Source organism: Abrus precatorius, unplaced genomic scaffold (assembly GCF_003935025.1).
Source record: "Abrus precatorius isolate BTA unplaced genomic scaffold, Abrus_2018 Scaffold2, whole genome shotgun sequence".
In the NCBI taxonomy this organism is placed as follows: Eukaryota; Viridiplantae; Streptophyta; class Magnoliopsida; order Fabales; family Fabaceae; genus Abrus; species Abrus precatorius.
This window is the reverse complement of record NW_020874362.1, coordinates 16753893-16825981: the sequence shown is the minus strand read 5'-3', so window position 1 is coordinate 16825981 and position 72089 is coordinate 16753893. Positions and strand designations below refer to the sequence as shown.

General features: G+C 30.0%; 4 protein-coding genes and 1 non-coding gene across 11 annotated transcripts in view; 1 reads left to right on the top strand and 4 right to left on the bottom strand.

Moving 5' to 3' along the window:
• Window positions 1-9085, bottom strand: part of LOC113858378 (tRNA-dihydrouridine(20) synthase [NAD(P)+]-like) — a 9304-nt gene extending 219 nt beyond the window's left edge. Inside the window, exons 1-10 of one of the 5 annotated variants that reach the window (XM_027491009.1) lie at window positions 8895-8952; window positions 8665-8727; window positions 7791-7836; window positions 7592-7699; window positions 7026-7134; window positions 6814-6950; window positions 3504-3640; window positions 2343-2449; window positions 1982-2109; window positions 1-218 (exon numbers count right to left, since the gene is read on the bottom strand). The exon at window positions 1-218 is cut by the window's left edge and continues 67 nt beyond it. In XM_027491009.1, coding sequence (XP_027346810.1) covers window positions 152-218; window positions 1982-2109; window positions 2343-2449; window positions 3504-3640; window positions 6814-6950; window positions 7026-7134; window positions 7592-7699; window positions 7791-7798 — 801 coding nt within the window. In that variant the 5' untranslated portion in view covers window positions 7799-7836; window positions 8665-8727; window positions 8895-8952 and the 3' untranslated portion in view covers window positions 1-151. Of the gene's footprint in view, window positions 219-1981; window positions 2110-2151; window positions 2214-2342; window positions 2450-3503; window positions 3641-6813; window positions 6951-7025; window positions 7135-7591; window positions 7731-7790; window positions 7837-8664; window positions 8771-8894 lie in introns of those variants that run through there. The other 4 variants (XM_027491007.1, XM_027491006.1, XM_027491010.1 and 1 more) reach the window with 4 other exon arrangements.
• Window positions 9086-16042: 6957 nt separating this feature from the next.
• On the bottom strand, window positions 16043-16149 carry LOC113860288. The gene has a single exon (XR_003503742.1). It is a non-coding gene; the product is annotated as a small nucleolar RNA R71 (small nucleolar RNA).
• Window positions 16150-22167: 6018 nt separating this feature from the next.
• LOC113857928 (protein RMD5 homolog) lies at window positions 22168-26721 on the top strand. Of its 2 annotated transcripts, none has more exons than XM_027490245.1 (2): window positions 22168-22433; window positions 25279-26721. In XM_027490245.1, the coding sequence occupies exon 2, from the start codon at window positions 25336-25338 to the stop codon at window positions 26494-26496; it is 1161 nt and encodes a 386-aa protein (XP_027346046.1). In that variant the 5' UTR covers window positions 22168-22433; window positions 25279-25335; the 3' UTR covers window positions 26497-26721. The 2 variants fall into 2 exon arrangements, with proteins under 2 accessions (XP_027346046.1, XP_027346045.1); XM_027490244.1 differs by having other exon boundaries at window positions 22241-22296.
• Window positions 26722-32678: 5957 nt separating this feature from the next.
• On the bottom strand, window positions 32679-35035 carry LOC113858497 (probable E3 ubiquitin-protein ligase EDA40). The gene is made up of 2 exons (XM_027491179.1): window positions 34538-35035; window positions 32679-34411 (listed from the first exon to the last, which is right to left on the bottom strand). Exons 1-2 carry the CDS (start codon window positions 34808-34810, stop codon window positions 32768-32770), a joined length of 1917 nt encoding a protein of 638 aa, XP_027346980.1. The 5' UTR covers window positions 34811-35035; the 3' UTR covers window positions 32679-32767.
• An 18011-nt stretch (window positions 35036-53046) lies between these two features.
• LOC113859268 (auxin-responsive protein IAA8-like) lies at window positions 53047-58350 on the bottom strand. Of its 2 annotated transcripts, none has more exons than XM_027492079.1 (7): window positions 58162-58350; window positions 56287-56713; window positions 56028-56200; window positions 55233-55459; window positions 54945-55086; window positions 53992-54053; window positions 53047-53408 (listed from the first exon to the last, which is right to left on the bottom strand). In XM_027492079.1, the coding sequence occupies exons 2-7, from the start codon at window positions 56692-56694 to the stop codon at window positions 53371-53373; spliced, it is 1050 nt and encodes a 349-aa protein (XP_027347880.1). In that variant the 5' UTR covers window positions 56695-56713; window positions 58162-58350; the 3' UTR covers window positions 53047-53370. The 2 variants fall into 2 exon arrangements, with proteins under 2 accessions (XP_027347880.1, XP_027347879.1); XM_027492078.1 differs by having other exon boundaries at window positions 53073-53408; window positions 56263-56717.
• Between the last annotated feature and the right edge of the window lie 13739 nt (window positions 58351-72089).

The window sequence follows — 72089 nt, the reverse complement described above, 5'->3', positions numbered from 1 at the left end:
AGGAGCTAGCTCATCTAGTTTCCTCCATCCATGACAAACATGAAACTTGAGTTCAAATGAGGGCTACGCATAAGTTTCTTAGGTGCCTACTAATCATAAACCAGGGCATCATCCACGTACTCACCTTGAATTTTGATGCTCCAAAAAGAAATTATCTATATCCGTAAGAGGAATCAGGTTTAACTAACTGGTAGTACTCTTTCAGCCCATAGAGTTCGCTGAAACACCAAAGTGTACATCGTATATGTATTAATAAAATTTCGAAACAATGTGAAGTTAGTTACAACTTAACAGTTTCAACACGATCGATTAATACTACTATTAAAATTAAAAATGGGAGACAGAGAAGCAAAATTGTAATTAAAACAAAGTCCAAAAGTCACTTTAATTACAGTGTGATTTTTTTTTTCATGCAAATTACTTTTGCATCACCATTACGGAGTGCCACCAGATGACAATATAGAATTGATAGTCATAAGCAGATGTATATCAAGAGGACCAGAAAACGTCTCAGTAAAAAAGGCTATATTCACTCTCAAGTAGAATTACTTGAAATTTTCAAAGATAAAAATAAATACATGGAATCAATACATGTTTTCATTGATTCGATCCAAGATACCTGATTTTTTCTATAAGCTAATGCTAGTATTTGTGCAGGGTATAAGACCCAATAGCAAAAGATCAGATAATATAAAGCCTAATAGTATAGTGTAAGTTGTAAACAGTTCTTATACTATTCAACGTTTAATGCACCAGAGAGTATCATTTTGAATGTTGGCACTTTTGAGTAATAATGGGTCGCGACTGCAGCAAGATGATCATTGTAGAAGGAGAATCAGTGGGGGTGAAGCCTATAGTTGATTACTAGATTTGTGATCAGAGTATTGTGTTTTTCACCAAACTAATATAAAATAACCCGCTCAGGTCATAGCATGCCTCCTCATGCTTGATAAATTTATCCTATAATCATTGGATAAATTTGGGATAACTGGATAACTTCATACAATCATATGTAACATGTTCAAAGGTTTTGGCCAAGCAAGAAGGGTAAACTTTCATGGCAAGATATTAAATTTGCCACCAATTTGTGCCATAGGTTGGAAACAAATGCTCAGATGGTAGGCATGCAGTGGGATTGACAAGGTCGTGTCTTTTAATGTTTTCCTTTGGTTATTTGCAGTTTCTTCCAGGAAGGTTGGTTTTCCTCCTTTTCTTTATCCTTCTCCATCACTTCTAAAGTAGAAACACTATGCCAGCCAAAAAAAATCATGTCTAACATGCATCTATAATTTTAGGGAATGTCACGTAAATGTTGCAATATTGGACACAAGAAATATGTAGATTATTATTATTATTATATGTCACAAAGAAGGTCTAAAGATGTCATGTGAAGACAAGGAGGGTGGAAACAGAGAAAGCATAGCAGTGTTACAGACCCAAAAATCACAGAACAGGATATAGGGCAGAAACAGCAATATTGCGAGAGAATAAAAGAAGTTTGTATTATTTGCAACAGAAAAAAAGGAAACTATGCAGAAGAAGAAAGGTTCTTCTAATGCCCCAAAGCAATGCTCCTTACAGAGAGCCAAACGGCAACTTTCCAAAAGAAACAAAAACTATTCTCTCTCCATCACTAACTTTGCCAACTCAGCACATCTCAAACATTTCCTAATTTCTTTCTTTTCCTCACATACATTATCCAATCCTTGGGCTTGCTGAAGCTTCATAGATCACTTTCTCCTCAGGCCCATTTGATGGGATGCAATTCCATAATCATGTAGTCTCTAAAGAAATTTGGTGCATAGATTTTTTTTTTTTTATTTGATTATAAATGAAACACAGTTTAAAGTCACAGAGAAGTAATTTGAAACTTCAAGTCTACAAACATGTGACTACTGCTTATTGAACATTAAGATGTTTTTCAATGTCAACACCTAGCATATATTGCAAGCATGAAGGTAAGCAAGAAAAATAAACTTACGCTAGATCTGCTGTGGACTCTGATTTGATCACAGCCTTCCCTTCAGGCAGTTCTAAGGAAGAATAATGCATTATCATTTCCTTTAATGTATGTTTGGTACTTTTTATATCATTATCCCACACGATGCACTGAAATCAAAAGTATAAAATAAAACATTTAATAGTTACTACCATGATATCTACAAGCCCAACACACTCCACCAATATAAATATTGGAAAGAAATCTCACACAACTGAAAGAATAAGTTTATCTGGGTTTTAAAACTGCATATTCATAAGATTGTCACTCATCTCTAGGTAAAAAATAAAAGGCCATAAGCATGTTTAGCAGTTAATGCAGAACAAAGAAAAAAAAGAATCACCTTCCTAATATATTCTCTTTTCACTGCTTCATAAGAAACTTTGCCTTCAGGCAGAAATATTGAAGCATTCCAGAGTGCACCTCTCGCAACCATCACCGATGAGGCACCTTATGCCAAACCAGTGTTAATAAGAAATTAAATATGAAGAATGATTAGCTACATATCTAGTTTATTATGACAGGAAAAAAAAAAGTATGAATGCTATAGCATATTCAATACAAATGCAATCATCAAGATAAAAAAAAAAATTCCCATCAAATGTGATAAAAACCAATAACTTTCTTCACCTGGCTTTATATGACATTCAAATGCTTACTTAACCTAACTTTCCTAGACTCTGATCTCTATGAGCCTTGTAATTATTTTTGTGGGTCCATGAATGACATCCACCCCGCATGCTGGTAACCTCTGGTAAGCTACATGATATAGTTGACAACCTCTCTACTGCCATCCCTCTCCCAAGACTGCAGGTTTTCTTATGCATATATAGTTCAGCAGTCTCTTTAGCATTATCTTGCTGCCTTTGATTTTCTAAAGCTTCTAAGAGCTGCCTTAGGGTTTTTTAGAGTTTTGTTTCCCATGTTTAATATATAATTTAGGAATAGAAGAATGTCTACAGTTCCATATTATGAAATTACTCTCCTTGATCTCTACTCTACATTGTCAAAGTGTTGTCAAAAGAAGGACGAAATATCACTTAGAAGCTTTCTCCAAGAGCTCCAAGTCAAGTCACAGAAATGGAAATGCAAAGATTACCGATAGTATGATGTGAAGGCTTGATCCAATGCAGCTGTTGGGAAGGCAAATCCTAGGGGTTACCCAATCATTCTCTGCAGGATTGAGGGGAATCTATCATGGCCTTGGGATACCCAGGAATATGCAATTTATGAAGGTCCATACAAACAAATTTGTTAGCATTTGGTTCATCTCCTTACTTTCCAAGAGAATGAACTGCATGTTTCAATTTATTGCAGCTTGTAGAGAACTTGTACTAAGGATAGAGCGATTGGGTTGAAACATAAATAAATACAGACAAGGCAACTCCGGTCTCTGAAATTTATGATAAAAAATTCAACTGCATTCAGAATTATTTTCGGTGCAATCTACAATTCTAACTGCAAAATTGGTTATGAAATCTTGGGAAAAATTCTTTTCAGCTACCTGTAGCAGATTTAATGCGCTGGAAATCATCATACTCAAAAACATCACCATTTGCTATAACTGGAATAGATAGTGCTGACACAACATCAGCGATTTCATTCCACTTAGCAGGATCTCTGGGCCTATCTGGGACTTTTCTGTAAATGGATTAAAAGGAAAAAGGTAAGCACGTTTTAATGCAATAAGGATAAAATAATCACATTAGTGATCTAACTCTGCAATGCTTCAGGGATCTATGTGCTTGTAAATTTATTTGCTATATTTCCTTTTTAGCTTCTTAAGCATCAAATTTTCCAAAATCATAAATAAGCCTTAAGTTGCACATGTAATATCATTTGTACTAAGTGCATGTTTCAGGAATCTTGGGCTAGTTACTGTCTTAAAGAATATGGTTTTGATAAAAGCCAGGCTCTAAGCAACAAATATATAAAAACAAACACAAAGAAGGTCAAAGAAAATGGCATCCCTACAGTTAACTTGTCCAGGACTCCAGTCCAGGTCAAGAAGGACAGGAAGAGAAGGTAAGCATCCCCATCCAAAATTATCTATCTTCCATTGTTCACTTTCATTTCTTTTCATGAAAATTGTTGAAATTATAGAGTTTAGGTAGGCAAAGAGAAAAATGAGAACAAAGACTCTAAATAGTAATTCGATATGACATATTCCCATGTGATACAAAGACAAAGCACTAAGCCTCCATTTATCTGGGAATAAATTAAGTTCTAGAACCCTATAATCCAGTTAAATAAGGGAACAACTAACTTACTAAAAATAAAATCCCTACAAAAACAGTTCCTCCCAAAATAAGATCCTGCTAAAAATAGACAACACAATATCTCTTAATAACATTATTTATCCTAATTTATTATGCACAATTCTGTCCATTCTCTACCTCTAAGATATTTTGTGGAAGATTTTATCACTACTCTTAAGTTAAAATTTACTAAGCTTTTATCTTGTTACAAATAAACAATTTAAAAGGAAAAAAAATATAAAATATAAAATTGAATCCATAAAACATGACAGGAAAACAACTGAAGGAAGCTAGATCACAAGCATGGTTGAATCTTACGATAGTTTTAATTTTGGATTTGGATTGATTACGTTAGGGGACGTGTCTCAATTGTTGTAATTCAGATTACTTAATGCTTGATTGAGTCAGCTAACCATTAAAATTGCAAATTGAATTCAAATCTTCAAAACCGATGATTGCTTAGGAATTCTTCGATTCAATAGATGTTAATTCAATTCAAATCCTCATAGGTGCCACCAATGGCCTTCTTTGTATGTGACCAAGCTCATCTGAAACAATTTTCTATCTTCTTTTTTTTTTTTCACTTTAAGTGTTACTATAATACTTTATGTATAAAATCATTTCCCTTCTTGTGTCATCACTTATTCATCTAAACGTTTTCATTTTTGTCATTCTCAATTTTTCTTCGTGTTGTTCCTTAAGGCCCAACATTCATTATCATATAGGATAATTGGTTGTATAACAGTTCGATAAAATTACTCTTTAAGCTTGATAACTACTTTATAGTCACAAATAATTCTCAATGTCTTTCTCCACTTTAAACGCCCAACTTGTATTTTAAGAGTAACATGTTAATTAATTTCTCCATCATTATGTAGAATTAACTCCAAGTACCTAAACTACAAGACTTGCAAAATAACATCATTTCCAATTTTAACTTTTAATGCATGATTCTTATCTTATTTTTTGTTAAAATTGCAATGCGTATATTCTATTTTACTTTTATTCAAGTGAAAACACTGAGATTCTAAAGTCTTCCTCTATAATTCAAGTTTAAATTTAACCTCTTCTTTTGATTTCTAAATTAGGACTTTGTCATCCACAAAGAGCATATATTTAGGGATAATTTTTAATTTCACTCGTAAACACATTTAAGATTAGGATAAACAAAAGGGTCAACATGGAATTCTAACGTAAATTTATCCCTATCAGGAAGTTTTTATTTACACATCTACAAGTTCTCACACATGTGATTACCTCATCATACATGTTTTGTATAATTCGAATACATGCTACACAAATCCTTTTTTCTTTTTAAAGTCTTTCACAATACTTCTTCTAGTACAAAATTATAAGCTTTTTCCAAGTCAATAAAAACAATAAATAAATATTTTTCTTTATAGCTGTACTTTTTCACTAACTTTCACAATAAGTATATAGCTTATGTTGTAAACTTTTTTTGCATAATCAAATTGATTTTTATAATCTCATTTTCTTCTTTTAGTCTATATTCAATCACCTTTTCCCATAATTTCATAGTGTAACTCATAAGTTTTACCTCTCAATAGTTTACACAGTTGTGGATATCGCTCTTGATTGTGTATATAAAGATCAAAGCATTCTTCCTCCACTCATCTAGCATATTCTTAGATCACAAAATCTCATTAAATAGCTTAGTAAGTCTATTTATACATTTCTAAACTTCAATAGGGATACTATCAAGACAAACCGCTTTATCATTATCCATTCTCTTAAAAACTGATTTTACATCTCTAACTAAAATTCTACAATAATATGTCAAATTTTAGATGATTCACTTAAATTTCTAATCCTTCTATATTTTTATTTGCTCCTTGTTTATTATTAAAAAGTATAAAAATAGTTTTCTCGTCTATCTTTGATGTCTTGATCGATAACTAAAAATTTTTCTTCTTCATTCTTTATACACCTAACTTAGTCCAAATCTCAGAATTTTATTATTAAATTTTTATTTGCATATCTTTCTTTCGTCATTCTGTGTCCCTTTATCTTGATAGAACTCCTAAAAATCCTTAAATCATGCTTCATTCACTGTTTTTCTTGTCTCACTTTGTTTTTAAGTCTTAATCAATCAATTTTGATCTAAGGTCCTTGAGAGACACAATCCTAGGTTGTGCTTAGTGCCACATACTAGATCATGTTTTTTACTCATATGGGGCTGCAGATCACTCCTTATCCTAATTGTTCAAAAATTTCACCAATCCCAACTGGAATAACATATCTAATGAAAGTATTATCCTGCTTTGACTGATTTGAGATCACTTAAATCTGTCATTGTCATGCTTTCTACCATACACTTCATACCAATCCAAGCCCAAATAAAAGAGGAAAGTAGTGTTAGATATCAGTGCACAATCTAGAATTGTGCAAATCATTAATGTTATAACTGTAACAGATCTTAATGGTAATAAACCAAGTGGTAGATTGACTAAAATGCCTTATGAAAGCAAAACAGCCATGAAAGTTCCCACCGGAGAAAGATAGGTCCAGGAAAAAGGGTCAAGATTTGGAGAATACCTTCCATGAACTGCAAGAGCAGAAACACCAGTTTTCTCAATTCGCCTGGCTAATTCCACAGTATCATGCGGAGATTTTAAGAGCCGAATCTTACATGTTACTGGTGTGTTCAAATTCCTCCTTAAAGTTGTTAAGATCTGAATTTTTATAAGACAAAAGGATTCAAACACATTTCAGATGTACAAAAAAATACAACAGATGGTAAGACTTACATCATGAATAAGTTCTGGTTTGGACAACAGAGCAGAACCCATCCCACCACTCACAGAAAATGACTTTGGGCATCCCATGTTAATATCTATTGCAGCAACATCATTACACCTGCAGCCCACCCTCATCCATAATTAACATAAACACAGGAAAAGGAAACCAAACACTTTTTCACTGAATTTCTCATGCAATGTTCGAAAAGTTACATGCAACAATCCTGCATAGGAACTTTGGTGCATTTAATAAAATATACATACTTCATCACAGAATTTTAGAACCATTAATTCAAGCTATATATTTGGAAGAAGAGGGGAAAAATCTTCTGGGCAATCATAATTTTGACTAAGACTGCAACGTTTTTAATCTATATGTGAGCAGGCTTTCATTCTTACGAGTAATAAGATCAATAAAACCATAATTCAACCATATTGTATCACACTAGGTTGGGTTATTTTCTACAAAAATATGAACAACCAACAACAAAAAGTTATTTCAGTTAAAAGAGTAAAAGCAAAATGATGTATAAACTTCAGCATAAAGAGGGAAACCAAATGTACAAATAACTTACACTAACTGAGAAGCAGTTAGGGCCCTCATAGCATCAGATGTGCCCATCTGAAATACAACCCTTTCTTTTTCTTGATCACAAGTTCTAAACACAACATTTTCCGTCCCTTTCTCCACAAAATCAGTGGATCCAATGAGATCTGTTAAAGAATTAAGATAACAGGATTCTTAGTAACGCAAAGCTAAATAGGAAAAAAAATGCAGGCATAAGGATGATTTTCTAATCAACCTCGTTGCAGCTGATGTCTAACCACCATATAAGAAAATAAAAATTGACAATTATTACCAAACAACACATTTTAATTTCATTATTTGAACAAGTACTATTACTGCAATACAAAAGACTAGATGAGGAATACAACATTAGAGGGTCAGTTATTCACCTAATAAAAACAAAAAATAGAAACCAGAAAGCAATACATCAGAATTAAATTTTGGACTATTTATTAAGGGTTTTGCTAACCAGTGTCCAAAGAATTGAAAGTGAAATTTTTTTTTTTATTGAAAATTACGATGGCTGCATTGAAAATCACGAGAGAGGTGCATTTATAACACTTTTTTACAAGATTGTGCACTTTTGCTTCCTCAAGGATCTGCTTAGCATTTACTTTTAATTAATATTAATATTAATTAAATAGAAAAAATAGGCGGGCTTCTCGTCCTTTAACATGTTAATATAAACTGGAGTAAATATGCAATTTGATCTCTAAAGGTGACATTTTATGGAGCCAGAAAGTTTAGCTTTAGCAATTTATCTTTACTCACATCTCTCCTCAAAAAATTATAAGCAAAATGTGATAAAAATTAACAAGTTGAAGAACCAAATTATATATGCCAACATTTTCAAGGATTAAGGAACAAGATGTGAACATTTTAATATATTCAAGCACCAAATTATATAAAGCAAACTTTTAGGGATCAAACGTAATCATAACAAGAGTGTACCATTGATTCGTCTGTAAAGTGCACAAGTGTATAGGTCCAAAAGCAGGGAACAGGACAAATTCATAACAAGAGGGAACAATTGAAAGAAACAAGGAACCAATTAAAGAAATGCCCAGTGAAGTTGCGTACCATTGATTCGGCGCTCGCACTTGACCATCTTATGGTCAATGATTTCCTCACCGTATGTGATATCTGCACCATATTGAGCAGCTAGTAATCTAAATGGAAGAGTGCCCTACCAAACAAAAATTAAAAGCACAAAGTGGTGACAATGATTTGACTTTTGTGTTTTTTGGTTCGAAAGAAGATAATTGATGAGATGAAAAATGGTTGTTTAGAGAGAAGGAAGTTAAACTCACAACGCGAACCATAGGAGCGAGAACGAGTTTGTTGCGGTACTCCATCTTTCTCGGATGGGTTGACAACTCGTCAGAGAGAGAGAAGGAGAAGCACGGACTTCGAATCCAAAGAGAATGAGAGTTTTGAGGTTTTTCTGGGTTTTATTTTATTCCTCTTCGAGTTGAGAAAAAACGAAATTTCATTTTGGAGCAGCAGAAAAATACGAGTCCAAAATTTAAATGCAGACGAGAAGCACAGCTTTTAGTATTGTTACACTCTCATTATTGAATCAAATTTTATAAATTGCGAGATTCCTCAGTTTGATTATGAATAAATATATTATTCAAAATTAAATATTATTTATATTAAAAAACTAATATTTATTAGTTAAAATTTTATCAATTTTATTACACATGAAATAAAATATAACGAAGTATTTATCAATTTTATCTTTATATAAAATTTTATAAATTTAATTTACTCCACAAAAGTTTTTAAATTAATAAATTTATTAGTTAATTTTTCTTTCTACAATAAATTATTAAATAATATAAGTATTTAAATTTCGTATTTTTTATATTATTTAAATTTCATATTTCATATCAAGAGATCTTCACTTGTTTATTAATTCTAACAAGATATTAAACATATGTGATATACATTTTATGGTTAAAAGCTAAATCATTTTTTATTTTATTATAAATTTTATAACACACACACACACATATATATATATATATATATATATATATATATATATTACACTTAAATTTATTAATTTTACAAAAAAATTAAAATTATATAAAAACTTGTATGATTTGAAGATGAAAATATATTAACACCTTAAAAAATTAAAATTTAAAAAGAAATCATGATAAAACTTAGAGGCTCACCAAATTAAATAAATTATTCATGAGAATTAAAATTTGTGATAATATATAAGATTGGAATAAAATTAGGAAAAATTAACATTCTATTTATTAAATTTTTCATATTAGTCTTTAATTTTATGTTTTTTTTATATTTTAATTTGTTCTTCTAACTTATTTTATTTTATTTTTAGTTTGAATCTACCTTTAATCATAAACATATTAATTATATAATTCATTTAAATTTTTTTAAGAACTCGTTTGATGATGAAATTAGAATAGATGTTCTGAATTATAATTTTAATTTTAATTCATCAGAATTAGATTTAAGAATTATAATTCCGTTTGGTGTACTCAAATAATTAGAATATAGAATTAGAATTCTAAATTGAAATCAAATTTTATAATATGATAAGATCTAAATTTTTAAAAAATAATTTAATTTTATATTAAAATTTTATTTAATAACTTTTTCAAAAATAATGTGTTAATTAAAAATATCAAAATAATTATTAAATAAATTATTAAAGATGATATAATCAAATAATAACTAAATATTTCTTTTTTAAAAATTATGATACAGTAAATTTATTTTTTATATTTAATTTATTATTAAAATTTAATATTGTTATGAACTATCTTTCTCATAAATTAGATAAAAGTATACAAACGTTATATTGCAAAAAATTCTTCTAAGCTCACATGATAAGTCTCACGTAGTCCTCATCTTTCACTAAAATGTTACAAGGTTAAAAAAAATTTATTTAGTAAAACGTAATTGATTATAACAATTTTTATTGAATAATCGCCTCAAAAATATACTTTTTACTACGTTTTTATTACTCTGTTGCATTTAACACTAGTTTTGTCTTTTTTGTTTTTCTTGTACCCTCAATATTTTGTCCAACATCTAAGAATTCAAAAAAATTATTAAACAATTTATTATAGAATTAACATAAACATAGAAAGTGCAGAATAGTAATACAGATAAATATAATAAACATGTAACAAATGTAAAAAAAGAGAAAGAAGAAGAAGAATAAGGTAAAAATTATAAAAATTGTTTAAAAAATAAGATTAATGTAGTTATAAAAATTGTTTAAAAAAATAATATTTAAGAATAAGGTAAAAATTATTTTGTTATGTTTGATATTTTTGAGAGATTATTTAAAAAATTCTTTGAGAATGTACCTTAAATATTTTTTGATATTTTTTTTAACTAAAATTATATATACGTCTCTAAAGTTAATATCAACTTTTAATAAAATACATATAAAATAATATCTCAAATAAAACAACTAAAAGTTTAAATTTTTTTGAATATATTTAATTAAAAAAGTGTAGATTGAACTCATATTTAAAAAATTTAAAATTACCATTTAAATAAATAATCTTTTAGAAATTCAACTAAAATATTGTTTTAAAATTATTTATATATTAAAAAATTAAATATATAATTGTCACAATTTAATAAATTATAAATGATAGATTAATTGAATAGTTTAATGTAAAATTATGGATCATACATAATTTAATGATGATTTAGATTGGTTTTAAAAGGTTGAAATAAATTTTTGAATATAAGAACATTGGACAAAAGAAGTGAGTATGTTTGTGGGTATGAATGATAGCAACAACTTTGGAGATAAGCCATCATATAGTCTTTGAGGTTAAAATGTTAGAAAAATTGTTATTTTTATTTGCATTGATGTAAAGGTTGAAAGGAGTCAAAAAAAGAGAAACTTAACTTTGGAAATTGTATTTTAATTATATGGAGTGCAACTATATATAAAACAAATCTAAAACAAAATTGGTAGATAAAAACTACGAACAAATTATTCCTAAAAGAAAGGAAAGAAACAAACTTAACAAATAGTCAACATGACTTTTATTTCAAATAGCATAAAAATCGGATCTGCAGTTCCAACAGTCATATCATCAACACTTCTCCTTGACTTTGGATCTGCAAACTCCAAGTTTTTGTCTCAAGTATTCAAATTTGGCTGTTGGAAGTACTTTAGTCAAAATGTTAGCACTTTGATTCTCGGATTATTGACGATTGATATTGCAGCCTGATTGTTCACAAAAATCTGTGTGCTTTCTTCTTATTCCATATGCAAATCTATCATAATTTTCCTGATCCAAAAAGCCTAATTCATAGCAGCAACAACAACTACATACTTCGCTTCAGTAGTTGACTAACCTATAACATCTTCCTTTTTAGAACACCAAGAAACAACTCTGCATCCAAAAGAAAAAACAATAACCAAAGATGCTTCTCATGTCATCAACACAACCTGCCTGGTCACTATCAGAATATCCATGAAGCTTAAAATTATGAGAATGAGAGTACATCACATCATAATCTAAAGTGCCTTTAATATATCTAATAACTCGTTTGGTAGCTTGAAAATGTATTTTACTAGAACAATGCATGAACCTTGAAAGTAAACTTACTACAAACAAAATGTCAAGTCTAGTTGCAGTAAGATATAGTAAGCAACTAATCAAATTTCTATAATGTTTTTCATCAACTCTAGTTGGTAGCCTATTCAGCAAAAATACAATAGTGTTTGCCGCCTCTGCCCACAGCTTCTTTGGCAAATCTTTCTCATGTAACATACACCTCGTCATCTCCTTGATGCTTCTATTTTTTCTTTCACTTACACCATTTTGTCGTGGGGTGTATTGCATTGTAAGTTGGTGCTCAATGCCAGTTTCTTCACAAAATTTATCAAAAATGTCATTTGTATATTATTTTTCATTGTCAGAACTTTTTATTTGTAACTTGCAACCACTTTGATTTTCCACAAATGCATTTAAAGACAATACTCTCTAAGGTCTCCCAACATCTATATGAACTAGTTGTAGTCTTTGAGTTGCTCTCCAAGTGGTTTGAGGAAATGATTTTCTTACTAGCTTACCAAATTGACAAGCCACAAAATCTGCCTGTCTTCAAGCATCGAGACACCTTTCACCAAGGCATGTTTCTGCAGTCCTGCAAGATGAAAATGTCTAAGTCTTTTATGTCATAGATCAGCATTGGTGGTTGTTCTTGAAAAAGCTATTTGCTCCTCCTCTATCAAATTTAGAGCATAGCTATTAGATCTCATTTTCACTCTGAATACATTTTTGCTTTTTGAGTCTTTGATCAAACACCACTTATCTTTAAATATGACTTTGAAGCTGATAAGTATGTAATTAGGCCCTATTTTACAGCCATATATTCATATCTAACCTTTATTTCATTTAGATTTTACACAAATTTATATATTGATTACGCAGTTTGGTAGAAAGGAGTCAGAAGTGAATTTTTGGTGCATTTTTGGACCTAAATTGATGAAGATTAGAGTCTCGCAGCAGTAAGAATGCCCAAGAAGCACGAGGTGCTTTGAGGTAATGCACGACCTTGCTATTACCTTGCACTGTCGTGCTCGTTTGCGGGAAACCCAAACTTAAGAGTTTTAAAAGAGTCTCAACTCTATAAAAAGGAGGGGCAGAGGCATCATCAGACACATTCTTTTGACACCATTTTACATACAACCTTATTTCTTCAAGATATCTATCATTTGTCTCCCTTGCACGAATCCTTGGTATACTCTTGGTGGGACTTGAAGCTTCGAGCGACCGTACTTGAAGACTGAAAACTCATCTCATTCTAGTTTGCTATTTCTTTTAATTATGACTTTATTTATGATTGTTTTAGTTCTTTTCTTTAGCATGAGTAACTAAGTCCATAGTTAGGGCTATCGAAACTATTGATCATGAATTTATGGGGTTTTGACGTTTGAAATTAAATTTGATTTCCATTTCGTGATTAGATTTTATCCTATTGCGCTTCTCTCTTAATTTTAATTTATTATATCGTCAGACGACCGTACTTCGATTAATTAATAGATCTATAGAATAAAACGAGACAAAGAATTAGGTGGACCAAACCAATCTTTCTCTTCTAATCGTTATTAAATTAACAAGTTTATAGGTTCTTTAAGCTTTTTTAAATTGATGTCTTACATGATTATTGGGGATGTTAATTTAGAGAAAAGAATATTAATATTGCATGACCATTGGCTATTAATAGTATTTGTATGAATGATTAGTAACCACAAGGAAATCATAGAGTTAAACAGAAGAATAACATAAAGGATTGAATGAAAAAATTTATATGCCCTAGGTTCCTCTCCGATAAGTTTAACCAAGACGTGCATTGTATTCTTTACTCTTACTTTTATAGTTGATTTTATAAATTCTTGTTTTAATTAATCTCATATCTTTGAAGCTTGAACAATTGAATTAGAAAATTCTTAGTAATTAAAAATCAATCCTTGTGGGACGATATTTCGGGAACTTAATTTAAGAATCCTTTATTACTTCTTGATGGGTACACTTGTTCTCTAAACAAGTTTTTGACGTTGTTGCTGGAGATTGCTTTCTCAATATTAAGAAAATCTGAAATTTAATTAATTTGAGTAATTTGTGTTTTACTTTATTTTAATTCTATTTTTTTTTATTGTTAAATTTTGTTTATTTCATAATTTTTATTTTTATTTTATTTTAATTTTTTTACTTTATTTCATAATTCCTTCTAGTGTATGCTCACTCATTCTAAGTGTTCTACAACTTGTTTATTAGATCCAAAGATTGAAAAAACAATTCATAGACAAAGAAAGGAAGTGAGAGAGCAAAGAATGGCAGAGGGAAGAAGATCAATCCAAGATTACATGACACTTATGATAATTATGTAATTAGACCCTCTTTTACAGCCTATATATTCATATTTGACATTTATTTTATTTGAGTTTTACACTAATTTATATATTAATTGTGCAGTTTGGTATAAAGAGGCCGCAAGTAGATTTTGGGTGCATTCTGAGCCCAAATTGATGGAAGATTAGAGCTTCGCAGCAGTTAGCACGCCCAAACCCATTCAATAAGCACGGGAGTGCTTCGACCCCATGCCGGTTGTGCTTAAGGCCTTGCACAGCCGTACTCATCTGCGGGAAGCCCAATTATGAAGATATTTTAGGGTTTTCAAATCCTATAAAAGTGAAGATCTCAGGCATCATAAGGGGACCATTTTGACATCTTGACTTTGGCTTTTGGATACATCTCTCATCTTGTCTCTCTTGCACGGGATCCTTGGCACATGCTTGGAAAGACTTGGAGCTACACGCGATCGTACTTGAAGACCGGGAACACATCTCATACTCTAGTTTGCTATTTCTTTTTATTATGACTTTGTTTATGATTGTTTTAATTCTTTTCTTTAGCATAAGTAACTAAGTCCATAGCTAGGGCTATGGGAACTATTGTTCATGAATTTATGAGATTTTGATGTTTGAATCTAAATTTAATTTCTGTTTTGTAATTAGATTTTATCCTATTGCACTTCTCTCTTAATCCTAATTAATTATATCGTTAGGCGACCGTACCTCGGTTAATTAATAGATCTATAGAGTAAAACGAGACAAAGGATTAAGTGGACCAAACCAATCTTTCTCTTCTAATCGTTATTAAATTAATAAGTTCGTAGGTTCTTAAAGCTTTCTTAAATTAATGTCTTGTATGACCATTGGGGATGTTGATTTAGAGAAAAGAATATTAATATTGCGTGACCATTGGGTATTAATAGTATTCGTATGAATGATTGGTAATCACAAGGAAATCGAATTTAGAGTTAAATAGAAAAATAACATAAAGGATTGAATGAGAAAACTCATATGCCCTAGGCTCCTCTCCGATAAGTTTAACCAAGACGTGCATTGTATTCCTTACTCTTAGTTTTATAATTGATTTTATAAATTCTTGTTTTTAATTAATCTCGTATCTTTGAAGCTTAAACAATTAAATTAGGAAATTCTTAGTAATTGAAAAACAATCCTTGTGGTACGATATTTCAGGAACTTAATTTAAAAACCCTTTATTACTTTTCGATGGGTACACTTGCCCTTCGAACAACCTACTGTTAGAGGCACCCTTGGAAGCATTGCGACCCCTAGTATGGTGGCCAACAACTTTGAACTTAAACCAGCACTCATAACCATGGTCCAGAACTCCATACACTTTGGGGGCATGCCGAACAAAGATCCCAATCTACATCTGACAAAGTTCCTCCGATTGACGAACACCATCAAGTACAATGGAGTCTCTAACGATGTTATTCAACTCCACCTTTTCCCCTTCTCAGTATTTGAAAAGGTGAATGCATGGTTTTTCTCACTCCCAGCCAATTCTATCACAACTTAGGAGGATCTCACTCAACAATTCTTGGGAAAGTACTTTCCCCATTAAGGTCCTCTAAGCTTATAACAGAGATATGTTGCTCCCAACAATATGAAGTAGAATCCTTAGTTGAGGCGTAGGAGCGATTCAGGGAACTGTTGAGAAGATGCCTGCATCATGATTTTCCAACATGGAGGCAGGTGCAAATCTTTTACAGTGACCTATCCATCCATAATAGGGCCATGATTGATGCAGCAGCAGGAGGATCTCTAATAAGGAAAGATCCAGATGACGCATTTTCAAATTGATAGATGAAATGGCATCTGCCAGCTTTCAGTGGCACGCAGCTAACTCGTATAACCTTACAAGAAAGGAAGCTACACCAGTTTATCAAGCAGAAAGCAGCAACCCTCTGATAAGTCAGATGGCAGCCCTCACAAAGCAACTAAAGTGCTTAATGAAAGCACAAGATCACACACAAAGTCAGCACATAATATAGAGTTTGATCAAGAGGAGGTGAACTTCATGGGTAATAAATATAATCCAGGATGGCACTATAGCAATACAACCCCTTGGGAAAACCGCCAAGGAAATCAGAATGCACCATATCACCCCCCATGTGCAAAGTCAAAGGGAGAAGGTAGAGAGAAAAGAAGCTTCTAGATTTCAATCTAATTTTCAAGAACAAATGATGCAATACATGCATAATTCTGACAAAAGAATAGCAAACTTGAGGCCCAGATGGAACAACAGATAGAGAGGAAAGATAAGAGGTTTTCAAGAATCAAATATAAGATGAGGACTCAGTCTTCAAAGCTTGAGTCTTAGTTGGAGTAAATCACAGGTCTCCTTAGTCAGAGAGCATTGAGAACACTACCATCCCAACCAGAACCGAATCCTAGGGAACAAGCAAAGGCTATTACCCTGAGAAGTGGGAAGAGCCTCATTGGAATGCAAACACACAAGTCCCGTGCTTCCTAATAAGTACACCCTTGCATCACCCTCAGTCTTCAAAGCTTGAGTCTCAATTGGAGTAAATCACGAGTCTCCGTAGTCAGAGAGCATTGGGAACACTACCATCCCAACCAGAACCAAATCCTAGGGAACAAGCAAAGGCTATTACCCTGAGAAGTGGGAAGAGCCTCATTGGAATGCAAACACACAAGTCATGCACGCCCGTGCTTCCTAATAAGTACACCCTTGCATCACCCTGCACGCCCATGCTTTTTGATACAACACGGTCGTGCATAGAGCAGCACACCCTTGCAGACAATGAAGGCACGACCGTGCTCAACAAAAGCAAGGCCGTGCTCAATGATGAGCAAGGTTATGCTTATCACCCAGATGCGAAAAAGGAAATGAGGAAAGATGCATCAGCTGTGCCGAAGCCGAAAGTTCCATTTCCGCAATGATTGAAGGGTAACCAGAGAGATCCACAATTCAATAAGTTTCTCTAGATCCTCAAAAAGCTCCACATCAATATTCCTTTTATTGAAGCCATCTCACAGATGCCTAAATATGCTAAGTTCCTCAAGGATATGCTAAGCAATAAAAAGAAATTGGAAGAATTAGAGACGGTCAGACTGAATGAGGAATGCTTAGCAATTCTACTAAAGAAGCTGCCTCTTAAGCTTAAGGATCCAGGGAGTTTTACGATTCCATGCACTATAGTCAACTATTATTTTGATAAAATACTCTGTGATTTATGCACTAGCATTAATTTAATGCCATTTTCTGTGTTTAAAAGGTTAGGTATGCAAGAACCCAAACCAACTTCAATATCTTTGCAGCTTGCTGATCGTTCGATAACATATCTTAGGGGCATAGTGGAGGATGTCCTGATCAAGGTAGATAAGTTCATATTTCCTATAGATTTCATTGTCCTTGACATGGAAGAGGATGATGAAGTACCCATCATACTAGGGAGGCCTTTCCTAGCTACAGGAAGAACAATAATAGACGTTCATCAAGGGAAGCTTACATTAAGATTAAATGATGAGGAAGTAGTATTTAAAGTTTTTAATTCACCCAAACATCCCTCCGCTCTTGATTCATGTAATTTTGTAATAGCTGCAGAGGCTACCTCTCGGTCCTTGAATGTGTTACAGGTACAAGATGAATTAATAAAAGATGCATTGGAAAGGATACTTACATTGGAAAGGAGGGATCTTCACGAAACTGAAGAAATAATGGATGCGATCTTAGCATTGAATAGTGGAGTGCCAGGAAGATGGTTTGGGCGAAGGATGTTTGAAGATCTAGGAGAGAATTCCTGGAAAAGAATCAAGCCATCAGCCAAAGAACCTCCTGAACTAGAACTCAAACCCCTTCCCTCAAATCTTAAGTATGCCTATTTATGCCCTCCATCTCACTTACCTGTGATTATTTCTACCAATCTGACAGGTAGCATGGAGGAGAAACTTTTGAGAGTGGTAAGGGAGAACAAGGAGGCTTTCGGGTGGAGCATTAATGATATTAAGGGCATTAGCCCTTCCATATGCACTTATAGAATTCACCTGGAGGAAGAATTCAAACCAAAAGTATAACTCCAAAGGCGATTAAATCCCAATCTAAAAGAAGTAGTGAAAAAGAAGGTAATTAAGTTGTTAGATGCTGATATCATATTCCTAATCTTTGAGCCCTTGGGTGAGTCCTGTACAAGTTGTACCAAAGAAAGGAGGGACCACAGTCATGCAGAATGAGCAATAGGAACTCACTGCCATCAAAAAGGTAACCAGGTGGAGAATGTGTATCAATTACAGGAAGCTTAATGAAGCCACCCAAATTTATTCGTAGGTCACAGGTGAAAAGAGATTGTTGCAGCTTAATGAATTGGAGGAATTGCGTTTTGAGGCATTTGAAAATGCCAAGTTATACAAAGAGCGCACTAAGAGGTGGCATGATAAACATATTTATCATATGAGTTTTCAAGCAGGCAACAAGATTCTGATCTATAACTCTCAGTTGCGATTGTTTCTTGGAAAACTAAAATCCAAATGGTATGGCCCCTACAATATTATCAAGGTTCTTCCATATGGAGTACTAGAAGTTTGCAAGCATAGAAAAGAACCCTTCTATATCAACAGGCTAAGAGCAAAACTGTACATAGAGAATGTGACCTCCCTTGGTCACACGATAACACTCAATTCGCTCAAGCAGGACGTTAAGCTTGCGACGTTAAACAAGCGCTTCCAGGAGGCACCATGTGTTATGTTTTATTTATTTATTTATTTTTTATTTCTTTCTTATTTAATTAATTTTAAGTTCTTATAGGAATAAAACGCCTAGTCATAAATAAGGGAGCAGACGACTAAAACACGGTCGTGCCACATTTAAGCAAGGCCGCACTGGTTGGGAACTGTCACAAAGTTAAGAGAACACTAACTAACAAGTGTACTAGATAGTTGTAGCAAGTAATAAAATTTGGAATTCAGTTTGAGTCCCAAGTATCTTCCTTAGGGGTTAATTCTATCAATTACCACTTCACAAATCAATAACTAGTTGAACTAAACAAAATTTGGAGTGTTTTGAATCTTTTAAGAACAAAAGCAATAATCTGTAGAAATCAGAAAATAACAACAAAATAGAATGATGAATTTAGAAATGAGATGATATGTGAATGAAGTTAGGACTGATTTCACCTCTTCATCATCTACAAAATGGAAGTAGATTTGAACTCTAAGTTCCTTAATTAATTGATGATCAATTTCACTAGATTAATCAAAGTTCAATTCCTTAACTCATTGATCCTAATATTCAATTAACTACCCTAATTCCTTAGGTGTAAATCAATCAAACATTGCATTAGGCATTCGAAATTAAGAGATCACAAGATCATGAATTCTTATCCCTTAGATATCCATAACCTTGACATTCAATTGAGATATGAGAAATTAACTTAACTTCCATTGATGAAAATCCTCTAGGTTCAATTCAATTGAATAACTAATTCAAGAATTGCATTAAGGAAAGAATTAAACGTTCAATACAATCAAGATCTAAAAATCCAGATCCACAATTAATTTACAATATCAAAATCGGATCCATCAATTCATAACAAAAAGAAATCATAACATGTTCATAGAAGAAAAAGAGAGAGAAAGAGTAGAAGAAGAAGAGTTGCAGAATTTATTCATAAATCCAATCCCCAGCTGATTCCTCAAGGTCCAAAGCTTGGAAGTCATCCTCAATCTCCCTCTCTAACTCTCCTAAGGTGTGAAAATGAAAAATGAGAAAAAAAAATACAAGTTTCTAAGTTGATCTCTTATTTATAGAATTTCCTACCTTTCTGGCTTGATCACTATTTTTCATAACAATAGCAACGTAGAAGTTCGTGATCTACACGTGATCATGCACAGCTTGTTTTGCTAGAGGGCTCTCTGGAACAATCACTTTTGTGAACAAAAGTGATAACATGTAGCTTACTTTTCTAGAGGCTTCTCTGGAACAATCACTTTTGGCACATATAAATAAGTATGGGGGAGATTCCCTTAGAAAATGCAAGAGAAAAAATCAACAAATAAAAAAAAGGAGGAAAGTAAAAAAAAAAAGAGAAAAAGAGAAAAAGAAGAAGCAAGCAATAAAGAAGAAAAGGAGCATTGGGTGGCTAGCAAAAGTAAAAAAGGATTGTTTTAGAATTGTATTACAACATTTATTTGTTTAGTATATTTACTTTCATGCTTATTTTCTTTGTATTCATTCCTCATTGTTCTGATATTCTCTTTGGTTTTAGCTTGATTACCTTTGTAAATTTTTCACCTTCACCCTACCCTTTTTATAACCTAGTAAAGTCCTCTTGATTTTTGTATGTATGTTAGTGGAGAAGTAGGCAATGGGAAAGCTTATGGTTGATCATGCTTCATGTTGTGCATTTGAGTGAGACACTTTACCTTATACATTTGAATGATTGAGAGTATGTCATGTGAGGATTTTATCTCTTATAGTTCATTTACTTGATTTAATAAGTTCATTTGTAAATTTGAAGTCTGAGGATTGACTTCCATTGTAACCATGATATTTGAACTCAATTGGCCTTGTACATAGCTTAGTTTGTTTTTTTGGTTTCCCATGGTTTGATTTTGTGATTTGTCCCGGAGGGCAAAGTTTAAGTGTGAGGGAATTTGACGTAACATATATATTTTATGTTTGTATTTAATGTTTTATTTTCATTTCTAAACTCTTTTCATATGCTTTATTTTTAGAATTTTTACCCTTTTCTAGTTATTTGAATAAATTAGACTTGTTACAAATAAAGCTTTAATTTCATATTTTAATAATTCTGACCTCTGACTATTCTTTTATTATAAATTTTTCTACAAATATCTTTTTACCTTGATTCTAGTTGCATTGATTCTACAAATCTAGAGCTTCAAGATATATATATGGATTACTGGCTTTGGAGTAATTTTTGATTTTTTTTTATGATTTTTTGAAGTTGAGACAGATTTGCTAAATCTTGATGTGGGGTTGCATTTGGACCCTTATTATTTAATAATTGTATTTTGACTTTTTAATATAATTGAAACTCGAATTTTGATCATTTAATTTATCGTAATCAAAACCTATAAATAACTAATAAGGTTTTAAATTAGGGGTGCGAGAGGTATTCTCGCCTGAACGAGGACGAATCCAGAGAGTTCTAGATTTTTCTGTGATGTCTCGCCTGAGCGAGTCTGATCTTGCTTGGGTGAGTTATTTCCAGCCTGAGCGAGAGGACAATTGAGACAACTCTATCTTTTTTTACTTGAGCAAAACTTATTTCGCTTGAACGAGAATACTCTAGAACGCCCAGTATAAAAAATATGTCTCGCTTGAGCGAGAAGTTCTGTACCACAACTTCTATTTTACCCAATAATAAAAGAATAAAAATGAGAGTGTTACATTGCATATCAATTAAAATTAAAATTTTATTTTAACAAAAAATTTATATTAACATTACAACAAATATATAATTTTAATTTTGATTAAAAATAATCACATTTTGTCCATATTTTAGTTCACCAACTACGCTCACCTTTTATGACAGTACCATATCCAAACCCAATATTAGTCGATGCACGAGGGTAAGGGTTCTTTCTTTGAATCCACGGTAACCCTCTACCCTAAAAACAATTGAATGTGGGTCATCTATGAAATTGGGCTTGCAAGGTAGAGTGGGCTAACAGAGAAGAATAGATAGTAAATTGCTGGATGAACGACACGTAGGCCTTCTTCTCTCTTCCCACTTCCCTTCCCTCGCACACACTCAACACAACCTCCCTCTCTCTCTCTGTCTGTTCCTTCTTTGCCCTTTGCCCTATTCAATCACCCAGATCTGTTCCCTCCATTTTCAGTAACCTTCTCTCTCTCTCTCTCTCTCTCTCTTCAATTAGATTAATGAAAACTTGACCCTTCTCTTCTCTCAGATTCACTTTTCTTTCTTCATAAATACTTGGTGTTATAGCTCAACAATGCTCGCTTCATAATTCGGTATAGCTTGGGTTAGCCATTAGCTTTCTGGAATTTATTATCGCAAGTTCTAACCTTTTTTCAAATTATTGTATCCGATAGCACGATCTATTATTACTCTTCTTGAAATTTTTTATTTTGTATTCTATCTTTCTTTTTTTCGTTTGTCGCATATACTAATGGTTTGATGAAGTTGCTGTTACAGTGTTTAAAATTAAGTTGGGAATTTTGAGTTTAAATTGAAAATAATGATATTATTTTTTCTGCGTTGAACTTGAACCTAGTTTCCAAATTAGGGAATTATTATGAACTGTAGAGAGCTTGGTACGTATCTCTCTTTAACAGGATGGTTCTCTGATGGGAAAGGATCCAAATCCGACGCTAAATTGTTAGAAGCCTAATAGGATTGATACACATAGTGGTTATTTCTTGATTCAGCTTCTTATGGATATGCAATTGGTTCCCTTCAATTTAGGAAGAACCTATACTTTAAGGCCCATAGGTTAAATAGTTTTTTTTGTTGTTTTCTCTTGTACCATTTGGTTGACGGCACACATGAGACAGCATAAGTTTTTGTGCGTCTATGATGCAGACTTTGGAAATTTTTTGTTTTCTAGATAGAGTTATATCGATATGCTTGCATAAAATTCTAACATACAAGTATACGTCTCTCCTCTTCCCCTATCCAAACTGTTTGTTTGGATGATGAGAATAAATTTGTAGTAGTTTAATCTTTGAAAATTTATTCTTGCTGTAAACCTTTGTTAAAAGGGCTTAAGTGTCTTATAACTGAAGCAAAACAATATGTAATTGGTTTGATTATTCTGACTCTAATTTTATTTTATACTTAAATTATTGTTGGTTATTTGGCTACCCCTGAATTTCTGCTGATGGAGTATTATAATTTATAATTCTTGTTAAATGTTCTCCTATGTGATTGGACTCCCTTTAGTAGTATTATGGTAGTTTTTATTATTCATTTAATTGAAAAGATCAATCTCAGTTAGAAAGAATGTATAAATATAATTAGTGTGATTGGTTTTTGTTTTCTGCTCACTTTAAAGCTCTGCAAACGAGTGTGAGCGTGTACACTCACACACACAAGTTGAAAGGAATGTAATGTGCCTAGAGTGTCCTAGCAAAAAAGATAATTATTGGTTAATAATTCTAGATACCACTTAAAAACCTCTTAATTAGTTAATGGCTATGTTTTCCAGGCATTGTTTGTATGAACACTTTTGGTGATCCTGGGTATTATATACACTGTATTCAGATTAGGATCCTCTCCTTTTACAAATAAAGATATGTGGTCATGTTTTGTGAAATCTGAGTCACTTGTTTTTGTGAAAAGCATATGAACGGTTTAAAAATAAACATACCCATACTTTTGTTAAAGACGCCGTTCTACTAACTGATTTTTCAAATATGTCTTGTGACTTTCCCATTTGACCTTGCTAATGCGGTCTTCCAATGTCCACTTGAAATTTCAAACTTCTTTGGAACGAAACTGGGAATATTCATTCAACCATTTTCTCCTCCTTAAGTTGTTTATTTTTTTGAGTTTGCTGACAATGCTGTCAATCTTTTGGTTGAACACAAGAGTTCATTCCTACTAATCCCATTCTTGCTTCAACAATACTCCACAAATATTGCTTACTAGTTACTACATTCACCCATGATATGCTAACTATTTTTTGCTAGTTTCCACATACCAATAATCATTATTCTAAAGTTAGAATTACAAATCAACAACGGTTTTGATTGAGAATAATATTTACTTAAGATTTGAAAAATTAGCATCTACAAATAAATACAAGGAGAAATAAATAGCTCTTTCAGTTGAGACATCAGCCATTCCGTTTGCTTCCACAGTAGCAACCTTTCTTGCTGATATAACGTCACTCATTGGAACACATACTCCCCTGGATCAATTGTTAGACCACTGCACACCTCATCCAACCACCGCCATGCATTGTTGGAACAGTTCTTAGCCAGCGTCTCTCTTCAGTTAAGCCACCGGTCAGTAGTGTGAATTCCACACGACTATCTTGCTGTTCGGCCTATGTAGCCTTCACCAAACATTGCTGCATCAACTGCCTCATTCCAATGAAACTTGCTGAATCTTGTTGACTTCTGTGGATTGGGACTTTCTAGACCATTTTGTGCCTCTACTTCACATCAAAGAAGTGTGAAGCTGCCATCTCTGGTCAGGGAGAAGTAGGATTTGTGGTGGCTGTTCTTGAAGTTAGTGGAAGACTACTAATGCGAGAGAGTCACGTTGGAAAAAATATTAATAAAAAAGTGTATTTAATGAAGAAATAATGTGTTGTTTTTTCAAACCATTGAAGCTTCTAATTGAAATAAATGGTCCAGATTTTACACACATGACCACATGATGTTTCTGCACAAAAGAAGAGGATCCTAATCCATAAGTATTCTGGTTATTGATTCTGTAGCAATGATTTGGATTGGACTGAATTACATTTTTAATAAAATGAGATTTTTTTTTACAACTAATCTGTTCATTCTTTTTATACCAAAACAAATGCATCTGCATTTATAGGACTATCTTCAACATTTGTTCCATGGTCCAAATCCTAGCTATTTTTTGTCGTTTTTTGGGTAACTCATAACAAGTTAGCAAATCCGTGAGTCACTTATCTGTTGTCTTTTGTTGGAAATGCATGCTCCCCTGCCTTCACTTTGCTGTATACAGCCTGTCTTGGGAGGATTCCTATTTGTCTTGCATTATATTCCTTCTGTCTCTCTTTCAAAAAGTCTTCTTTTATGTAAGTTCTTAGAAATAAAACATAAGAAATTGTAGTATCTATAGTTGTTAATCGTCTTAACATATGGACGTTTGCAGGTGCATCACATCTTAGCTTTAAGGAATCACAAACTGTAGATACTGTTAGTACTCAATATGGAGCTGAGTTCTATTAAAGATGCTTTTGACCGTGTTACTAAGAAGCAAAAGTTATCTAGTTCCAAGACTCAAGAAGTGATTGATCAGATCAGACAGGAAATTGTGAGTGTTTTAGACATGATGCAGTCAGTGAATAACACTGACCATGAACTTGACTATAAAACTGTTCTCAATGATCTTAAGGCCACTTTACTAAAAATAGCTCCACTTAGTCATATGGAAGGTTCACAGAAGGAGCTAAATGTAGCACTCAGCAAGTATGGGAAACTTCTTGAGAAATATTTCAACCCTGATATATCCAAGGCTTACAGAAATATTGACTTTGATGTACATACGCTAAACCAAATAATTGCCAACCATTTTTATCGCCAGGGCCTTTTTGATATAGGGGACCATTTTATGAGTGTGGTTGGAGAGCCTGAATCTGCTGCCATTATGAAATCTCCATTCTTAGAAATGTATCAAATACTTGAAGCCATGCAGAATCAGAACCTGGAGCCAGCTCTCAACTGGGCTGCCACAAATTATGAAAAACTCACTCAAAGTGGATCTGACATTGTATTGAAACTTCACTCCATGCAATTTGTGAAAATTCTCCAAAATGGAAGTAGAGATGAAGCTCTTCATTATGCTCGAACTCACCTTTCTCCTTTTGCCTCCAGTCACATGGCCGATATCCAGAAGCTTATGGGTTGTCTTCTATGGACCGGAAAGCTTGATCGATGTCCATATCACGCATTGCTATCCCCGTCTAACTGGGATAAGTTGGCTGAGGAAATTAAAAGGCAGTTTTGCAATCTTTTGGGACAGTCATATAACTGTCCTTTGAGTGTGACTGTAGCAGCAGGGGTCCAGGTTTTGCCACCTCTCCTTAAATTTATGAATGTCATGGCAGGGAAGAAGCAAGAATGGCAGTCTATGAACCAGTTACCAGTGCCTGTTGAGTTGGACCGTGAGTTCCAGTACCATTCCATTTTTGTTTGTCCTGTCACAAAAGAACAAGCAACTGAGGATAACCCTCCGATGTTGATGGCCTGTGGCCATGTCCTCTGTAAGCAGTCTATCTTGAAGATGTCCAAGAACAGCACAAAAGTGTTCAAGTGCCCATATTGTCCCTATGATATTGATGCAGCACAGTGCAGGCAACTATATTTCTGATGTTGATGGATTTATATGAAACTCTCTATAAACTGAATCATGTGTTAGCATAGATGTACCTGTGTATGGCGATTTCAGAAGCCCATGCCTTGTTATGATGTCTGTATGTTTGGTAAATTTGTTGTAAATAAAAATTCTTTTTTATTTGGATATGACCGGCAAGTCCTTCATTAATTAGCTGCAATCATTTCAATAATCTTTGATTCAGATAAATTGGATTTTCCGTTCCCCTTGGATCAATGGCTGAAATTACAAAGATTCCTTCTGATATGGAGTCATTAGGCGTCATAGCTAACATGTTAGAATGATGAGGGTAAATTTTCCCTCTAAAAGACGCTTCAAATCATTACTTCTGCAGTTTTAATTTCCATTATGTCATACATTGTCGTGGTTATCACAACGATCTAAAAGGGCGTATCAAACAACTTACATTTTTTGTTACCCTGGCTCGATTGGTAATAGGGAGAAAAGTAACTTCACATGAACGTATTCACAATTTTTCTTAAGAAAATTGGCCTAATATCGTTAATCAGTTTCGTCGCCATGCGCCTCAGAAGAATATTTAGTAGTTCTAGGGGTTTAGAAGAATATTATGTACATAAATAAAAGTTATATTTGAGTAAATTCTTGATAGAGGAGAATTTAAATATATAGTTATATGTTCTTTGAAAGTTATATTATATAGTTGGGTAGTGTAAAAGAGAATTTGTCGGGCTGATGGTTAGGACATATCCCATAACTCACTTTGAATAAGTTATGACCTATTAAAAAGTTTAAAGTATTATTAATAATATATATATATATATATATATATATATATATATAAAATTTATTCGATGAACTAAAGGTTTATGAATAATGCTAGAAACACACCTCTTTAATACATTTTTTTAATACACTCTCTACTATTAATTAAAATTTATTAAAAGTTACAAAAAAGAAAATACATCTCATTCTTTCTTATTCTTAAATTAAAGTTTTTTTTCTCATTCTTTTATAATTTTTAATAAATTTTAATAATGAATAATAAAGAATATGTTAAATAATTTGTTGTTAACATTTTTTAAATTTTATATCAATAATATAATGATGTTATTCCATAATTTTTTAAATGAAAAAATTTGAATTAATTGATTCACACCAAACCACTAAACATTAATTTGGTTTAATTCAGATTTCATAATATATTTCATCGTTTTCCATAGATTTTTGCTTCCCATAACTCTTCTATCTCTCAACAAATTTGAGACCCAAGTCAATTAATTGTCCAACTTTATTGCGCAGATGAGAAGGGTTCTTCTTTAAAATAATTTGCAGTCCTTAAAAAATATTAGAAATAATTAATCTAAAAAACGTTAAACATTATCTTTAAAGATATATATGTGATATGGTATAATTTCTTAAATTTTAAGAGACATTTTATGACCTCAATACGTGAACTAACAATACAAATAAAAAAATTTATTAAGTCGTCATAAAAAAAAAAAAGGAAGAGAAGATCAAGAGAGGAGTACAAGGGAGAGTAAAATAATTATTGTAGAAATCATACAGCAAAAAAATTATAAAGATTAAATAATCATCAGAATACTAATAATACACTCTCTAACATATTCTTTTTTAACTCACCATCAATTGCTGGCTAAAATTTATTAAAAAAATAAAAAGTATTAAACAGAAATATTAATTTAAGAGTGAAAAAGGGTGAGTTATTTTTAATTTTCTAAAGTGGTATCAAAGTTAATTATAAATATGATATTGAATTACTTTTGAATTAAAAAGAAAATAAAATACTTCTAAAAAAGAACTACAATTTTGCGATTCTAAAATAAAAGTTTATAAATGTTAAAGCAATTTTTCCTTTAAGAGACATCTTTTTTAGATTGAGTCATGGGCCTAAAATTTAAGAGGATGATTTAAAAATAAGAGACGGAGTTGTGATTGTTAGATAGAATTTTATAAAGTCAAATTAGTCTACCTACAAAATAGGTTAGAATAAATCAAAATTTTAACTCAATTTTAGATAAAATAAATTCTAAAATTATAAAAGTGTTTAATCAACATAAGATTATACTCTATTAAAACTACTGAAATACTCAAAACAAACAGCAATTCTCACATATTTCAAAATGTTTTAAATAAAACACTTTAAAAAAATTAAAGAAGAAATTTTCTTGAATTAACATTATTGCGGGTGTAAATACATAGAATTTAGTGTCGTTTGTACTATAAATCAAATTTTAGACTCATAAAAATAATATACAAATAAGTTGATGAAATAAATTTTTATGAACTAAAAACACCTTAGTGTATGTTAGAAGTCCATCAATCACATTATATTTTTACAAATTTTTATTCCTCACGATTTTTTTATTTATGGTATTTCGTGTTTTAAAATCATGTAGGAACCTAATAGTTTATGAGTGCTCTAGGAATTTAGCTACAATTCTATAAGAGCAATGAGTGAATGTGAACTATACATCATCTGTAAGGACTTTAAAAATTATTAAATGTTGAGCTTCTCAATAAATATTATTTATCACTTTTTCACTCACCACAAGAAGAAACAAAAATAACAGCACTATCAAAATTAATAAGTGACTTGTTATTACATGTGTAAACAATTTTAATGAAATTTTCAATAAATTCTATTATCGATGTTTTATTAAATAGCATTTTATTTTATAAGAAGTAGTCCAATTTATTTTGATCTCATGATAATAATTCCTTTACAAAATTGTTATATGTCTGTTTACTCTTTTATTATAAAATTCAATATTTGTTTTCATTATTATCACTTGACAATCACATAATATAGATACGGAAAGATACATTTCTTCCATAAGCTGGATATACTAAGAAAAATTCTTAGCCAACCACCACAAGTTTTACCACCTAAAGAGTAATAAATTCAATCTCTATTTCTAATGTCAAACTATGTAGGTGATCTACTTTCCAGAGGCTTTACCTCTTTTGAGAAAAAAAAATCCATTTATAAATTTATTCCCACAAGAGTCAAATTTATTTAACTTCACTACATTATTTTAACAAAATAAAAAATTCATTATATAATTTCATTATTCATGATATCTCTCAAATATTTTATAAACTTAATGAGGATATAAAAGTATATTTGCAATAAATTTATATAAAATTCATGATCATTTGTAATGAACTCTTCAATAATTTGGACATACTCATGTTAATTAGGCAATAACATTGCCTATATTATCTTTTACTTAAATATAGCATCATAAAAAATTCTTAATAAAATATACCTTTAGATTATATATGTTTGGATTAATGGAAGTTTGGAAGAAAACAAGTGAAATAGAATGAACTAAAATGGAATAAAAAATGGAAGATAATATATATTGTTGTAGATTTTGTTTTCACATATATGTTAGACAAAAATGCATTGAGTCCTGCAGTAGCCAATAGTTACGGGTATTAATTCTACTAATTAAGACAAGAATGCATATTTTCATTTGATAACTTTGTACAAATAACCAAACATACTAAGTATTATTCTCACAAGAGAGTATGTATAATCATAATAATAATAATAATAATAACAACATAGAAATCAAGTTTGAAAGGATTAAAAGACAATGTGCATGAAAACAATAGAATATTTTGAGAAAATAATTGTTCATGCATTTCCTTGAACGCATAATAGGCATAAGAAAAAAGCATGTTCAAGAGGCACATTTTAGAATTGAACTTTCTACTCAATTTCAAATTTAAGTTGAAGAAAATCCATCCTACTTAGTGCACATTACGGGTGAAGCATCTTATCGTTAGTGGATTTTCTTAGATGATTTGACCATTTGATTTGTAGATCAATACTCACGAATTGTAAAGCCCCACACATATATAGCGAGCACAGAAAATTTAGGTTTTTAAGATTGTTTTAAAAAATAGTTTGAGGTGTGCAATAATAATAGATTGTTGAAAAAAGACCTAACAATCACAGAAAAAATAATATGGAACACGTGAGATAATATATTAAAATATTGATTTAGGTATGTGACAATCGCTAAGATTTAAATAGGTCCTTTTAAAAATAATTAAAGTACATCAAGTGACAAAAATAAAACTTTTATTGACTCTAAAAAAAATAAGGAAGAACAAGATGGAAAGAGAGGAAGCGTGATGAAGATAAAAATAAAAAGAAATTAGGAGAAAGAGAGAAATAGTGATTGTTATGTTGAACAGAGTTTTATTAAATCTACATATTCAACAATATAATTAGTTAAATCAAGTCAAAATCTTACCTCAAAATTAAAACAAATTATTTAACTAATGTAAAATAAAATTCTATTAAAATTTTTGAAATTTGCAAAATATTCAATAGAGTCTCTTCGCATCAAATATGAAACAAGTAATGTTAAAAGGAGTGTATTAGCGTCACCAGAACAATGATGGGTCCTTGAGAATAAGGTTGATTACATTATAATATCAGCTATGGGATAAGATTTTTCTTTTTCTTTTTGGTTTGAGATAATGATATTAATGTTGAGAACAATGAGAAGCAGTTTTTCTACTTGGATCATGTTGAAGATATACAAAATATTAACTAGTGTCCCAAAAGTATTCATTCATTATCAGAACCCTCAAAATAAAGCGTACCACACACACACTTACATGACTATAATTATTGTTTCCATATTAAGAATCCGAGGGACCAATTATGGAGCGCATTAATCAGCTTTGCTCCAGGCAAGTCGTGCCAAATCATAAGGGGTTCAGAGTTCTCTCTTACTGATGTGGTAGTCTTTAAATGCAAAATACAAAAACCATATAAATTATAAGGTGACAAAAAGTGAAATTCAACAAGTTTCTTATTATCACAAAATCATATGTAACTTAAAAAGAAATGTTCAATCTCTTCGATGTTACGAAAACTTGAAATAGTTTATATTCTAGGCTGTTATTCTATTATTGAACTGGGATCCCAAAAACTGTCCATGAACTCATCAACATAATTACGTTGCGGACAGAAAGCAAAGGGAATGCCAAATTGCCATTGATGATTTGACGCACCACCGTCTTAAGATTTGTTTGCATTGCACATTCTTTTTCTTCATAAAGAGCAGACACGTGACACTATGAAACTCAATAACAGATAAGCATTTCCAATAAAAGTTAGGGTACAATTACATGAATCTCATCATACAAGTACGCACACTTTGAAATAGTACTTTATCCTAAAAAATTGTGCATGCTAAAAAGAAGGGAAGGAAGAGAACATGCACGCACCATATTTTCTTGTACTTGAAATTTGTATGGAATAAAATGAATACTTCTCATTAGTGGGATAGTCTCTTTCATCATAATTTTAGTTGCTTACCATCACTTCGCATATTTGAAGTTATTGTTTGGCACCATGGAAGCAAAACCCCACTTAGTGCGTTACACATGAATAGCACCGAGCAAAATTTAGATGATAAGATTTTCACTTGGGTGTACTTGAATATGAGGAGGTGTCAACAAAAATCTCAGATACGTTGGTTTCAGATAGGATAGGGAAAGCAAACCCCTCCATTCTAAAGAATTTCAAAGTTCAATCACCAATGCCATCGATATAATGCCAAAAAATTTGTAAGTACTTGACATCGTCCTTTGTCTGAGTCTGAAATGAGACCCACCATCTGGCTTTTCAGGACGCTACTAGAGAGGTAACAGCTCATACAACCATACAAAAACCCCTGCTGCGCGCCTAACACTCTATTTTAACATTTTGCTTCATCAAACCCAACGCCCGTTGCTATTAAACATTCTAAATTTAAGGTTTAATTTAACAATGCGTCGTATTTGAAAACATAAAGAAGCATAATACAACCCCATTAGATTCATGCTTTATTATATCTAACCTAATAAATTTTTTTACTATCGTATAAAATAGACCTAAAATACAAAACTATTTCTTATTTTAAAATATAAAGTGTTTAATAATTTATTTATTTACTTAATAATTAAAATGTATAAAAATAAAAAGATTAAAATGATTCTATTTCTAGTTCACTGCATAGCCAATCTCACGTAGCTATCACAATCCGATCCTTTTCTATGAGGAAAAGGGCCAAGCCGTCAAGTACCTCGTCCTTATTATGGATTTTGTGCCATGTTCATCTTGCACTTCCTTAATTCTTTTTTTTATTCTACAAAAATACTGTTATTAAGACAACAAAAACGCATTTTTATTAATATTTTATTTTCTCCCTCTACAAAGTACAAACTACAAAAAGGAAAAAAAACAATAATAAAAAATTCAAAATCTGGCATCCTCGAATCCATGTAAATCACTGACTCTGTTCATAGACTTTCTCATGATAGCCACTTTAGCCAACCTCTCGGCTACTCTCCAAGCCGACATCGGGGTAAGGGGCTCAACCTTTTCCTCCACGGAATTATTACTCCTCATCGGCTTTTGGCATCGAAGCTCGGCTTGTTCCGCTTCAAGCCAGCGCAAGCAATCACCACCGTGTTCCTGGCTCGACTGCATCATCGAAGCTCGAGCCGAGGCGACCAAGTGAAGAGCTCCAGACACGTCGTTGCGAGCCACCAACCGTCTCGACTCGGCTACGGCTCGAGCACTGACGTGGAGGCACCTCAACCGTTCAATCATAGGGTTAGACGATCGAACCGTGTGGGGTCGGGGAAACACGAACTCACGCTCCTTGGAATGCACAAGCTCTTGAGTGAAGGGATCACGATGAGAAGACCGTACGGAAATAAAATGATGGTGGGACCCACGCGACGCTGTTCCAGCTGGCACTTTCAACTCCACCATTAACTCCCTCTCCTCCGCCGCATACATATCGCCCATCACGGCGGAATCCGGCGATAGAGCGGCGGTAAAACACTTAGCCAAAGAATACACGGCGATGATCTCCGCCGTGGCCGAGCGCGACGCTGGTTTTAATTCGAGCCTGAGGTCTTGCGCAACCACGCTCAACAAACTCTCCACGCGGTTTGAGAATTCGCTGTCTTGCTGCACGTGGCCACACGCGCCATCACGATAGTATCTCAGAGAATGAACCGGGAAGCGCGAGGAGGAGAGTCTATGATCCTCGTGACCGTTTGTGAGGAGAATGATTTTTGCGACGGGGTTCTTCTGCCGTCGATCTTCCAGAACCTTCGCAGCTTTCTTCAGGGCATCGTTTTTCGCCGGTGTTGCGTCGCGGCGAAGTTCAATCGCTGCCAAGGCGTCAACAACACGCCGCGCCGCCGTCTGGCCGCGGCCGGTCATCCTTCGCAGCGGAAACAACCGCTTAGAACCGCCGGAAAATGCAACGACGGAGAGACGGTCGGCAGAGCCGAGCGAGGAGATCACAGCTTGCATCGAATGTTTCAGCATCCGAAGCTCTTCGCCGGAGGCGGTCACGCCGACGTCGAGTACCGTTACGAGGTCCACCGGTGGCCGATTAACCGCCGCATTACGCGGCGGAGCCTTCACTTTTAACACCGCAACGTATGTCTCAGCGCTCCGATTGGACGCTACAATAGCAGCCTCTGGAGAGAAGCAGGCGTCGATGTTTCTGGTTTTGAGCGATGACGAGAGATTGAATCCCGTTTGTTCTCCGTTTAGTTCATCATCACCTTCTTCTTCTTCGTTTTCAACGGATTCGGGTATGGGGTTGAAACGGGAGATGGACGTGGGTGACATGAGTGGCTCGTCGTCGTTGTAAATGTGGGGCTTCAACGAATTGGTCGTTTTGACGTGCTGTGCTCTGTTTTCGTCGACGTTTTGCAGTTCTTTCCAGGTGGTGCGGCAGACAGGGCACGTTAGCATTTGCTGCTTTTTCACGTGAGCTGCTATGCATGGGAAGTGAAAGATGTGAGAGCATTCCGCTGTGAATATTGCTTTTCCTTCTCCGGTTTTCCCACTCTGAGTGCAGATTCCACATAGGTTCTGCGCAAAGCCAAAAGAAGAAAAAAAAAGAATTAGAATAAAAGTGAGAATGAATAAAATGATAAAATGATAAAATGATAAAATGATAAAATGATAAAATGAAAGGGGTAGTGTGATTGGGTTTACTTTGGATAGGCGTAGGGTGGCTTTGAGAAGAGAGAAGGTTGAGGGTGAGTTGGGGGAAGAGGGAAACGACGTGGGGCTCTTGCGTTTGTTGGGAGAGGGAGTTCTGGCATTGTTGCATTGTTGTCTGGGGCTGTTGGAAAGGGGTGAATTGGAGAGTGAAGTTCGGCAACGGAGGGGACGAGAGGGAATTGTTGCAATGGCGTGGTTGTCTGGTTCTCTGTTTTCCGGCATCGTTTTTGATGTGTTAAACGTCTTTCTCCATCCATAAACCATTTTCTCAACCTGAGGATTTTGATGGTTTTGTCGAAGGGAATCCGAGAAATATGCTTTTGCACTTCCAAGTGAGAGACCCTTTCCCCGTTCTTATTTCCTTCTTTCCTTCCTTATTGCTATTTATAAATATTTCTCCTTTCGACAGTCCCCTGGAAAGCTTTTGATGTTACCTTCAAAATTCAAAATATCATTCCAAGCTGCGTTTCGTTTGTTTTTAGTTCAGATTTTTTTTTTAGTTGCTCTATATTACCTTTTATTTTATTTTACCTTTAGTTTCATGCTTTTCGTTTGTGTATCATTAAATTAAAATAATTTTTAATAAATAATTAATATTGTATTGTATGATTATTTTTAAATATAAATGAAACTTATAAAATCAAAAGAATAACTACTATAATTATTAGTAATAAATTTTTATTATATTAAATAAATTATAAAATATATAAAATTTAAATTAATGTTAAATTAAAAATAAATAAACATATGATATAAAAAATTATTTAGCATAATAAAAAATAAATTAATTCCTAAAGATACTTATATGCAAAAATTATTTTAAAAATTATTTTTATTCAAGAATCGATAAACATATCAAATTAAAAATTAGTAATATATAAAGGTTAATATGAAAATAATAATTAAAAATTATAAAAGAAAACATATAAATGATACAACTTTTTAATAATCATTATATCAAATAAAAATGAAATCAAATGAGCTAAACATACTCCTAGTTTGTCTTTCATTCTTTTTTTTCAAGGATATAGTTAAAATTTTTATTTTATATATTAGTTTAAAAATTCTTACACTCAATCTGAGTCTTTCATTTAATTTATATATAACGGGTTATAATTTATTACTTCACTTACCGTTAGATGTAAGTTAAATGAAAGACTTATATCAAGTATAAGAGTTTTTAGACTTACACTAGTATGTTTTCCTATATATATATTATTTTTGCTATTCAACTAGGCTTAGAAGTCCAAACAAAACAAAGCAAACTACCTAAAGAGTCTAAACGTAACAAAGGTAATAAGAGAGGAGACTCTTATCAAAATAAGAGGCAACTTTAGGAGAATCTAGGCCTAGTTTGACAAGCATATCAGTACACTTATTTTTCTCTCTTAAAATATGCCTAAACCTAATAAAAGGAATATATTTCAAAATATTCCTATAGTATCAATTAAATAGAAAGATGGATGATTACAACTTTGAATACTCAACATTAAGTATAATGTTTCATTAGAATCAGTTTCTATCCAAATTATAGAAATGTTATTTTGTATCACTAATTGCAATCCAAAAAGTATGCTCCATAGTGCAACATCTAAGAAAGAGCAAAAGGTAAGACCCCTATAAAATCTAGCTATAACTTGGCTCTAGTTGTATTTGATTAAACCTCCACAACCAACACTTCCATGAGCCTAAGAGAGTGTTCCATCCATATTAAGTTTTATGTGATTCAGAGGGAGAGGATACCATTTTTTTATGGCTTTGGTTGTCCAAAGGATTCTCAGCCATATTAATATTAGCCCTAAACAATAATTCAAATAATCAAATTCATAGTAAATTTTATGATATAAAGAATTAGAGAAAACTGTTGAAGACTAAAAAATGACATTATTCCTTTTTCTCCAAATATGTCAAATTGCAATACCAAACAACTTGCTCTAATAGGGAAGACTATTGAATTTAGGATTAGATAAGGTAGTAAAGAGCCAGTAAGACAGACCAAGATAAAAAAAAAAAAAAAAAAAAAAAAAAAGAAGGCTCAATCAGGCAAGATAAAATAGTCCTATATTTTTTTGGCAAACCAACAATCTTTAAGGATATGAATAATAGTTTCAGGGGTTGTATCACACCTAGGACAGAGGGCAGATCTAGCCATGCCTCTCTTACATCTTTCTTCATTTATTAATAGCTTACAATAAGCTCCTTCGATAAATAGAGTAATTTTAGAAGGTCATCCCACTTCCAGACTATTTTGAAAATATTTTTATTAGGGTCATATTGTTGTTCAGGAATATTAAACAAATTATAAACAATTTTAATTGAAAATAAATCATTATTTGAAAGATTCTAGAAAATAAGGTCCTGCCCTTTGCTCGCTTTAGGGGGGTTTGACCTAGGTAATGGAGTCATATATGAGGTCAGGGAGGATCTTCCTTATCTTTCTCTAAGATAAGGCTTAAGGCAAACTAAGCCAACTTCTAGACATGAGGGATCTAATTATTTCTTAAGAATTTGACTATCAAACTATCACCAATGACCCAACCCAAACCCTAAGAAAATGAATAAAAAACAGTGGTTAAACTCCTCCAAAGATGGGAGGTCCTCATGTTATTACCTATATCAAGGTCATTACCAAGGTTAAACATATACTTTTTATCATGACCTAGGCCCATAGCTTATTAGGAGATTTAATCAATCTCCAAAGTAATTTCATCATGGAAGTTTTATGAAGCAAAGAAAGGTCCCTAAAACCCAAGCCTCAAACACTCTTGTGCTTACAAATTTGATCCTAATTGATTAGATGACATTTTTTTCTTAAAGAATCCCAAATAAATTTTTTGCATATGCTATTAATTTCTTTACACACAGAATTAGGGATGAGCATAGTTTGCATTATATAAGAAGGAATAGTTATGAGGCAAGACTGGTCCAGAGTGACCTTTCCAGCTAGGGATAAAAAGTATTCATCTTTCATAAGGCAAGTTTGTTTTTTTTTCTTCTAATTTTATCAATAATGAAAGCAAATTCTTTTATGCCAGGTTTTTGGTTTCTGATAGGGATACTTAAGTAATTACCAAACTTACTAGAACTTTTAATTCCTTAATAATTGCTAATTTCCTAAGCAGTGATAGGGTTAGTATTGTTAAAGAAGAATAAGGAAGATTATTCCTTACTAAATAAAAGACCTGAAGCCAAATAGAAGTCAGTTAAGACATTATGGATAATGGTAGCTTGGTGATGATAAGCCTTAGCCACTAAAATTATATCATCAACAAAAATAAGTGAGAGATGTTAGGTCCAAGATTGCTGCAAGAAAAAAGGACCCAATTCTAATCTGTAATCCTATCCTAGATTAAGTGGGCATGTCTTTCTAAACATAACACAAAAATATAGGGGAAAATGGGATCCTCTTACCTAATACTTCTGCTTGGGATAAAAGATTGAGTATTATTGTTATTCTAGTTAATAGACATTGATTTTGATGATATACACTAATGGATAAGATCTACTAATTATGCTTTAAATCCAATTTTCTAAAGAGTATTAACAATGAAATTCCATCTAAGCTTGTCATAAGCCTTTTCAAGGTCTATTTTCATGATCATATAACCACTCCTGCATTTTAATTTGACAAAAGAGTGCAAGAGTTTTGGAAGGATAAAGGCATTATCAATGTCCTGTCTCCTAAGAATAAAACTAATTTGGTTGGCAGACACTAGGTGAGGCAAATACTCCCTAATACTATTGGCTAAATGTTTAGTAACAATTTTATAACTCACATTACATAAAGTGATAGGTCTGGAGTTTCTAATGTGTTCAAGGTTCTTAGATTTACGAATTAAGGTAATGGAGATTTCATTCACAACAATTATTTTCTTAAGGTTATTAAAAATGTCTGAGACAAAATTAAAAATACAAGATGTCAATACATTCTATTGGCTTTTAAAGAAAATAGCATGTAGCTCATCAAGGCTAGGAGATTTAAAATTTCCTATGCTAAATAGAGAGGCTCTCACTTCCTCCATTGACAAGCTAGAATGCACTATTTCTTTATCATAATCCCTAAGAGGAGGGAAAAAAAAAGTTATGTTGTTCAAATTAGAGTTATAAGGATTAAGTTGTTAAAGAAAGTCAAGGTTATGGATTTTAAAATTAAAATTAAAGGATCATACTCTCAGTTGTTATCATCATTTTTAAGGGTCTTAACCAAATTTTTTGGTCTACGAATTACAATAGCTTTATGGAAAAAGTTATTATTTCTATCATTGACCTAATCCACCTAGATCTGAAGTGATGATACTAGAAAATTTCTTCTTGGTCCAAAATTTACTGATAGTCTTTCCAAAGAGAAGACGTCAAATTAGTGAGAAAAAGATTGTCACATAGGCTAATTTATTGAAAATATGCTATTTTATATTGAATATATATATATATTATTAAAGATGTTCCCAAAGACAAATTTATTCCAGTCATAAATGTTACTTTTAAATCTATCTGCATTTTCATTTCAAAGGCTAGAAGATCTCTAAGAATTCTTAACCTAGCTAGAAAAATTATCATGATTAATCCATAAAACAAGAATTTGAAGCTCATGTTCCTATCTTTTACATTGTCCTTACTTCTAATTTTGAGCTAGAGGTTAGAATGGTCAGATTTTAACGGTGGAATATGAATAAAGGAGCTAGCTTAGAATAAAAGTCCAAAATTCAATAATTACAGGTCTATCAATCGTTTCTTTCATGTTTCCTCTTTGCTAGGTAAAAGGGTTACCCTTAGCTTCTCCAATGAAGGCTTATTAGCAACCTTCACTTTCTTTGTGTTTTGACTCATTTAATCAAGCTCCTCCGTTGAATGCTTTTCAACTTCCAAACACTCCATCCTGCAAAGGCCACCAGGATAGTGGTCTTCTTTTGGGATGACACCTTTTGGTAATCCTTGAGATCTTAAAGTAGGGTAAGAAGCCCTTATAGAATGTTGTTCCTTCTCTTTTCCTGAAAACTTGAGAATAGTCTTGGAGGAGTAAATGTCTGGATCTAATTTAAACATTTAATCATTGAATATTGACATATAGTATAATAATTTTATATATTATATTATTTTTAACATAAATAGATAAAATATTAAATAATTTTATATTAATCTAACACTTATAAACATTATTTATATAATAAAAATAAGTTAATAATTAATTTTAAAATAAAATTATCTAATTAATATCGTTAAATAGTATAAAAATATGTGTAATTCACGTTATTATAACTTGATGATTTTTATATTAGTATCAATCATTAATATCTTTCAATAACTTATTCCATACAACTTATATTCACTTTAATAGTATTCAATAACTTTTTTATTAACTAATTTTATTTTAAATTTAATCATTATATCCTTTTACACTTATAAAATTTTAGATAATTTAAATTATTTAATGTTTAATTCATTTGCATTAAAATTAATTTAATAGACTTTTAAAAGGAAATATTAACTAGCATTATATTACTTTATTTTATTTAACAACTTTTTATTAAATATTTATATTTTAAAACTCATTGTCAGACTGAAAGTTACCGTTGAACAGGTCAAATATATAAAATTTTATATTAATTTAAGATAATTGAATACTTTATTAATATGAAAAAAATTGATATATGTAATATATTTTAAAATATTTAACAATAAGAAATATTTTTATATTTTTATGTTTTTAATTTTAAAAAATTATACAAACAATTAATATAATATATAATTATAATTTAATAATTTAATTAATAAAATTATATTCTATAAAGTTATTGATAATGTAAGAGTTGATATAATTTATATTATCATAAGTTGATCCTTTGTTTATAATTATATTTTGCATAATAATATTTATTAGATATAATACATAATTAATTTAAATATAATATGTTTTATACATTTATTAAATACAACATGTGATTAATAAATAAATTTTTATTTAATAAATTTATGAAAATAATAATTAATACAAAACTAACTCCTAAAATAAAACTTCGACAAAAAAAAAATCTCTTAAAATAACTTATCCCCTTTTGTAAATAAATATTTTAAACATTAATTTCATCTAAATTGATCATTAAATATTTACTTTTTATTGAAATTTAAATTTCTTACAAAATATTTATCCAAGTAAGTTAGAATCGTTTTACCAAGAGAAAAAACCATAACCTTGTATTTACCTTAAATTAAATCCCTATCATTCATTTTCTTTTATAATTTATTTTTTCAAACATTAGAATATCATAAATTTTTAGATTAATTAATGACTAAATTTAAGATAAATAAATGGTTGATTTTTTAATAATTTAATTGCAATTGAATAAATTGTGCAAATCAATATGAAATTAAAAGTTGATAAACAATAAAGACTTTCGTTCATTATTACTTCATAAATTATTTTTTAGATAAAATACTATAATAATAAGGGTTAAGCATGATTTTAATCCTTTAAAATATATTAAATTTTAATTTTTATTAAATTTTTATTTAGTTCTTATTTTGTAAAAATTATATATTTAAGTCTTTTGGTCTAATGTGGCTTTATTAAGTAAATTATTTATCAGTTTAGTCTTGAAATATACAAGTTGACTAATGTTAATTTTCAAAATTTTATATTTTAAATTTTACTCTAAAATTAATAATTATTAATCATGTTAATCTTTATTATTAAAAGACATTAAAATGGAGTATTAAAGTGATGATTTGTTATGTTAAGTGACACATAATAACATATTAAAACACAAAATGAAGTTATTTTATAATCTTTAAAAAAAAATCATTTTTATCTCTTTTAATATTTTTGAGCAATGAGGTCTTTGTTTTGCTTTTTTTCATGATATTTTTTCCCCCTTATTCTAATCACTACTATAATGGTAATATCTTCTTACATGGTATCTGCTCTGCCTTCTTTTTACTTCAGTAGTCTCACTTTCCTTTTCTCTCCATAATTATTTATTTTGTTCAACCCAAGATCCCATGTTTTCTCTCCCAAACACAACCTAACAAGCTTTAGTTCTCATTAATTTAAATCTCGTCTTTCAACTACTTCTTTCTCCAGTGCCAAAGCCACCTTTATATTCAATTTTTTTGCCAACTCACTTCATACCCCACTAGGGATGGAAATAGGCTATAGGCTAGGCTAGGTTTTGAATATATAGGTCTGGCTTGTTTAATAATTTTGAAGCCTGAGCTTGGCCTATTTCCTGTTATAAGCTTTTTATTAAGCTTAGCCCAACTTTTTTAAAAGCCTGATTTGGCCTATTAGCTTTTTTAATTACCTACTTCGTATTGAGACATTCAATAAATCATTAAACTTCCTTTTAATTATAGGCTATTAAACTATCTAAATAGGTATGTCTTTCTAAAAGTCACAAGACATATATCTAAATAAACTATTAAATAAAATGATTCAACACCTTGAATATGTATAATAAAATTACATATTACTATTTATCACTTTCAAACAACATAAATGTGATCGAAACAACACAATGTAAATTAGTGTTATGTGTATAAGATATGTAAATGATTCCAATAAGTAGGACTCTCTCTTAGAGGATATGTAGTAGAGGTATTCTTCAACTCTAATAAAAAATATTAGAGTTTTTAATCTAAGACTTTATTATTTTAAAATTTAATTAATTTAATATATTATATTATAATTTTTATATAAAATTATGTAATATATTATTATAAATTTTAAATAGGCCTAATAGGCTTTTTATCAAGCTCAAGCCTAACCTATTTAATTAATTAGGCTTTTTAAAAAGTCTAAATTAAGTCTATTAATTAAATAGGCTAGGCCGAGTTAGATTTTAAAAATGATAGGTAGTAAGCTCTTGTCGAACAGCCTGACCTATTTTTATCCCTACACCTCATTGTCCTTCAAACCTCATCGCTCTATCAACCCCTCTAACATTGCCCCCTTTGATTACAAAAACCATCATTTAACTTCAACAAGAATCAATCTTTATTGTGTCTCCTTCCTTATCTAATTTGTTCCAAATTTTCATTGAAACCTCTAGACTCAAGGCTTGGATCTAGAGGTTTAGGAGAAAAAAAATTCAAAATGAAGCTTTGCAACATAAATGTCATTGCAAGTATGATTGGAGGAAAGAAGAAGATACTGTGGAAGAATGGTGAAGCAGAAAATGAGGAAGTGAAAATATTGTTTGAAAATGTTAAATAAGAAAGACAAAAATTAACTAATTTTGAAAGATTATAAAATGATGTCATTTTGTATTTAGAATTGGCTATCATATGTTTCTTAACGTAACATATCATGATTCTGTTACTCAATTTTAATATGTCTTAACTATAAGGACTAATTAGATTGCTAATTCTAGGAACTAAAATTTCAAATTTAAGAGATTTAAATGATGTACATTTTAGGGACTAAATTAAAAGTTTATTTTGTATAATTTCACATCCAAAAATATGTTAATTAATCATTTATGTTATATTTAACAATGATTACAAAGTAAAATTAATAATTTTAAAAAATATTTACACTAAAATAAAAATATATAGAATTTTGAAAAATTCTCTATTTTAATGAAAAATATATTTAACTGCAATGATAAGTAGGATTAATGATTTTGCAGCAGAGTGAATTCTATTCATGAAAGATATTAAATTTAACGTGAAATTGTTTTTAAAAAAAATACTATATCCTTTAAAATATATTTTTAGTCATGTAACATTACTTAATAAAAATAATTAAAATAAATATATTTACTTATTATTTATATAATAAAAATTATTTAAGAGAATGTTAAAATAATTTAAATTTTAATAAGTATTAGTCAATGCTGTACGACACTAAATAAGAAAGAAACTAAAAAAAAAATTGTATTGTTAAAAAGTAAGGCAATACACTACTCATGTGATTTTTAATGTATGTTTTTAATTTGATTTCTTAACTTAACTAGTAAAATTCTTTATTTATTATTTTTAAGTCAATAATCTATTACTATAAAGACACAAATTAACATAACTTTTTGAAAACCAAATGCATACTAATTTTCCAAGTAAAAATAAAAGAATTAATACATTAAATTTCTCTAAATTTATCAACACTAATCAATTTAAGCTTTAAAATTGTAAACATTTCATTTAATTCTTTAAAGTTATCTGTGTCTAGTGTTATAAAATGAAAGTATTTTTTTTCTTTGAGATTATAATAATAAAAATTAAAATAAACTGTATTTGATAATTTTTAAACTGAAATATAATATCAAATTAGTGTGAGATGTGTTCCCAGTCTTCAAGTAAGATCGCTTGAAACTCCAAGTCCTGCCAAGAGTGTACCAAAGATCCCATGCAAGAGAGACGAGATGAGATGTATCCTAGAGTAAAAGCCAAGATAAAAACGGTGTCACGTGTGAGGCCTAAGGTCCCCTTTTAATAGGGTTTAAAAACCCTAAAAAATTTTCATAATTGGGCTTCTCGCAGTCGAATACGGCCGTGCAAGGCCTTAAGCACGACTGTGCATAAGCTCGAAGCACCCTCGTGCTTATTGAAAGGTTTGAGCTTGCTGACTGCTACAAAACTCTAATCTTTCATTAATTTGGGCCTAAAACGCATCTAAAGTCTACTTGCAACATCTTTATACCAAACTGCATAATTAATATATAATTTAGTGGGAACCTCAAATAAAATAAAGGTCAAATATGAATATATGGGTTATAAAATATGTTCTAATTACAGACTTATCAATGCGCAACACATTACATTAAACTTTGTTGTAAAGTTCAAAAACAAAGTTGCAACGCAAAAGCTAATGAATGTAGCATATGCAAAGACTAAGTATAATTTTCTGTACTGATTTAGAGCGTTGGGCCATGTCGATCCCACAATGTGTGCATGGGCTAACAACACATTGTGTGAAAAGCTAAACATATATAAATAAAAACAAATTAAAACATTCACATAAATATGTACCTCACTATTAGTAGAAAAATGAATAGATGATAGTGTCAAAGGGACAATTGAGGTATCATGTACTAGGCCCAAAACTGTAGAAGATTAAACAGTCTACAATTTTGGTGACATTTTATTTCACCATACGACAAAACTCACAATAAAGGAATCCTAAAACAACTGACCCCAACTATAGTTTGTAGTTCCATTAAAATTAGTAAGAAAAGGGAGTCACTTCATATAAACCCTAAATTCTGATTTATCTAGGAATAGTATTCCACCAAATAGAACTATTATGTACACTTTAGTGTAACAAATAATAGTTTGCTCATCAGCATTTTGGGGTAATGCTCTAAATGCATTTGTGAACCAGTGTAGATTTATAGAAAATCTTTTTATGTTTCTCTCATTTAGAATTACTCTAAGTAAATCTCCATACAATGCCTATATTCACACAATTCTCATATATCTCAATCATAAATTTTCTCTTATGCTCTAATGTAGCCATTGCAAGAAGCTCATCCACACATAAGCCTAGTTAAAACACAATATCCTCCAATGTGATTGTACAATCTCCATATAAAAGATGAAATGTGTGTGATTCACGTCTCTAACACTCCATAAGTATACTAATGAGCGCCCTATCATAATTGAATATTAGAACCATTTACGTAATATACAAAAATCAATCTACCTAAAAATTGGCTCCATCCTTAGATCTAGAGCGACTATCATATTATAATACCTACTTTTTAAAATATAAATATTCTATACGATAAAAAAAAATTATATATAAAATAGTGTTACCAAAATAAAAACTTACACCAAAATATTACTTACTATTTTCTTCATAATAAAATTTAAATAAATATATTACAACAAAATTAAACATAAAATAACTACCTCACAAAATAAATTTAAAAGCATAATTTAATTTGTTACATTTTGTGAATTATAACAAAATACGCAAAGTATAAAACAAAAATTATATCAAAAGCGAATCATACATCAAATGACATACTAAAATAAGATTATTTTAATCTATAAAGTATTAAAATAAATAAATATATTACTAAATTAAAAAATTAAATTAAAATTCTTGAAATACATTTAATACTCATAAAATTTAAATTTATTGAAATTCATCAAATTACAATCTACATATTTGCTTACTTAATAATAGAATTATTTAATTTATTACAACAAATAGTAAATTATATTAAAAAATTTGTCTTACATAATAGATTAAAGTCGTTTTCTTACTTCCTTCAAAAGTCTATTATAATTAACTTTTTTTTATCTCTACCAAAGTAGAATATAATCAATCTCTTACACCCGTTCTATTAAACTCAAAGTAAGACATTTTTGTAAACTTATATAATCGGAGACATCTACCTAATATGGCATTTACTTTCTTTTATTTCGGAAAAAAAATCAATTATAATAAAAAAAAAACTCAATTAGTTGTATTGTATTTGTGTAAGTTCTTCTTTCATTTAATAGACAAGTAAAAATAGAGATAATATAATATATTAAACAATCTTTTTATTGTGTAACTAAATATACAATAAAAATTACATACAATATATATTACAATATTAAATATATTGATAATATTAAATATAATAATTTTTAATAAAAAATAAATATTTCTTAATAATTATATTTAAACGTGAAAAAGAATCATATATTAATTTATTGACCGAGGGTGCCAAATTTTATCCAATTTGCAAGAGTCTCAAGCAACTAACAAGTATTTTATTTGAGGGCGGCTTATTCCTCCGCATGTTATTAGGACTCCGTTTGTTTATTCTCCGTTCAGCGAAATCGAGTTTTCCGGAGATATCCGATCTGGACTCTCACAATCGTCAATATTATTTTACTAATTAAAAACCGCAAAATGTAACTAATTATTTATTATCTTTTCCCCGAATCCTTATTCATTATTGATTTCATATGCATAAAACTTGAAGATTACGTTGAACTCAATCTCGTTTTGTGCCATCTTATTGAATGCATTTTGCACTCGTGTAACTGAAAAGTTGAAGCTATCCCTTCACCACACCAATAATTATGTACAACTCATTCACACGGACAAGAGGGATAATTAATTCCACAAATCTAATTTACTGTGGGAGGGCCAATGATTCTATGCTGTGAAGAATGAAAGGGTTCTCTAAGGTTTGTGAACGGTGATTGTGTGTCCGCAATAATTGAGGCACATGCCAATTGCCATACCCCATAAATGCTACGATTACTACCAACCAAATATTAATTAATCTCACACAGTATCATATAACAACACCATTGGCATTCTACCCAGCAACATGCATTATTTGTCAAGTATTTGCCAGGATAAAGTGCAAAACAAGATCCCCTTTGCATAATGGAATTCTATTCATTATACATCTTAACATGATTATATGATCTATATGCTTTTTCTTTTACCCTTTTCCAAATTAAACCATTTATCTACCAGAAAAACCCAAATCAATTCTCATTTATCTACCATCAAGTCCTGTCGTATTCATTCTGGTAGAAGATGCTTGCTTTAGAATGGTGTAAGCAAGAGAGAGTTTTCTCCATCAGATTGTACCACAATTGGCTCAATCCCAATAAATTCTGCCACTGTTAAAAGATGAAGGTAAAGAGAATGTTCGGGTCAGATACATACGCTTCATAAAGCAAGACAATTGAGGATAATGAGGAGCTTTAATTTTTTAAAATGACAAGTACCACAATGTGGCTCAAGTGAGGCTGACTTGTAACACATGACATTCCATAATGGAATGGTTTTAGAAGAAACGCGTGGAGTCATTGTTTGACAACACGAAAGATAGTTGAGAGGAATGATTTTAGCCGTAGCTCTTAATTCACGGTTGGTGTTTATGGCTTTCTATTGGGCAATGTGGCAGTGTATGACACATATATGAATCATCCTATTGTGTATATATGGCTATGTATGGCTTCAATTTTGATCTGACTCGCTTTAATTATGGTCTCATCTAAAGATTTTAATGAAAATCTTAGGAAGAAAATTTGAAGGATCTTTTGTCCTTTTAAATGACGTTGTCAATTGTCGTCCAAAAAATGTTCTGAGCACCGTTTCAGAGCAAATCCTTGTCAACAAACGAGGAAAAATCTCACTTATGGCAATCCATGTTTGTTCATTTCGTAATTTATACCTCAATTGCAACAAAAATTAGAAGACTCCAGAATATAAAAATAGGCGTAGGAGATTGATGGTGCAACTTGGATTGTTACTCTCGTGTTCAGTAACATGATGGACTTACTACATGACACGCAATGAGACTATACACGATAAACATTTCATGATGACTGTGGCAAAGCACATATGTATTTTGTCGCCAGCAAATGTATGAGAGTGACTTCTAAAGCAACTACAGCCGTTTCAAACAAATGGGCCATTCTAATTTCCCAGTAACTAAATCAAAGTCACTTTGGTAAAAGTCTGTCTCAGTAACTTAATTGTTTGATATAATCATCTTTCCATAGACCCTTTGGTGCCTCTAATGCTATATAAATGGCTTTGGGGTTGTGATACTTGCAATTCCAACTTTCTTCACTGGGGCCTTACAATAATATAGTCACATGAATAATTATTTTGTTTAAAATAGGTCACTTCCGATATTCACATAACTCATGTTTTTATTACAGTTATTAAATTGTGGTGCTTTTGATACACGCAAGGACCAATCAAATCTGTTAGCAACAAGTCCACCTATATTAACCATTTCAATAGAGGAACATGGAACATTGATTCCCACTGAAATGTCCATTTAGTATGGTTGTCGTTTGCCCCTAATGGTATTTTGAGGGTTCCAAATTTGGTAAATGTGTAGACTATTTTTCCAGCATAGGCACCTTAAATGGGAATAAAATCTATTGCCGAGATTTCTTTTTATAATGGGAATAAAAATGAAGACAGTTTTCTCTTAGTTTACACTTCTCCTTTCATGGTAAAAACTTGATATTCTCTATGGAGCAAAATGTTTATGTTTTCAAGTTCTTAAAGTATCAACTTGAGTTTTTGAAAAAACTTGCTTGCTGACACAGAAAAGAGGGGTGTTAAATGCATAATGCATATTTCAGACAATTAATTGACACCCTACTTTAATAAATCAATAATTCACACCCAACTGCGAGCCAATACAGCTTTCTTCCACTAATTTGATAATTATTAGAAATAATCGCACCAACTCCACAAGCTTTTGTTTCAAGAATCTGGATTCTATCTCGTAGAGCTTACTACAGAAAGTCATTTCACACTACAGAAAACATGTGACGGGTGAAAAGTGGACACCCAAGTACCTCAGAAAGAGATGCATATAACCAGCCTAAACAAGTTTAGGTTAAACTTATTGCATTTAGAAAACAAGCAAGGAATTCAATGCCTCAAACCTACCTACTTTAATAATACATTTATTTTTTTGCTACATACAAATTTAAGAAGAGATGGTATCTGGGTCTAAAGCAGAAAAAGCCCTCTAGATTTTTCTCATTCTAAGAACATAAGTAGTAGTTTGAACCAGTAATCTATCAAATGCAAGACTATATTTTATTCTACTCGATAAACTATTGGGATTTTAATAATACATTTATGCATCTGCCAATTTTTTGTTCCTTGTAACATTTATATCAAGCTTTCTTCAATCACTGAAACACACATTTTTTCCTTCTATAATATATACCATTTTGCTCACGATTCTACTTTGATCTTTAAACCATATACGCACTAACATCGAAAGCTATGCTTATGTGAAGTGTGTGTTTCCTTCAGCCACAACACCATCATATGTCCTTTTTCCTTTCGCACTGCATAATTAAATCTAAATAAATATTATAATCTAAAGAATCTAGAAGAAACGGCAAACCACCATCAATGTACCTTTATTATTATTATTCAATGTTTTTTTGTTAATAATCGTGCATCACTAACAATGCTTAAACAAATAATAACCATCGAAAGTTCTGATAGCACGTTGACAACCATAAAGTTCAATCTATAATCAGAAGAAGTCAAAATTAGCACATTGATCAAGTTTATTATAAATAAGCTAGCATACAATGCATCAAAATTTTCTCGAGGAAATCCTATGATAAAGTAGCTGCAGTGCATGAAATCAATAACTAACACCAGTAACCATGTAATACTTTGTTTTAATTCTTACAGAATTAATTATTAAAAGTTTAAATATATAGTAGAATTGGACTCATTAATTTGTATAGATTAAGTGTAAAACATTAATTTATAGAAATTTTTCTACCTATTATGCTTTTCCTATATTCTTGTATACTGCAATTATAGACACACGCATATAGAAGTAACAGAAAATATTATATATGGAAAACTAATAAAAATAAATTACATTTATCTTCAATTAAAAAGAATCAACATTAACTCTACATTAAAAAACGTAAGAAGTGGGAGTTTAAAGGAAAATGCTTCCAAATTATCAATTAATCACAATTTTTTTACATATTTTTAAAATCTTAAATAAGGTAAATATTCTATTTCCTTATAGTTTTTCTTTTACTCCTCGTCTTTATCAAAATAGATATTATAGTCACCTACCCCGTGTGTTACACGTGTTCATTTTTATTTCATTCATTATTTTAATTTTTTATTTGATAAATATATATTTAAATCAGCTTTTAGATTCAAAAATAATTATGACAAAATATTCTAAAAATTGTTTCCAGACACATTTTTAACTGTAAAATATTTGAATAGAATTGTATTTATACCATTATAAAGTGTCATAAATGGACTATCTGAAATTTAATAGATTTTATGAGTTGAATTGATTTCATATTTTTATCGTACATTTTGTATTCGTCTCAAGATATATAATTCAATAATTACATGTGAAATTCGTAAATAAAACAAAAAAAGAAGATGCAATGCAATTTAAGCACATTAAATTTATGATAGTATTTTTATTAGATGAGAAACTCACATTATTTTTATTGTCTTTTTATTTTAGAATCTTGATTAAATTTTAATTTATATTTTAGTAACAATTTAAAGTTTTAAATAGAAAATTTCATGAAGAATTCTCACGGTACAAATGATAAACTTCTAAATTATGTTGATGACCCAGTAAAACTTTCCAGTAATACAATATTGGGGATTTGGGGTTTCAAATCTTAATATTATTAGTAATAGAGTTTAAGTGGATGAGAATTCCTACCAACACTAATAAAACTTTTTATCACGTTTTTAACCATTGATTAAAATTTATTTAAAAATATAAAAATTATGTGAGTTTCATTCTTTCTTATTTTTAATATGATGATTTTCTTTCATAAATTTAGAGTTTTTAATAAATTTTAATAAATAATTAAAAATATATTTAAAAGTGTTTCGGTAGAACTGCTCCTAGTAGAATTACATCTACTTTTATTATGATTAATATAAAACATAGATAAATTACTATGATAATTTAGATTTGAAGAAATATATATTAGCTCCACATTTATTTAAATTTTATATTAATTCTTATAAATTGCTTTGATAAAATAACATTTGTTCTTTAAAAAAAAAAAAGGTAAATTCTTACAATAAAAAACAATCCTCAACTTTCATTTTATAAAGTTTGTCAATTTATAAGACTAAGCTTTTAAGATAAGCAACTGGCGGTTCCTTGATTTCCTAAAGAAATTCTAAAGCCACGATAATGGATTAAAAAAATTCTCCAAAGTCATTATTATAGACAAAAGTGTAATATTTTGGTATTGTTAGTATAATTCTCCAATTAAAATTAAAATTTTATTTTAATAATAATAAAGATTAATATTAAAAGTTAGTACATTAACATTAAAGATAAAAATTTAACTTTAATTAAAAAATAAAACTTATAGTATTGCATTGTCCTGTTAAAAACTAGAATGTCTACAAAGAATAAAATTTGGTTCACGGAACGCCAAAAGACGTATGAAACTAAACCTTCAAAGTTATCTACAAAAAATTCTAGAAAAACAAAGGCTTTATTTATTAGCTAATTAAACCCAAACTATTTAGCTTAATATCTAATGCTAGACCATAAGTTGTATCTTAGTCATCAAAATAGGGCTCATTAAGGCCCCTAAAGTGCTATTTTTAAGTTGGCTTCAAATAATATGACTCATTTTAAAATCCACTTTATTTTACAACTTCTTTCATTATTTTAACTCCTACCCTGGTCATTGATTGGTCTTTTACATTGCTTGCAATTTTCCAAAGGAACTTTAAATTTGCCAAATGTTCTGGGATTTATATCAGTAACTAATTTTGTGTACAAATATGCTTAAATTATATATAAAAAAAAGTGTATTATTTAATAATAATAATAATAATACTTTGCTAAAATGGTACGAAAGAGTATGATGATACAAATAAGTGATAAATCCAACTACTTTAATTTTACTGGTTAATTAACAAATAATAAAAAAAATGATTTGATAAAAATCATGCAGGATAATAGTATAATAGTTTTCGTCAAATTTCATCAGGTACTATTTTGCATTTCTCTAACAACGTCAACAAACATGTCAAAATCATATATTAAATTTAAGAGTGTAATTAAACAATTATTTATTAATTTTTGCTATACGTTATGTCCTCATTGGCACTATGGCATTACACAAGAAAAACCTTCCAGGAATTCAATTATCTGGATTCATTTGTGTATGTTATTTTCGAAAGTAATTTCTTAAATTATAAAACTTGGAAAAACCTATATAATAATGAATTATTTATCAAAAAATTTAAAAGCTCAAGAAACAATTTTAGTATATTATCAAATAAACTTAAATTTTAATTTTGAAAATTAAGTCTGATATTTTTTTTTAAAACCCGGCTAAATGCACTAAAAAATTTCATTTTATACTGTCGCAAACAAATAAATCATCTTATGCAACCATAAGGTCCAACTCCTTACCCTGGAACATATGGATAAATTGAAATAAAATCATTTAACTTTGTCAGTTGTCTCGAAAGGAAAGTTTAAATTTTCTCTCAAAATAATTTTTCTTTCTCATGAAACAACCACTTCTCGCTCTACTCATACCCCTCCCCCCTCCTGATTGACTAAAATGGTCACTACATTACACTTTAACCAAAACCTCTACGTCTTTAGTACTTTTTATAAGACCTTCAACTATATCACATATTAGGAAAAGTTGTTAAAAAAAATGAATGTATTAAATTTTTCAAAATAATTATAACATTTTAAATTTACCCTTAATTAAAGTCAAACTCTATTATGTTAAAAAAGTATGAAATACTAAAGAATAAGGATTTATTGACATGCACAAATTTTAAAAGACAACCCTGTTTAAGTGGCAACCCTGTCCATAATTTCCCACACTTGTCTCAAGATCACAACCATCTTTTATCAGACAGCAAATCTTGCCAACATGCTAATTAGTCATTATAATCCCAAAGTGAATATTTTCCTGCAACTTCGCAATCCCAGTTCCCTGATACCAAAGTGAATAGATCATGCAAATCACCCACCAATATAATTGGAGCAAAAGAAAAAAACCAAGGGGTAACAAATCACTTTAGAACAATATTCTCATTATAACAGACATTCAACTCATCCAAACAAACAGGTTCCTATAAAGATTACAGACTCCACAATTACTAATATTCAAGGTAGCTTCATAAGGTATTATAGTAAAAACAAATGTAACACAAAGAAAGACAAAACAGACTAGTCATTCAGGGACTTATAATCATAGACAACATCTTGAAGAGCATTGAACCATGAAAACCCGGCATTCAGTCATTTGTACCAAAGTTTCCTTTCCACGCCCTTCCTGTATCCAGCAACTTACCATAGCAGACAAAATGCAGTCATCATTCCCAATACCATCTAACTCCTGCTCTTGGATTTTTCCACGGCCCTCGGAGCTGCAAAGAAAAGAACTACCCTTGAGTACATTAATTGGTGTCAAAAGCCACATTACCAGAGGTACTTCCAATTGTAGTTTCCTTGTGTTACAAGTTTCAAACGAACTTAATCCAGCTCAATTGAATTAAAACTGTTTTTGTTTTCCTTTTGTGGATAAACTAGAGAGAGTTAGTACTATGTTTCAAAATAACAATAGGTAAAGATGGTGCAGCTACACCATAAATCCAGCATATATTGACTATTAGTAAGTTTAAAACACTACTTTAATGATTAATCAACGGAAAATCAAGCAGAAAAATTTTAGCAAGAAAAAATATCATTCTTCAAAGAATACCAGAAATTTTTGTTCTCAGCCTTTATCATCCCCTACACGTATACGAAGTAACCTCTGTGATACACAATCTATGACATATTGACTTAGTCTCATTTAAATGCATCAGGATCATAATCTACAGCTGGTTATGAGCCCTGTGTGGCTACTATCTCATTAAAAGGAGAAGCTCACAGTCCACAAATTCATGTGATAATTTTGCAATGACACGTGTAGCATCTGAAAAATAAATTATCGCCAAGTATACATACCTAAGCCAATTGCATCAGAACCCTTCATGATTTTCAGCCTTTTGCATGTCTCAATGAACATACTGCAAAAACAAAAAATTACAGTTGAGAATAGGATGTATTCCATCAGTCTTCCAGTTGACAATTTCTTGGTGCAGAACTACTAATAGGGGTAATTTGCAACACTTGATTCATAGGCAAAAATGTGAACATTAACAAATATCGACAAGAAGCATAACCAAGTTACACTAACAATTAAATTAAATTACAAAGTTCTAGCCATGACCAAGTTCTTAGTCTGCAACTACAAAACAAATCTATAACATACATCAGCACCAGATTGGAAAAAATATATATTTACAAGTATTTTCTCTACTCATGTTTTTCCAATCACAATATTTTTGGAAGATGGTACAGTAGAGCAGGTGTAAAATCATTCTTCTGTTGATTTATGATTATATTTTGATTGCCTTTATATGGAAAGTACATAAAACCTGCCCAACTTCAGGGATCACCAATACAATAACTGGGACTTTAGGTTGTACTTGAAATTTGAAAAACAATCAATACCAGTACCACTGCTATATGGGTTGAACAAGGATGTTTTAAGCAAAGTGTGCAAGGACACAATACTTATTTACTAGTTGGGTAACAATATTATAGTAATTATTATATATTCTTTTATAATTTAAACTACTGTACATACAGGGAATGCAGTTATCCTTTCGTGTCACCTTACAACTAGAAAGTAGTAAACAAGAAAACTAAAATAACTTTTCAAGGGGTGATTGCTTAATATTTGGCACTGTTGGCAACATACATGCCACCGTTTCAAGAATAACTATGACTTAACAAATTTGCTGAAGCAACTCGCTCTATCATTTTAGAAACAAATATAATTACTGTCAAAAGAATATTATGAGAAGTTGAGAGCACAAAGATTGATGAAGCACACAGAATGTTCAAAAACTTACTCCCACGGAACATCTCCTACAAGCATCCAGTCACCATCTTTATCTTCATAAGTAAGTACATATTCTGAACCATGCAGGAGGTCCTTCAGCTTGCTCTCGCTCAACATTTCTCTACCTGGAGCTCCATGGGAACCGCATTGACCTGATATGGTATAAGTGTCATATATCCATCCCAAAGATACAGTTTAGAATGGAAAAAAGGTAGTGACCATAAAATTCATCAAGAGAATCATTAGATGCAAATAATTTGTTAAAATAAATAGAAGCTGTAAGTCTGTAACAGATCACCTAGGGTAAAACAGCTGAACATCTTCTCAAGGGCAGAAGACAGATCCTGGTATGTTGTATAGTTTCTTAGATCAACCTTCCTAAGATAGGGAGCACCATCCATGCTGACCTTCACAAACAGTGCAGCTGGACCTGGTTTTCCATCTACTTCATCATTGTTCTTTGAATTGGTAGCCAATGAGTTTTTCCTAAATGATCTTATAGGAGGCCAACCAACAACTTGTGCCCTGTCATAATAGATAAGAACTAATTAGCATAACTAGAAATACATGGAAGAATCCTTATAAACCCTCCATCACATAATTTTTCTCAAATATTTATCACTTTAGAAAACCAAGAAAGCATTAATTATCTTTTTCCAGTAATACTCCCATTGGTATCTTACCCAAATATTGAAATGTGCCACAACATTCTAACACGTTTAATAAGGGCATTTAAATATAAGAAAGCCATTTTATCATAGTAACTATGTCATTAATAATTTTCTTAAAAATTTTACAAGACTAGGGTAAGTGCTGGGGGGTTGAAGGGGAAGAGATGAAAAGGTAAAAATTTTTTTAAAAAATTAAGAAAATTATGTAGAATGTATGATGATAAATATATTCAATTTATACTAGAGTATCATTTTATATCTTTTATTCTAAAAAATCATTAAATTAAAATTTTTATTTGAAAATCAAAATTTCACCCACCCATCCTCCTTCCCTGCAAAATTATCCTTCCCAAACAACTCCTAAAGGGATGGATAACATGAGATGAAGGGAGTATATCACCGATCTAGAAAGTTTTACTTACTTAGAAGCTGGTGCACTGCCACTGATAGAAGCTCCAGTATGGTTATGACCAGTTCCATTTGCAGCACAAGGGCTTTCTTGTAACACCTTGCTTGGTATTTCTTTCACTGTGATTGGCTGAGCTCCAGAAGGTCTAGGTGATAGCATTATGTTTATCCCTGCATTGCCAGAAAACTTCCCCATGCCCCACAGATTGTGGAGAATCAGACTCAAGCAGTATAAAACATCCATTTAACCTCATTAAAAGGAAAGGTTTTCACCTCAGGCTCCATTGTGTCAGCAAAACCTCTTTTGTTCCCTGAAACCACATTTTTCTGGGATGATAAGCAGATTCCATCTTTTGAAGGAAGCAAAGGGAACAAGGGTTTCTCGTCAAGTTTTGTTGAGCTCAATGAGAAAAGATCTGGATCCCTTTCAGGTGACTGGGATCCAGGAAGGCCCAGCCTCAACTCAGTAGCCTTCAAATTCAGGTTCTTCTTTTTCTCATCAGACAAGCTTGGGACAGTAGAACTGTCGACTGAAGAGCAATCTGACAATCCCAGGTAATTGCGTTCTTTCAGTCTAGCCTCATTTTGGGAGAAACAGTCCAAGGATTGTGAAGATGCAGATGCTACCATTGAGGCATTGCTCTGCCCTTCATCTTCAGTAACAAGCAGTGGTGGAGACATCAGAGTCCAAATATGCAAACTGTCTTACACAAACCAATATCATACCACAATTCACTCAACATTAATGCTGGAAAGAAATCTATACTATTAACAAGTTCAACAAAAGATAAAGACAAATTGAGTTCAACACTTCATTAAGAAAAGCATTGTCATCATTTTCATCTAACTAGAAACCAATGCTTCTTACAAACTTGAGGGGGAGGGATGAGTATGATTAATCAGGATTAATAAGGCGATCACCTGATTGCACATGAAATGATATAAATCTTGGATTCTTCATTTTCATAAGTGTATAGAATGCGAATTCACTCAACATATGACATTATCTTAATGTTTATGTACACCAAATTTCACACAAATTAAACATTAATTTGTATGTTATCTAATAAAAGACATAGACATCTACTTATAATGTAAGAAGTATATTATCCATTAAAATGAAGTTGATACTTGATAGATTAATAAAATAGCAAAAAATCTTTATTAAAGTTGTATGAAATTTTGTAAACTAACTGTACTTGATGAAAACTTTAAATCCAATGAAATTCAATGCTCACAAGTTATAAAACGGAGCAATTTTCACAGGACTTTCTCCTAGAGTAAATGGGTCACACCCAAGTCAGATTAAAACATAAAAGGCACGTGACTTTAAGTAGCCCATAATTTTGACCATTCATTCACCGCTAAGATTTGTTCTTATTACTCTCATATCAATCATGAAATTGCTGCAAAATGTGAAGAAAAAAGAGAGGGATTTCAAGACAAGGCAAAACACAAATAAAAAAAATCATGCATGAGTTAGTCATTGACGTTAAGCAGTTGGAAAATTAAACACAAAAACGCAAAAAAATAATTTCAGTAAAAAATGACAACAGTGATAATTGGCTAAATAACTCCCAAACCAACTGAAGAAACATCTTTACAAATACCCATCGAACCCTCATCACACCCATTACAGGACCTGCATCGAAAACGAAGAGGCCAAAAATTTTTTTATTTATTTCTTTCAGAAAAAATAAACTACTGAAGAAGCCAACTAAACGTAATTTTTCCTAACATTTTGAGTAGCATTTATAGCACTAGATTATGCAATAAATGAAAGAAAAATAAAAAATTGTACTCTAACCAACCATTTGGCTACGCTTAGTTATATTTTACTTTTCCTAAGACTCTTACTCGTATACATAAAAAAAAAATGGAACAAATTGCAAGGAAAAAGAGGGTATTGGTTAACAGATCCACACCAAAACTTGCAAAACAATTTCCTTTTTCTTCAGAAAAAGAAAAAGTTATAAAAAGCAGAGACGGCCACGGCCTGTAAGTGAACAGTTGAGAAATTAAAAATAAAAAATATTAAAAAGAACACAGAAAGCTTACATTTCATCTGGAAAACAGAAACACGCAGGAAATTCTTAATCCAGAAAATACAAAAATAAAATAAATAAATCGAATGAAGCAGTGACGAACCTATGGAAATGGAAGGTTTTTGCAGAGAGAACAGAAGAAGGGAGTGTGAGTGAAACCTAAACAGAAGAGACAGAAAAAGAAAAGAAAAGAAAAGCTCTCAAGGGCCTTCCATTAAGCACAAAGCAACAAAAGCTTTGGAGAGTGCATCCTGCACACACACACACACAAAAACTCAATAAATGTAGCCTTCTATTATGACACTGTTTAAAAATATTAAAGAAAATTTAAAATTATAAAGTAGACAGCGGCCAAAAAGCCAAACAGCTGCTGTCGCGAACACTTTATTAATTTATTATTAATGGAGTGTTTTTGTCAATTATCTTTTAAAAGCAAACCAGACTTACATCGTTTCACACACTTTTTTCCAAATTAACGATTCAACTTTAATTACACTCAAATTAAATGATAATAATTGAATATATAATTTTAATATTATATAAATTTATAAAAACAATAAATTTGATCAAAATTAATTAGTAAAAAAGATTATACTGAATATCTTATAAAATAAATATTTATTATAACTATTTAATCAATAATAATATATAGTGTCAAATATCGGTTCTTATTCATTTAATTTTTTTATAATTAAACTTTTTAAAAGTAAAAAATAACTCAAAAATGGGTATTTAGTTCAAATTCCTACTTAATTTTAATTGATATTGACTAATTCTTAATGGGTATTTTCTTGTACTAATTTTCTAAATTGTTTAAATTAGTTTCTTGATCAATTTTCACCACTCCAATAAAATATCACCACATTATTCCCACTTATCAGACTAAGGGATCATATAACCAAAATATAAATTAATAAGAAATAAAAATAAAAATAAAAATATATTATATTTATCGAACTTAATTTTTAATTTGTAGACAATAAAATTCAAGAAAATGAAAATATCAAACTCTTATGATTAGATTTCCAATTAATGGAAACAAAAGAAGCTAAAATTAAATACAAGCAATCTGTTAGTGGTTTATGGTAGCTCAATGACAAGCATTTGAGTAAATTCATACAACCTGACCTAAGACTACTTAATCGAACCTTTGGAAGAACAATTTGAGTATTTTGATTTATAGTAATTTAAAATTATTTTTGTTAGTTTATTATGAATTTTAGGTTAATTGGTAATATTTAAGACTTTCTTTTTAATCTATTTCCAGCTTATATTAGAACAACTTTTATTAATTAGGCCCATAGTGTGTTGTAGTAATCTTACACTATATAAGGTAGAAAAGCATTTATTTGAGGAGCTTAGTTATTATTTGAATAAGAATTTCTTTAAATTCTTCTTCTTAATAATCTCTACTGAAATTATGTTTATGGTCAGTTCCTTTTCTAAAAATTGGCAATTACAAAAATTTTAATGTATGCAATTTAGTCATGGATGGTCTCAAAATTGTGGGCTTTAAGAGTATCTCATCCTTTTAAGTTTTTGATGGTAAATATCTCATTGGAACAAAGTCTCCGGTAGATGTTGCAAAAATATAAAAGAAGATTTAATGTATTAAAATATTGTCCCCTAAAGGCTACATAGTAATTATTAGGATTATTAATCCTAAACTTTTTAAATGAATAAAGATGATGAATGGCTTAGAAATAATAAAAATGAAAGAAAAGAAACGAGAAACATGAAAAAATAATGAAAAATAAATCTAGAGTGATCAAATAATTGCAGCAAAAGAATATTTACTTACGAACTAACCTTACGCATTTGACTCCACTTATATTGTTTACTAAAATTTTTATCTAAATCTTTTTTATAATTTATTGATTGTCAATCATTTACTTTAAATATATTACTATCTGATTGTATAATGTTGATATTTTTTCTAAAATATCTAACTCCAATGATCATGAATGATATGACTACAAAAATATTAAAATTTAATAAATTTGTTAATTCAATTGCGATAGTTTAGGATTAAAATTGATTCTATCAGATACTAAATTTGATTTACTCTACAAATCCATTTTATTTTATTTTTTGTATTGGTTGGATCACTAATACGAAACTAACTTATATTGGAATAAGGTTGGTTAGGTCTTGATAGCAATTAAAAAAGTAAACTAATTGAAAAAGAAGCATATATTCATAAATAAAAATAAATAAATCAAAATTTGCAGCATAAGGTCTAAGCACACTGGGATTAGTTTACTAATGATAAATATCAAACTCAAAATAAAAGTTAATCTAATATAGTTCGTAACTAAAATAATATCAAAAGGATAAAATAAAAGAAAATTTCCGTGAAAGTGATAAAGTTGAAGCAAGCAATGGATCTTTTAGATAATATGTAACAACTCTTTGAAAATATTAAAAATAAATTTATAATATTTGTTTGACTCTTTACATTGTCAAAAGGAAGGAAGATTCAAGGAGAAAAAAAATTAGATCTTAGGTAGAAGATGGTACATATATTCAAGTGTGTATGATAGAGAAAGGGAGAAAGAGAAAAAAGTCTTGATTCTATATCAAGAGTTATAAATAACTTTATTTTCATAAATTATCACAATCTCATCAATAAGAATGTATTTTTAAGTATGCATGATTATTTATAGAACCTTAAATAAATGCTGATGGAACCTTACACGATCATGCATCATTAACAACAGTAAAACGTGCATATCTAACTACAACCTTATAAACTTTAGCCTTAAGTTGTGAATCATCAAGCATGATTGCACAACCTATCTAGGTCAAGTTGTGCATCTTTAAACAAAACTATGTATATGGTCATGCATATTTTGATGTAAAATTGTGCTTCTTCCACCATAAATGTGCATTTCTTTTAGACAGAGATGTTGTTGTGCTTAGTTTGATAAAGAAAATTTTATTTGCATCAATCATTTTAATGTGTATAGAAATACATCATTCCCATAAACATTTTCACTTAAAAAACAATAATTGGCATAGAATAAAAAAAATGAATCAATGAACATCTTTTCAAGGATTTTATGTAACATCCCTATTTTTATATTAAGTAAAATTGCATTGTTACGATAAATATGCATGTGAGAAAATGTTAGGAGAGTTTTGAAATGTTAGAACTGTAAGGTTCTAGTTATAGCAAGATAATTCTTGTAACAGCCTCATTTTGCTATTTATTATTACTATAGTTTATGTTAGTTGTTTGTGCATGTTATTTAAAATTAGAAGTATTTAATTGATGTGAACTGCAAGATCTCTCGCTATAGTGAGGACAAGTCATCCATAATCAGACTCTCTAGAGCTCTCTCATTATAGCGAGGATCTCTCGTTGTAACTAGAATGACAGACAATAAAAGAAGAAAACTTTCTAATTTTTTCGTTATAGCGAGAGTTGCTCGTTGTAGCAAGAAAGTCACGAGTTTGAGAGACATTTAAAGAACTTTCGTCCTAAAACCTTCATTTTCAATCTAATCATCTTTTTCTCTCCATCCTCTTTGTTCTCTTCCTCTCCCTTCTCAGAGAAAACCTCTAATAATTTTGGATCTTTCTCGGATTTGAGATCAAACGTACTTGAATCTAAGTAAGTTTCTGGAACTTATCCCATGAATCTCGTTCCTATTTCTCTTTTCTCTTTTTCATAACAGAAATCTACCTTGTGATAATAGGAAGAAATCTAGTCCTTGGGTAATATTTTTGGTCAAGACGTGGAGTTTCTCTTTAGAGCACTCTAAGAACTTAGTTTTTGAGATTCATTTCCAAGTAAGGGGAGTTACTCCTAAACCCTAGGTTCTACCTAAATATGTTTATAAATCTTTAGAGAAGAGGGTTATCTTATTTTGAAAAGTAAATCCATAAAGTTTTCTTAAAACTAAATAAGTTTGAAATGAATTTTTGGTATAAAAAAAAGTTTTTGATTCGTTTAAAATCACTTGAGACGTAGTTTATCATAAATTGTCATTAGTAAGAATAAGTTAAACAATTTTATGGATAAGTTACTATTTTTTTTATAATGTATGTGTTAAATAGTGAAAAGGTGAAATATGTTGCACTTTAGGCTAGAAGATTCAATTAAGATCGAGAGAAAGTGATCTCCGACAATATATTCTAGATTGCACGATTTGGACTGAGGCCGAAGGTGTCCGAGCCTCAGCATATTTTATCGAATTGTATGATGATATGTGTCTGCCTTGTAATTATATACGTAATTGAGAAGTTTGTTATTGTGTGAGAGATATACAAGGTATCGTATCCTATACGTGTTAGTTGGGTTAAGTTTGAATAAGTATGAACATTTGAGAATCTCTGAGGAAATATACAATTAATTATGAGAGAAAGGGGAATTGTGAAAATTGAAAGGTGATGAATATGTGTGGAGAGAAGAGAAAAGGAAAGAAGGAAAAACAAAAAGTCATTTTTTTATAATGTTTTAGCTTTTATAAAAAAAAAAAAATTTAAAATTGGATCAATGGATCGATTTTTCAATCAGTCATTCATTGAATGATAAATCACTACAAGTGACAGAGATACGCGATTTAAATAACGAAAAATCTAATATTTAAAAATGGTATCTAAAATGACTGGAAAAGTGGAAACAAGACCATATATAATTTGATCATTCTGAACAAATCCAAAATCTTTATAGACAGAAACAATCATTAGTTCCCAACCATGGGTCGAATGGTGTGTTACAAATACACCGATTAGTGTCATTATGATAGATGCGTTGTAATACACCGACAAGTGAGATTATAACACGTGTTTTAGTGCACCGATTAGTGTGTTTATATCATATGTATTAGAATGGTATAACTTGATGTCCCACTGTATGGATAGTTTAGGGATACACTTGGGATATAGGATTCAGAGTTGATTATGGAAATATGGTGAAAATGATAAGGGTAAATACGGTTCACTGATGTGTACACGATGTAAAAATGAGATGCATTTATCGGCCTCACACTCATTTCTTGACTGATTTCTAAACTATACCTTTGCTTGGAAGGCTGTAAATGTACACATTGTATTTATGTGTGATTTAGCTGACCATCGACTATCCATGTTGCGTAAATCCTTCGTAACGAAAGAGAGTGCATTGATAGCAATTTAGGGACCCGAAGGTACCTAGAGTACTGTTAATTGATGAGATGTTCAGACTTGAGATGGATAAAGTGGCACAAAGATATAGATTGGATAATGATATTTGGTTAAATGTGGAGTAATATTTATGAATAACTTTTGTTAATTAAAATTGTATGAATAAGTAAAGTAGTATGAATTATGGTGTTGAATTTGATTAGGTTAATTAAATAAGAAATGGAATATGTATGAATAATGATGAAAGATGTATATGAATAATTTGTCTAGTTAAATTTGTTAAGTATGGAACATTGTTATTCTGTTACATGTTGTATTAAAAAATGTTTCTGCATTATTATTTATTATTTTATAAAATAAGAATTTTTGTAGCGCGAGGGATGCCCACTCTTACAAACTTTTTCAGGTAATGAAGTGATAAAAAGAGGATTGATTCGTTCTAGGATCATACTCGTAAGGAATGGTAGGAAAGAAATTGCTTTGCGAGATTTACTTTATTAGAAAAAATTATAAATATACGGTTAATTGAGTTCTCATTCAAAGTTATTTATAAGATTTAATCATTTTAAATAATGATTCAAAGTACAGGTGTAATATTTAGTAATTAATCATTAATATAAATTTTTTAGCTTTTCTTTAATTGTGAATTTATAATTCCAAAATTATATCTTCAATACTATTATGAACGAAATTTGTAATGTATAAAATTTTAAATCTTGCCCATTTTGGTGATCCAGATTTTACATACATGAAAATTTTTCTTATATTTATTTATTTTTCACTTATTTTAACCACATTATATTAATATTTTTATACTTAAAGGAGAATTATATATATATATATATATATATATATATATATGGGATGTTACAATTCTCACTATAACAAGAATGTGTCACTGTAGCGAGATAAGTCTCGCTGTAGTAAAAATAAGGCAGTGAAATTGGAATATTTTAGAGCTTTCTCGTTGTAGCAAAAAAGGTGGATAAGATTGTCTCACCTGCAGTGCAAAGTCTCGCTGCAGCAAGAAAGGTTTCGCTATCGCGAGGATCCCTCGCTGTAGCAAAAAGTGTATAAAACAGAGTGCAATTTTGTTTGATATTTTCGCTACAGCGAGAAAGCGTCTCACTGTAGCGATATTCTCTCGTAGTGAGGAATATTATGAGTAACCTCTCGTTGTAGCAAGAATGTCACGATTATGAGGGTATTTAGGAGTTTTCATCCATGAAAAACTCATTTCTCAATCTATTGCACATCCCACTTTCGTTTTCTCTGAACACTCTCTGTATTTTCTCAGATAAAACCTCTTCAAATATTGATTATTCTCCAAATTAAAGGTTATACGTTTATTCTAAGCGATCCTAAGTAAGTTTCCCTAAGATTAATCGTAATTTTACAGTTCATTTTCTTTGAATTTTGTTCTTAAGGAATAAATTCGTGTTATATAGGTAGAAGTATCATTTTAGGACATTCTTCATCATCAATCCCCGTTTTGATATTCATTATAAGGTAAGGAGAACTTTATTTTATCATTATGTGTTATAGGTTATATGTTGAACTCAGGAGAGCATTTTTATATAGCATTTTTATGATGTATGCATGAATAATAAGTAATAATGAAGAAAGATTACTGATAAGAATATGTTTGGTGTTTTGGTTAATTGATTTTACTGTGTAAATATGAAATATATGATGAGAAAGCATGATATTGTGATTAAACAAGTTTTGATGATATTTGATGAATGTACTAAATGTGATATGACTTTATTGTTGAGAATATTTGAATATGATGAATGATTCATCGATGATTTATTTAATAATGTGGTTATTGAGACCATTAGTTAGCGATATGAGATTGGTCAGGAAGTGCTATTAAGCACGATTTTATGATGAAATTGAAAAATGAATGAGAGCTGAATGAATTGGTATAAATAGTTATAGAGATACACTAAGGATATAGATTCTGAAAATAATAAGGAAATCTTGGGAAAATATAGAGTGGTGAGCGACATTCGTGATTGTGCACATATTATTGTTGAGTGTGAATGCACTACATGGCCTCACACTCATTTTCTGACTAGACTCTTGACTATGCCTTTGCTAAAGGACTCGTGATTGCATACGTTGTATCCGTATTGCATGGACTAATCGACAACTATTTACATGATTGAGTAAAACCTCGAGAATTGTTGGAGGCGTGGAATGACTATGATCAAAATGCACTGAAAGTGCGTATCTGGAAATGGAATGAGAAGAATATAATGAAATTGTGTGGATTTATATGTTAGGATGGGAATGATTGATATGTGGTATAAAATGATAATTATTGAATATTTATGATTTACTATAATAAGTGAATATAATGGATTTAGGTTATGTTTGAAAGGTAGAATAATTGGTCACCTTTGCACTATCCTACAAGTAGTAAAAATTATGCAACATCCCATGAGGATTGATATAGTAAATTTTTATGCTAGTATTAGATTAAATTATGTTTTAGGGAGTATAGATGTGTAATATATTTATATTTTAGAGTACATTTTGAGGAAAATCAGGAGTATATATTAGAAGTAGTCTATAATTATGCAATTCCTTTTGATTTCCCCACCAATGATCAAATTCACCAGTTTCTTAGTTTTTATCTATACCAAGGAATAGAAAGGCCCTCTTCGATCATGAATAATGTTTTTACTTATCATAATTATGATTTGCTAAGAAGGCCTAATAGCTATACATTTGAGAGATTTCCTAGTATAGAAATGATGGTAGACTCTGGTGATGCCTATCTTGGAGAGGATGATAAATTAACTGCTGAAGACTTGACAAAAATTGAGGGCTAATATGATATAGATGAATAGTTTCATATACTTAGTATGAGGAATGTGTATGAACTGCTGTAAATTTTAAGGTATTTTGTGTAATAATATGTAAATGTAATATATTGTGTTGTAACTAAAATCTTTCAGCATGTATTGACTTGTAGTATATTTTATGCAGTTTATTTTCTTAAATTGGCCTTATACATGAATTAACTGTTACAAAATGTTTTATCTTTATAAATTGTAATTAATTGTTACAATTTGGCTATTCTTTATAATACTTTATAAGCTTAATATATTTAATATAAAGAAATGTAGAATGTTACATTTTATGTCACTTTACCAATGAAAATAATTTTAGCAAAGGTAATTCAACTTTGTAAAATTAAACATTGTAGAATCGTGGGAAAAATTAGAAAAAGATTACAAGGAAACAAGAACAAAGTTGAAAATTGCATAAATGTAGAATAAAGAAAATGTGAATTGAAGATAAAATCTCAATGATAAATGAGGTTAGGATTTAGAAATTAGTCTTCTCACTCGTATAAAATTTAGGTTTCTAACTTAGTTTTATAATCAATCTGCATAATCTAATTTTCTAATGTGGTATATCTAATGTCTTAATATTATACTCTAATTTTTAGCTAGAAAAAATGATATTTTGATGAAATTCAACTAAAAAAATCATGAAGAACATGAATTAAAATGATTTCACTAATTTCCTCTGATCTGTATGTCTAAACAATTACAATAAATAAATAAAAAATCACTTTAGATCTGAATGTTTAAACCAATATGTCCATTGTGTAAATATATTTTAAATTCATGTAATCAAATGATCAATTCAATTGAAGCTACAAGTATAGAAGAAAAACTATGTAACTATTAAGAATACATGAATTAGATTCAAATAACATATTACATGAGTTTAAATCTAACCTACATTACATTATAACCTAAAATAGTTTAACAACACACATTTACATAATTCACAACACAATTAACAACAAAGAAATAAAAATCTTCATAGAAACTTGGATAGGTACAAGAAAATCTTCTAAAGATGAAGTAGAAAAAGAATTGAGAGAAAACTAGAGAAAAATCTAAAATTAGGAAAGTGAAATGTAGAAAAATGAATGAAACAAAAAAGAAAAAGAAAAAAAGCTCCATAATATCTATTTTTGAGTCATGTCGGGTTATTCAAACATTAGAATGTATAAAAATTATTATTTAACATTTTTGCAATTGATACAAATGTTGAAATGATCAAAACCCGCATTGGAACACTCATTATTCTTCACTTCCTCGAGCTTTAACTATCTTAAAGTCATAAAATATTTAGGTTTTTCTCTATTGAATGAGTGTTAAAACACCTATACTAAGCATTAGAAAACCCATATTGAGCATTGGAGTACTCAATCTTGTATTGAAACTCTATTAATCTTCGTTTAAGTATTAGAATACTTAAAACTAATTTTAACTTTTTTGGATTATGTTTCTGACTTCTTTATCGTAATTCTCCTTTCCAAATTGTGTTTTTTCTTTACTTAAGGCAACAAGGTTTTGTTTTCTTAGTTCTCATCCTAAAATTTATAAAAACTCGTGAATTAATTAAAAAAAATGCATTCAAGTGAATTGGTTCTTATTTTATATCTTTAAGCACAAATTACACAAGTATGTATCATTTTCATGCATTTTCAATTAATTTCATCTAAATTTCTGTATAATAAATGCTATAAATCTACTTTAATTATAAATTTATCAAACATACTTCTTTACACCCAAACATGATTTGAACCATGCATGACTTATTTAGTTTTTCCAACTCTTAGATATTCTTGCCAATATCTATCCAAAAATCTTTTATTATTATGTTTTTCCTTCCTAGATTACAAACTGTGAATACCCAAATTTTGTTTAAAAATTCTTATGTTTATTTTTTAAAATTCTGAACTTATTTTTATGAAAGGGAATAAAAATAAAATATTTTAAGAAAATTAAAGTTTGCTTTAACAAAATAGAAAAATTTAAATTTGACTTTAAAATTAGAAAATGAAACATTGCAAATAATTAAACCCGTATATCAATGCTGGTTTATACATAAAGAATGAAAATTTCAAAATTTTTGGCATTTTATGAAAATCCTAAAAGCAAAAATCATACCAACATAAAAGAGGAGGAAATAACTGTGGAGAAGTAGACATCAAAGGGAGGGTAAAAAATTTCAAGAGAGAACATTTTGAACATGGAGAGAAAAAGAAGGAAATGAAGAGAAAGAGGAAATAAAAGAAAGCAAGAAAAAAGGTTCAAGAACTTCAACTAAGTCTCTCGTTCTATTTATTTTTCATGTATATTCAAGTACACCATGAATTTAAGTTTCATACAATAAAGCTTTTTTCTAGTCATCCTCAACCTTTTGAATCTACCATTAAAGTATTTTTTTCTCCACCACTTCCTTTCCTTTTTCTCAACCCACAATTTTCATTCATAGAAGTTCATCTCCTCAACTCATCTTTAACCAAAAATAACATATTTGCTCTCCACTTTTCTTCTTCCTCTCCCTCAACTCACATCCCAACCATGAAATTTTTATTTCTTTTCTCTTCTTGATAGTACGGGGTGTAAATTACATCAAGAAATGACAATTTTTATTTATTTATAATCTATTGTAAATAGAAATATTTTACTTCTTATTTTTATATTTAAATGTGTTTCTTTTTATTTTATTACTTATTTTAAATAATAATAATAATAATAATAATACAATACATAAATTTTTTTGTAAATATATTTTATTTTGTCATGTAATAATTATTTACTAAAATTAAAATGACTCACATTCTTACATTAATTATATTTTAATATTTTCATCTTTTTTCTTTTCTTTTTTTCTAAATTTTATTTAATCAATAATTTTAATATTAATTTTTGTTCTTTTAATCATATTCTATTTGAGTTGTATTTTTATTTATAAAATATATTTTATTCTAACATTAACAATAAATTATCTTTATAAATTTTTATATTATTCATCATTTATGTCTTAATTATTTGTTAATTATTTACTTTTTAAAATTATTTTTTATTTTATTTATTATATATTTGTAAAATATTGATGTGATTTAATGTTATATTTATGACTTACCTTCTTTTATTTCATGGATAGTAAATTAATTTTTTTTATAAATAATTAAATAATAATGTAATTGTATCAATTTATAATAATAACGTATAACTTTTTCATCATCATGTGTTATAAATTGATAAAGTTTACGTGTACCTATGTTACCTAAACTTTATACAATATTAATTTATCATGTCTTTCTTTATTTAATTAGATAATTATTTTAATAATTAATCAAAATATCTTTCCTCTCTAATTATTAACTTACTAATCAATGAACTAATATAAATCAAAGTTATTTTATTAACGTAATAATTTATAACACAAATATGTAGTGACTCTACCTTTATATATTATAAATTGTCAAAATCTATGTATACCAACATTACCTTAGATTTTATACACCATCAATATATTAAAAAATTAAATCTAATTTCTAAAATCAATCAGTTACATGATTATTTTTATTTAATTAAAATATATCATCTAAAATACTCTTCTATTTAAATTATTAATAATATAAGTTATTAAGACTTAATTTTATTCATCTTTGATTAATCACATATATATCACTAATTTAAGTATACTTCCTATAAATTCTTTAATTAAAAACATACCCTCTCAAATATTTCTATATTCTCTAGTATAAAAAATTTATTTATCTACTTATTAATTAAATTACAACTTTTTCATCATATTAGTTAATGCAGCAATTTATAGTGTTATTGTGTAACATTTCTACCTTTATACGCTTTAAATATTAAAACTTCAATATCTCATGTAAAATAAACTTATCAAATAATATTTTAATATTTTTATTAAATAATTATCTTCATCAATCAATTCAAATATATTTATTTCTTTTATTAAATGAAATTAATTTTATATTTTAAATTTTCTTAAGTCATATTTCTAACTTTGATAAATTAAATAACTAAATATTTAATTACTTAATTTTATTTATTTATTTTATTATACAATTTTTTGTAACATTGACGTATAATTTACATTGTCTTTAGTTATCTGATAAATTATAAGATATTTATATATATCTTACTCTGTCTTAAATTCTCTTTCAATATGATTCTTTAAATTTGAGTATGAATTCAATTTTTTTTCATTTACATATAAAAATATTTTTTTTAAATTATTTATTTATTTTTAACAATTTGCAATATAGAAGTGTGATCTCCTTTCATGTTATATATTATTTATCATATAATATGTGTATAATCGCGTTATCTTATATTACGTTATAAGTTTACGAAAATATTTTTAATCTTAAAATAAATTTTTTTTACTAAACTTAATTTTAATTAACTAATTTCGTAATTTTTATAACAGAATTACGTGACTTTAAGTTACTTATTATATATAAGGGATATGTGTGAGCGAGGACTAGACCTCTTAAGTCAAACTAATTCTTGCAAAATAATTATGAAAAAAAGGCAAAAATACATATTCTTGCAAGTTCTTTGATTTTTTTATTATTGTGATTTTTTTACATAATTTGTGTTAGAAACATAATTAACTTCTTTTATTGTAGAGATAAAAAATAATAAATAGAAATAAAATGTTTATGTCTCTGGTTAGAGACAAAATTAAAATATTATCTCTTGTGATAGGTGATTTAATAACAAAATTTTTTTCTTTAATTTCATCTCTAATATGTTTTTGACATAAATTTAATAAATTTGAGACATGATTTTTTAATAGCGTTCTTATCCTTAATATTTTAACTTTGAATTTATTTCAAAATTTGAGTCGAATGTCACAAAAATAATGACAACAAAAGCAAAAGGAAAGTGAGTACAACAAAGTTTTTATAATTTTGCTTGTTTGCTTACATGAATTTGGACAAAATTTTAATGTTCAATAATTATGTTTCACATAAAATTTCTTATTTCTTATAAAAAAAATTTAATTCATATTTTTTTTATTATGAGTTTAATTTATGACTTTAATTCGTATCAACACTTCATCAACTTTATTGCTATTTAAGTTAGTCACATAATAAATAATCAAACTATCACCAATTAATGGATATATAAAATAAACCAAATGTAGGTTTAGTCTTAATTTTAAACTATCAATTAATTATTGAATTAACAAACTTCTTAGATCATAATAATTAATTTTTAATGTTATATCTTGTATGATCATCAAGGATAAAATTTTAAGAAAAGATTATCAATGATGCATGATTAACAATTGATAGGAATATAAATCATAAGAGAAATTAGATTAAAACCTTGACAAACTATATGGGCAAAACCACATGCCTTAAATTAATTCATAATAATTAAATTTCATGACTATTACTTAACTGCTCTAAATTCTTTTATTTGCATGCTTGTTTCTTTTATTCTTTATCTCATTTTTATTAGTTTTTCTGCACAGTAATTCATCAATATTGTTTACTAAATAATTGAGAGTTAATAATCTTAGTAATTATATATCATGCAGTTTACATGGATTGATATTTTGAAATTTCAACATTTTCTTTATTATTTACCAATAAGTATACTTACTCCTGGAAATTAGTCACGTAAATTAATACAAATTTAATCATGGAAAGTACGTAACAAATTGACATGCATAAATATAGTTAAGTGTTGATGCTCTGTGTTTAATCTTAAACTAGAACATCCACTCCTTAATTAGAACTGGGGAACTTCAAAGATTCCAACTTTAATTGGCCTCTCTCACCATCCTTGAAATAAATGTTCTTACTTTTGGTAATTTGTGTTTTGATTGTTATATTATAAGTAAGATAAAGATAGAAACTAAAATTAATTTTAAAAATATTTTTAATATTAATTTTTTAATTAATTATTTAAATGTTTTAATATTAATACTTTGTAACACAATAAAATAATAATAATAATCGGTACAAAAATTTATATATAACATTTTTTTAGTTAACCATGTCATTATTATAGATCAAACGTGTTAATT

Excerpts from the sequence above, each read along its gene's own strand:
- LOC113858497 (XM_027491179.1), bottom strand. The coding sequence starts at position 34,810 with ATGGTTTATGGATGGAGAAAGACGTTTAACACATCAAAAACGATGCCG. Across the intron at positions 34,412-34,537 it reads CCACCCTACGCCTATCCAAA|AACCTATGTGGAATCTGCAC; the intron begins GTAAACCCAATC and ends GGCTTTGCGCAG.
- LOC113859268 (XM_027492078.1), bottom strand. The coding sequence starts at position 56,694 with ATGTCTCCACCACTGCTTGTTACTGAAGATGAAGGGCAGAGCAATGCC. Across the intron at positions 55,087-55,232 it reads GTTCAGCTGTTTTACCCTAG|GTCAATGCGGTTCCCATGGA; the intron begins GTGATCTGTTAC and ends ATACCATATCAG. Across the intron at positions 54,054-54,944 it reads GTAGGAGATGTTCCGTGGGA|TATGTTCATTGAGACATGCA; the intron begins GTAAGTTTTTGA and ends TTGTTTTTGCAG.
- LOC113857928 (XM_027490245.1), top strand. The coding sequence starts at position 25,336 with ATGGAGCTGAGTTCTATTAAAGATGCTTTTGACCGTGTTACTAAGAAG.